At 35.9% G+C, this 72089-nt stretch overlaps 4 protein-coding genes and 1 long non-coding RNA gene across 7 annotated transcripts in view; all 5 read right to left on the bottom strand.

Moving 5' to 3' along the window:
• LOC132624537 (uncharacterized) overlaps positions 1-796 on the bottom strand; it is a 1889-nt gene extending 1093 nt beyond the window's left edge. The window contains exons 1-2 of the mRNA XM_060339303.1: positions 287-796; positions 1-59 (exon numbers count right to left, since the gene is read on the bottom strand). The exon at positions 1-59 is cut by the window's left edge and continues 1093 nt beyond it. Coding sequence (XP_060195286.1) covers positions 1-59; positions 287-796 — 569 coding nt within the window. The remainder of the gene's footprint in view (positions 60-286) is intronic.
• Positions 797-17599: 16803 nt separating this feature from the next.
• Positions 17600-19566, bottom strand: LOC132623914 (zingipain-2-like). The gene is made up of 2 exons (XM_060338724.1): positions 19017-19566; positions 17600-18333 (listed from the first exon to the last, which is right to left on the bottom strand). The coding sequence occupies exons 1-2, from the start codon at positions 19462-19464 to the stop codon at positions 17753-17755; spliced, it is 1029 nt and encodes a 342-aa protein (XP_060194707.1). The 5' UTR covers positions 19465-19566; the 3' UTR covers positions 17600-17752.
• Positions 19567-30759: 11193 nt separating this feature from the next.
• LOC132622165 (senescence-specific cysteine protease SAG39-like) lies at positions 30760-31869 on the bottom strand. Its single transcript, XM_060336709.1, has 2 exons — positions 31437-31869; positions 30760-31349 (listed from the first exon to the last, which is right to left on the bottom strand). The coding sequence occupies exons 1-2, from the start codon at positions 31867-31869 to the stop codon at positions 30760-30762; spliced, it is 1023 nt and encodes a 340-aa protein (XP_060192692.1).
• Positions 31870-32776: 907 nt separating this feature from the next.
• On the bottom strand, positions 32777-48506 carry LOC132622166 (uncharacterized). 3 transcript variants are annotated; one of them, XM_060336711.1, is made up of 8 exons: positions 48391-48506; positions 47350-47433; positions 34785-34886; positions 34219-34266; positions 33937-34062; positions 33715-33807; positions 33205-33405; positions 32777-33123 (listed from the first exon to the last, which is right to left on the bottom strand). In XM_060336711.1, the coding sequence occupies exons 1-7, from the start codon at positions 48406-48408 to the stop codon at positions 33310-33312; spliced, it is 567 nt and encodes a 188-aa protein (XP_060192694.1). In that variant the 5' UTR covers positions 48409-48506; the 3' UTR covers positions 32777-33123; positions 33205-33309. The 3 variants fall into 3 exon arrangements, with proteins under 3 accessions (XP_060192694.1, XP_060192693.1, XP_060192695.1); XM_060336710.1 differs by having other exon boundaries at positions 32777-33114; XM_060336712.1 differs by having other exon boundaries at positions 32777-33114; positions 33247-33405.
• A 17556-nt stretch (positions 48507-66062) lies between these two features.
• LOC132625123 (uncharacterized) lies at positions 66063-69522 on the bottom strand. Its single transcript, XR_009576659.1, has 3 exons — positions 67893-69522; positions 67015-67071; positions 66063-66282 (listed from the first exon to the last, which is right to left on the bottom strand). It is a non-coding gene; the product is annotated as an uncharacterized LOC132625123 (long non-coding RNA).
• Positions 69523-72089: the final 2567 nt, after the last annotated feature.

The following is a 72089-nucleotide window of genomic DNA, read 5'->3' as shown; positions in this document are numbered from 1 at the left end:
TTATGTCCCAACTTCCTGCAATGCTTGCAGTATTTTGGGATATTTTCAAACTCAATTTTCTGCTCAAAGCCTTTTAAAGGAACATTATCATCCTCAATTCCGATCCAAACATTTTAACTAAAGGTTTGAGAAGATCCAATTAAACCCTTACTTTTGCCATACTAGGTCTAGTCATACTTCTAGTAGCCACATCTATTTCTAGTGGAGTACCCACTTCATTGACAATTTGTTTAACATAATGCCAATTATGAAGATGAAAAGGTAGTCCTGGAAGAAGAATTCATACCGGAACTGTGGGTAAGTCTTCCTCCGGCTTAAAATTCGGTGTCCATTTTTGTAGCCAAATTTGATACCCATCAACTTCAATCAATCTTTTATAAAGAATAAAATTGTAATCTTCATCATTTGTGAAGTTTAGAAAGATATTGAAATTGTCAAACACACCTATTTTTGGAGTTCCTTTCATTGGAAATTTCTCAGAAAACTTTGACCTAATAGAATGAATTTGGGGCTGACTTTTGAGAAATCCTCCTACAATTGTCCTTCGACAATGACTTGCCATCACTCCATAGAAATCAGTTGCTTTGAAAATCAAAGTTGGTTTGCCATTGTGTGAAGTTCTTCTTCCTTTGATCGATTCGGGTTCAATGCATTTAGGAGCTGCAGATGAACCCAGAGCTTCAGTGAGGGTTTTCGCATACGATCCTGTATAATCGTGTGTCGATGGGATCGCCTTAGTTGAGGCTTCCTTTTGAACTATTGCACTCGCCGGAAGGGTGCCAGACGGCAGCCCCATGGCTTGATCGGAGAATTAACGGTAATAAAATTAGTAATAACGGTATACTTTAGGAGAGAGAAAATGTATGGCGCGTGTAGCGCGTTCTTTTTGAAATTTTTAATAGCTTTTCTACAACGATATTGTTTCCAAGGCTAGGGTCTCGACTACAAGGAGTTGTTCTTTTCTGCTTTTTAGGAGGATTACCCATGGAAGAAGTATTAGGGCATTACTATGTGCTTGAGTTGCAGCAAATGCTGATGTTACTGAAGTATCTTCTATAGGAACCTCCAAATCTACAACCTCTGTCCTTTTCATATGAAAAATATTAGAAGTTTAGAACTCATTTAGACAAGAAAAAAGAAAGGTATAAATTCGAAAAAAAAACAACCTAAAATCAAATGGCAGACAACGAAAGGCTAAAAATTTAAGTTAAAGACATTAGACTCTAACGTGAGCTTCTATTAGTAAGTTTATACTTAACATTAAAAGAGTTAAAAGATTTAAAGACATGGGCTTGGACATATCCTTAAAAACATGGGCCTTAAACAATCATGTGAAATAAGTAGATCAAAAATCAAATTAATGATTAAAAGGTATACAATATTTATAATTATTTATGAAAAACTAATATTATACATATAAATAATTATAAATTTATGTATATAATTTATCGGTTTGGTTCGGTTATTTTTTAATAGAACCATAACCAAACCAAATGCTATCGGTTTTTAAAATTTAAAATCAAATCAAACCAAATGTCGGTTTTTTTATTCGGTTTGATTAAAATATCGATTTGATTTTGGTTTTAACCAAAACCGTGAACAGCCCTACTAGTTACTGTTTAGCAAATAATCGACAAATACAAAAAATAAAAAGGAGAAACAAAAATAAGAGAAGCAAGATTAGGTTGTAGCTACACAAGCTAGGACAAAGGAAAAAGTGAAAGGAAAGTATAGAAAAGAAAAAAGTTCAGACCAATAATTTTGGATCAACATAACAATTCCTAAATCCAATGTTCTTGAAGAAGTTCCATCATAATTTAACGTGAACCAAACATAAAAAAGAAATTGAGTAGAATTTTTTAGCGAATATTTGTACATATTCCTTATTTAATATTGAAAATTATGAACAGAAAGTGAGAGCTTTTCCAAGAACAAATAATCAATTTTTAAATGTACAAGTAACGAGCTCTTTAATATTCCTTTACATTAGCATATACTAAATATAGAAGGTAATATAGCTAATAACATGAGATTATTATGCATTAGTAAGTGTTCATGACATTGCAAAAAAAAAAAAAAAACGTACCTCGCCGCCGACGGTGGACTGGCGGTGGTCGGAGGCGGTGGGTTGAGGTCTGGGCTGGTGGGGCGGTGGGCTGCAGCTGGTGGTGTGGGTAGAGAGAGGAGAGGGAGAGAGGTGGTGTGTGTGGGTAGAGAGAGGAGAGGGAGAGAGGAAAGAGAGAGAAAGAAAAAATGAAAATGTGGTTGTGTGGTGCTGAAGCAAAGGAGTGTGTATATACAAATGTGGTCCAATTTTCGACCACATGTGGTCGGAATTTTTTTTTTTTTAAATTTAAACGTTTCCCATTTATTATTTATACAAAAATTAATTTCGACCACACGTGGTCGAAATTTTATTTTCATTTTAAAAAATCGACCCCGTGTGGTCGAAATCCTACTGAAAAAAATAAAAATTAAATTCTTGATTTTTCGACCGCGCGTGGTCGATTTTTTTCCGACCAAAAATGTGGTCGAAATTTTTTGGTCGAAAATGTCTTTTTTTTTTAGTAGTGATAGGGTTGAATTTTTCTTATAATCCTTTTTGTCCAATTAATTGATTTTTTCATGACTTAGGTTTGGCCACACAACTTGGAAAGTTGAAACTGATCCAAGATATCTTTATGTCTTGGCAGTATCCAATCTATATATATAATACGGAAAAGGCTCAAATATGTCATCGAATTATCTGAAATGGCTCATTCATGCCACTAATCAATAGTTTGGCCCATTTATGCCATTAAATTATCGGAAATGACTCATTTATGTCACTCATCAATGGTTTGACTCATTTATGTCATCGCCCATTATCAAAATGAATCATCCATGTCATTTTTCATTAACGCCGGTTTTACAATACCAGATATGACACGTGGCTTTCAACTAGATTATGGTTGTGGGTGGGTAGGGTGTGTGGGTCGAATTTTTTATTAATTTGGAATTTAAAATTGGGCTCGATTAATTAAACGACATGGACCTCTAATTCGAGGCCACGTGTCATATCTGGTATTATAAAACCGACATTGATGAAAAATGACATGCATGAGTCATTTTGGTAATGGGCGATGGCATAAATGAGCCAAACTATTGATGAGTGGCATAAATGAGTCATTTTCAATTCGATGGTATAAATGAGACAAACTATTGATGAGTGACATAAATGAATCATTTCCAATAATTCGATGACTTAATCGAGCCTTTTCCGTTTTCTAATTAGTACGTGAGCCACCACACTTTGATCACATCGGCTGACAAATACATAGTACAACAGGTCATATATACTTGTATTTTATTCGTACTTACAACACTCAAAAGCATTTATTACAAGGAATGTGGTGGAAGTAAAATTAAAGATTTCGAGTTTTTGATCCTGAATAAATCTCTAATAAAAAAAAAAAAATTTGTCATCAAAGAACATTTGCATCACAACTTTGAATTAGTCCTGTCAATGAGTATCAAATACCAAAAGAGTTTCGACTTTCTTGTCTTTATGTTTTTGTTAATAAAATTCAACCACCTGTCAGTATTGGTGGTGTTCTAGAGAAAGAAAATTATTTACTCCCTACTTTGTAATGTTCGTAAATTATAGGCAGATGGAGTCTCCGCAAGTTCCATCCGCCGGTGGAAAATGAGATTATCTTTTCAGTATCAAGTTAGATAGATGACAATTTCGATTCTTTAGAACTTAGACCGAGTGTTTCTTTCTAAATTATGGGAAGTACGTAGATTGACAACTGAAATCTATATATAATATAAAGCTAAGAATAAACAATTTTATGTGGCACCTCTCTATGGCCAAGGATTCTATTTATCTTTTTTCTCTTTTTTTGACTTTTTATATCATTTTTAATTATTTTATTTTAATTTAAAAAGCCATCTCCAAATCTCACACCCCTTGATCTTCATAACTTCTACTCTTAATTAGTATTAATAATTAATTTCATAATTCCTAATTTAATATACAAGTTATGACACCTAATTAAAATCACACCAACATGGTATTCTCATTTTTTGACAATTTTTTATTCATTTCTCTACAAAATTTATATCTATATCTATATCTATATCTATATTCTATATGTAATATAAAGCTAGGCAAAAGAAGAGTGATGTGGCACCTCTTTTTGGCCAAGGATCCTATTTATCTTTTTTCTCCTTTTTTTAGCCTTTTTCATTTTTTTTATTTATGAGTTATGTTTAAAAAACAATTACTCCTTTAATTCTCTTAATCATATCTTAATTCTGTTAAATGTGCTACATTTAACTCTCTTAATAACATTTATCATGCAGACGGTTAGATGCTGCTAAATGACTTCGGTATTGTATTTTAATTTTATTTTTCTCACCTTTCTCATTTTCTTGACTTTTTAATTGATTTATTTTCTCTTCCTTTATAATTAATTGCTTATTTACTGTTGTTTGAAACGGTTGAGATGGCAATGAGGAGTTGTAACTCTTGAGGGCAACTAATTGTAGCATTCAACGAGGAAACAAATGGTTATTTTTTGCCAAAATAAAATTTCTCTTAACCCACTCTATAAATTGGGATTCACATACACACACATACAAAAGACCAGTTCATATCATTGAAACGGCAAATTAGAAAAGAATAATCGACACCAATGTTGGGTGATAGCGGAGACTGCAAAATTTTCCTTCTTCCTCAACTTTTATTTTTACGTTTAATTATGGATAGGTTGTGGTACTACTATATCGGATTTTTCATTTACCAATTGCAAGCTATGTTCCTACCCTATAGATTATTTTTCTTGCTCTAAACAATAAGTTAAGTTATCATTTTCTCGACTTACTTTGTTGTATTGTATTATTTGTTATTTTTTAAATTTTGGGTCTATTGATTTATTGCAGACTTGAATGACAACAAAATATAACTTTTGTGGCAAGTTTATAAGGATTGCTGGTTATTTTTTAGTGTGTGTCTTGCCTGACGTTATTTTTTCAGAACATGCACTATTTCAGAGGTTCAAGTCTGGACGTTATTTGTGACGAACATGAAAGGCATGCTCTACCACAGTGTCCATAGAGAACAAATTGGATGATTTCACTAGGCCAGAAGGATGCATATTATGGTAGGATGAATCGTTCGGAGAGACATGTGAATATATATATTGTTTATATATTCGCCAACATATCACTTGGTCCTATCACTAACCGATCAAAGGAACTTATGTATACATGTGATTCGTTCTCTTTAGAGAAGAATTCAGAATATATTGCTTTTGAAATATATGAGAAAATAACTTGCAATGTTTTAGTTCCTGTATCATGAATATCTATACATTAATTAATTTATATAGTATTATTTTTGTGCTAATATTCGTTAAATGTTTCATTTTCCTTTTACTAAATGATATTCCTATTCTTTTTTCTTAGTGATACAAAAAAAAAAAAAAAAAGATGTTAGATATTCACAAAGTGAGGCTGAAAATAATAAGTTAATGAGGTAATTTTTTACTTCGAGATAATTTGAAGAATCTTGACATCCAGAAGGAAGAAAAAAAAAGAGAGAAAAAGAAATAGAGTCCAAAAGTAATAATGATTTTCATCACCGAATAAACTCATTTTTTCTCCACTAAAAGAAAATAATGAAATTGATTAAAAATTTTAGTTTCAATTATCATTAAACTTATGTACCCAAATATGCATTTAGAAATAGGAGTTTGGATTGTTGCTTCACTCTCTCAAAGTATTCTATTTTCTGCTTTATCATTCTTTCTCCAATCTATTAAAAAAAATCTTTATATCTTTTTATACTTTAGTATTGAAACACGATTTGTTTTTATCCAGATAAGGATCAATTATTTCTCTAAACATTCGCTTCTATGTCACATTACAAGGACTAAAATTATTTACAAACATGTGATGTCTATTTTTTCTTTCTTAATAGTATTTTAATTTGTTTATTTCAAATACAAAGTATGTATCCTTAAAGAACAAGACTTCACCGTGCAAGTTTAAAAATTTTGTGTTGCAAGGGCAAGAGATGATGTTCCTAATGATGTTCTTTTGCCAATCCAAAAGTTTGTATTTCATTTATGTAAATTTTCTTCTTCTCAATAGACAAATAAATTATAATTTGAATGTCTTTATTAGAAATATATTTTAAAATGAAATTTATGTAAATAAATTAAATTGTTGTTTAATGTTAAATTTTTAAAATCTTTGATAATCTCTTATACTGAAATAACACTTAAATAAGCCTCATTAGAAATATACAATTCATTATATTCACATGAAAGTATATGTTCTAATTAAATTAAATTTCTGAATTAACCCAAATGCACTTTATTTATACTCCTCAGTCTTTTTCTCTCATAAAAAGATATATATTACATCAATTCGTTTTAAGACTGCTAATGGTTTTTCACAAATTTGTTTTTGCATTTAACGATCGCGCGAAGCGCGGATAAGTATACTAGTAAAGATATACTTCAGGGAAAAAATAATAAAAGGAAGGAAACGAGAAGGCAACTATAATTAAACACCACTATTCAATATCGGTTTCTACACTTTAGAGTTCACATTCATATGCCAACTTGACTTGTCTTGGTTTAAGTATGTGCAGGATCGTTGGAATACTTTATAAACGGAAAAATAGGAAATAACAATGTCAGATGCTCATGCTATAGACCTGGCACGTTATATGTCTCGTATCCATTTTGGACTATGGAATATTTTACTCTTAATCAAGTAACATTGTAGAAATGTCTACTTGCAAGGGATGAATCATTTTCTGTGATATTACGTTACGATTTGCTATAATGAGAGAGTGATGTATTTTTATATTATTGTTGTTGTTGTTATTGTTTTTATAATTTGCCATTATATTTAAGTAAGTTGGCTTTAAACGAATTGATACTCAACCTAACTGTATTCTTTTATTTGGTTCACTTTCTTGCTTGCATTACTTTCTCCATTTCAATTTTGTAGCCGCATTTGATTTTAAGTTTTTAACACACCACTAAAGTAAAAGTGGGAGTTTTAGGTGCCGTTTGACCATAAATATAAAAAACAAATTCACTTTTTTTGGAGTTTTTGAAGTTGGAGTTGGAGTTGGAGTTGTGTTTGGCCATAATTTTTGAAATTGTAGTTTTTGGTAAAATGTAATTGTAAAAAAGTGAAAAAAAATGATTTTTTTTTAAAAACAAGTTTTTTTAGTTTTTGATATTCCGGAATATAACTTCAAGTTGTATTTGGAATATTTATGGCCAAAAGCCCAAAAGTGAAAAAAGCGAAAAATAATTTCGAAAAAAAGTGAATAATTTTTATGGCCAAACGACACCTTAGTGTGTGCGTGTGTGAGCCAAATTTCAATTCCGACACTTGTTTTCTCTTTGCAGCGCTTACGTCTTATAGGACATCTTGGAGCTGCTTACGAAAAACAGGGAGATCGGAGAGAATTAAAAAAAAATGAACCCATTTTAGGCTCAAGCAATTCAGGCTTTTTTTCTTTTCTAATATTTGAATTATAAGTCTTGAGTCCAATTAGCTTTGAGAGAAAACAAAAGACCAAGAAACCATAACATAACAGGGAATATTTATAAGAACATAATTTTGCTTGCCTTCTTTTCACTTGTAAATAATTTCAGAGTCAAAGGAGAAAAAATCACAAAACAGACGAAGAACAGTAAGATTTCATCAAAGAACTGTAGCTCCACTCTATGTTTTTTTTTTTCTTTTCCCGCCCAGATCCTATGGACTTTTGGTTGATAGGGAACACGGGAACGGGAAATGAACTGGACAGGTTTTAATGAAATGACAAAATGGTCCTCATCTTAATGTATAGGAAAAAGAAAAGCAAGGACATTTAAGTGAATAAAAAAATGGATAGGTTGCTACCCATAGACTAGCAAGACCCATATATATATAAGAAGTTATTTTTTATATAATTTTAAAATTGTCTAAAACTAAAGTAGGTCCGAAAATACTTTTTTGATAGTACAATATTTATGAAAAAATATACATGAGTGTAAAGAAAACGTTATCATTTTATCTAGACTAAGGTTGAACTTTCACATATTTCTTTCTGGGTGGGTTTTATCCTAATCTTTTGAGTAAGATTTACTAAAATAATTTAGTTGGAAATGAACGTTTGAGTGCTTCATAATAGGGGGTGGGCGTTCGGTTCTTCGGTTCGGTTTGACTATTTCGATTTCGGTTTTTGAAGTTGGACACCGAATACCGAACCCAACTAATTTGGTTCGGTTTCGGTTTTTTGAAATTTGGTTCGGTTCGATTTCGGTTTTTTCAATTTAGTTTTTTGATATGATATTAGAAGCGATTCCATTTACACTAATTCATATTCTCAAAAGCAATAAAACATAAAACTAACAAATTAAAATTAAAATCAAACAAACAGGATACACAAGAACAGAAAACCATAACCATAATATAGGATTACTAGGAGTTATATACATACAGTAAGAATAATTAAGAAAACACATAAAGAACATACATTAATCCTAAAGACACATCCTAGTCATCTTTCTTTGTTAAGGATATTTGATTTTCTCAATTGAAGTGAAAAATTAGGGATACAAAAGCAAAAGAGAGCTTATTACAATTGGATTTTTTTTGGGCTTAAACTTAATGGGCCTGGACTATTTTAATTTTTTTTTGGTAATGTATAAATTTCAGTTTAAATTTCGGTTCTTCGGTTCGGTTTCATCAAAGTTTAGTTCGGCTATTTCGGTTTTAGTTTTTTGAAGGTGAACACCAAATACCGAACCAAACTAGTTCGGTTCGGTTCTTTCGGTTTCGTTTTCTTGAAGTTCGATTCGATCTTTCGATTTTCGGTATTTATGCCCATGTGGAGCTGGAAAACGGGTTGGTCCAGCCCAACCCAATTATTTCAGTTAATTCACCCCTTTCGAGACGATCTTCAAAACAATACAGGAAGAGATGTATACTATGTTAGTAAGTAATTAACAAATACAAAGACTAAAAAGGAGAGAGAAAAATTAGAGAAGCAACACTAATTTGTAGCTACACAAGCCTGAATAAAGAAAAGTGAAAGAAAAGTATAGAAAATAAAAAAAGTTCAGAACAATAATTTCGGATCAACATAACAATTCCTAATTCCAATGTTTTTGAAGAAGTTCCGTCATGATTTAACGTGAACCAAACATTTTAAAAAAAAAACTGAATAAATTTTCTTAGAGCGAATATTTGTACGTATTCGTTATTTAATATTCAAATTATAAACAGAAAGTGAGTATTTTTCCAAGAATAAATATTCAATTTTTAAATGTACAAGCTAAGTAGCGAAACTCTTTAATATTCCTTTACATTAGCTTAGGGTTGTGTTTTTCTGTTTTCCTTTCTGTCCAATTAATTGAATTTTTCATGACTTAGGTTGTCCCCACAACTTTGAAACAGATCCAAGATATATTTCTACTATATTAGAAGATGTATAGGAAATTACTTAGTATTACATCTTAAGTTTTTGTTCCGTTGCAATCCTTACATGTTGTCTTATCTTCAAAGACATATCCTCCAAGTTTTAATATCACATAACTAAAAAGGCGTAACACTCTTTTAGAACAGATCAAAGAAACTAACTCAGATTCTTTATAAAGAGTATAAATTAAATTATCTAATACAACATGTTTTGACAGTTTCAAGATCGTTTAATTTGGTAATTCAAGGGCATATAAGCAACTCTTCGTTGATGCCAGAGACAGTTCTGCTGCTACTACTGTCGCGGACAGTCCCACTCGTTCGAATAATGGAGCATGAAGCTCTAACTTTCTCAGGTTGTCTGACACTGTCACCAAAGCAAAGATAATACCTGCAAAATGTTACTGCCTGTTTAGTTTTAGAAAGTAATTTCCACAAAAAGGGAATTTCTGAAATGAATCGAAATTAATGGTGGTTACTGCTTAAAGAGCATTATCAACAAAAAACCAACCACCATTCCAAACACAAACTATTAGCCTAAAATATGGTATGTTTGAAAACACATGCAGAAAGAAGTCTCCAAAACGTAGGCATATTCATTGATGAATCTAAAGGAAATTTCTTCCTTACAAACAACGTTTTGACAAATAATATAGTCAGTATAGGAGAAATTTATAAGAGGACAATCATGGTTCACTTTCAACAATTTTTCACTTGCCTCATCTTAATCCCAATACAATGCTCTGTTACAAGTAATAGAAGCACTTGCACATCCATAATCTATTTACAAAAGGAAAATAAAACTGATTGAGGCTCATAATCTGCAGGTGTCAAAAGTAATGTTCTCTTTAGATGCACCAGGAAAAGTGATTTTGTATAAGATAAGGCAAAGTTTGCTCCACTACGCTTAACACACACAGACAAACTCAAATTGTTAACCCAACCTAATCTAGTACTTTAGAAAGATGACGATATCTACAAAAAGACCCGTTATTCTCATATTTGTTGTTGCCTGGTAAATGTACCTGCGTCCTTTTTCAGTGGATTTTAGATTGTGAATTTAGCTTTACAATATTTTAGGTTACAAAGGCTAAACGTCTAGTATATCTTGTTCGAAGCTTGCTGAATATGAGTTTAGCAGCAGCCTATCCCATTACCAAGCTCAACAGTAAAACCAATTACATGACACAAACCGTGATAACATGTACTGTAATGTGGCCTTATTTTGAAATGCTTGTATGGATGAGAAATTTTTAATTATTTTTCATTTTCTTTTTTCACAACTTGGAGGCCAAGTTTGGCCCCTATAAAAGGAAAGCATTTGTCTGCATTTGAAGACACACCAAAACAATTCAAGAGCTTTGCATCTCTTAGTTTTGTCTTCTTCTTCCTCCCTTTTTTTATTTATAGTATTATTGTAAGAGAGTTATGTGTTGGGAAACACTTGTGTAAACCCTTCTTTAGAGTGATCTTGTGAGGTTATTCTCTTGGGATACTTTTGAGGTAATTAGAGTATTTACTCTAATTTTGTACTCTCTATTGTACTCTTGTTGATATAATGAAATTCCTCTTCTCCGCTTGTGGACGTAGATCACACTGATCGATCCACGTTAAATATGTGCCTCAATTATTTTTTTTACTTGTTGTTGTTATCAACTAACTATTGTCTTTGTTATTGTCATTATAATATTGTTTGGCTAAATTTCTCATTACTCGGGTTGCCGATCCTAACAAATTGGTATCAGAGCCGGATCTAACCAGGTAAATTTCAGTAGCAAAAAATGACTGTAACAAAAACTTTTGTTGAGAAATTTGACCGAGGTGCAAACTTCGGGATGTGGCCATCGAAGATGGAAGCTATCCTAATTCAGGACAGCTAATTCACAGAAATATACCAAATACTGCCGATATTTCTTCGATTACACACGCTCTTTTTCTTGGCACGCTGTAAGTTAGCTGTGACAATAGAGGAATGAACGCGGTACAGGAAGATATGCCAAAAAAATAAGATAAAACAGAGAAAACGTTAGAGTTTTACGGGAAACTTTGAGAAATACATGAAATTTCAAATGCGTTAAAACGCCAAAAACCAAGAATGAAGAGAACAAACTTAATGAAAAAATAGAATAAGAAAAGACAGAAATAGGAATGAGGAATCAATGTGTACGGTAACCAGTCTGGATGCATATTCATTGACATCGAAAAATATATAAAACCCATTAACAAATAACCAAAAACCCGATAAAATTTAACCAAATCAATCAATAGCAGATAAAAGAAACTAAAGTAGAGATGAGAGATGATGAACATGACAGAAAAGAGGAAAGAGAAACAAAGTGGAGGGTTTTGATAAAAGTGAACAGGCTATTTTTAAGAAGAGGACACGTAAGCAGCTAAATCAAATCTCAGTTTTTTTCATAGACACGTACATATAAGTATTGTCTAAAGTCAAAATTGCCCCAAGACAAAGTTGAAATGATGCTAAAGCACCCATGTCGACGATCCTGGCTCTTTTAACCCACGTTTCTATACGGTAGAAATTTTTTTTAGGTGGGGCCACTCTTTTAATATAGTAAAAAAAATTAAAAAAAATTTAAGGTGGATCCACTCTTCTATAATAGTAAAAAAACTAAAAAAAAAAAAGTCAATCCACACTTCTAATATAGGAGAAAAAAAATAAAAAAATTAAGATGGGGTTCACGTGAATAAGTAGTAGACAATTGCAAAAAAAAAGACATTTAAATAATGATAATAAGTTCAGAAAATGGTAAAGGTACGCTTAGAAAAAATTTAAAGAAGAGAAATTCAGGAAAAAAGAAATCACGATTTAAATGGAACACAAAAATCGCTAAAGAAGTCATAAAACCAAAAGATGTAAAACCTATACCTTTGATATAAGTTTAGATGCATACGTCTCACACAAATAATGAGGAATAACATTAAGAAGACGAAATATAAACGGTCTTCTATAATAGTAAATTAAAAAAAAATAAGGTGGGGCTCACTCTTCTATAATAGTAGAAAAAAAATAAAAAAAAAATAAGATGGGGCCCACTCTTCTATAATAGTAGAGATTAAAAAAAATAAGGTGGGATCCACGTGAAGAAGTAGGAGACAATTGCAACAACAAAATAAAATAAAATAAAATAAAATAAAATAAAATAAAATAGGACATTTAAATAATGATAATAAGTTCAGAAAATGGTAAGGTACACTTAGAGAAAATTTAAAGAAGAGAAATTCAGAAAAAAAAAATAACGATTTAAATTGAACAAAAAAACCGCTAAAGAAGTCATAAAATCAAAAGATTTAAAACTTATACCTTTGAGTATAAGTTTAGATACATACGTCTCACACAAATAATGAGGAATAACATCAAGAAGATAAAATATAAACGGTCAAGAAACGTATGCACATATTTTCTTAAAATGATGAAGTTGGTCTATACTTAAAAAATTTAAGACTAGAGCATATGCTGACACATGATTGCGCTTTTCAGTGTTGTTGAGTAGAAAGAGATGATGACATGAAACTCGGTAGGAGAAGGTATATTTCAAATCTTTTAATTGGAGAACCAAACCAGAAAAGTCATATATGGGAGAAGCGGACTAAGTAAAATAATTTATTGATATTTTCAATTAATTGAATTATAATACTTTCTATAATAAAAATTCCATAATTATCTATCTATATATAATAAGAGAGGCAAAACGTTGTGAGAATGCCAAGTGTAATCACCTTATGATGTCAAGTGTCAAAAAATATTTTAAAATACAAATATGAAAAAAAAAATTAACTACCTATTCAGGAAAGAAGGATACGATTTCTTTTCTATTTTTTAGGAACATAAGGCTTGATTTAAGGGATGTGTTCATTATCGGTTATAAGTTACATAATCAAAAAATAAATATCAATTATAGAAAATTTTCCATAAATTTTTTAAAGAAAATCAATATATTAATTGTTCAAATGTTTAGAATTAGTAAATCTTAAATTCTCACCAAATTAATTAAAGAGATGAAATAGTATTTATAATTTCAATATAGATATTGAATATCAATTAGAGAACTTACAGAAAATGAAACAATTTTATGCTATTCAAAACGAAGGCGTTGGAGTTGCAAAGTGGTTAGAATTTCACTTTGCATTAAATTTGTATAAACTGTAAATCTTATCAAAGTTCTTGTATCTATCTAAACTAATTTAGAAAATAAAATAAATAAATACTAAAAAATAATCTGAGAACTTTGAAGGGTAAAAGAATGCAAACGCCGGATAATGAAAAAAGGATCACGTTTTTTTACTCCTTTTTTGTAGCAATTACTCCTCCTTTATAGCCACTACAAGATCAGTTTTTATCTCCTACAGTGGTTAAAAATTAAAACTAGCAATCCACAATTAATTTTTTAAACTACTCCCACTTCCCTCATTCCCCCTCCTCATAATCAATTTTTTAAACTTCTCCTATCTTCATTCTTGCAGCATTGAAAATATTCTCTTTATATGAAATAACAAATTCGAATGCATCTCTTAGCACAAAAAAAATTATTATTCATGGTTTATTTCTCCACCACTTTCTACTTCTTCAAGATTTTTCTTCCAAATCATGTACACATATAGACTAAATTGAGTTTGAATTGAAAGATATAATTATTTGCTTCTTTTCTAGTTTGATTACATAAATCTTCTAAGAAATTAATCTTAATTTCTGATATTTTTGCAGATCATTTATGGCAGGAGTAATTTGTATTTGGATGGCTTTTGTTGTTGTAGTTGGAACTTGTGGTATGCCTTGCCCTCAAATAGATTTCTTCAAGATCTTTTATAATCTTTTTTAATTTCAATATTACACGAATTTTTTATGGTACGATAATTATGGATGCGATCTTCGTTGTGCTTTACCATTTCATTTTATTATGTGTTCAATTATGTATAACAATCACCTTTTACTCTGTGTTATTGGAGAAAAAAGGAGCAGTTTGGAGTAGTAAGAGCAGAAGTTCACTAAACTTGAAAAAAAATTTGATCATAATTGTGGTAGTGGACCCAATACAGCAAACTCCAATTAGAAATAAGCAGTATTAAGTGATTTAAGTTGTTAATTTGTTTGGTAGAATATAAAATATGAATTCTCTCATATATAAACATGCAAGGTTAAAATTAGTATGAAGATTAAATTATTGCTTTAATTATTTGTATACACCCAAAGGGAGAAGAATTAGTAATTTAAGATATACAAAATATTATGGAAGATAGTAATTACCTAATGTTTTCCCAACCTATAATTTTTGGTCAATATTAGTACGCAACGTAATAAGACTAACTAATCTGTTTAGTATTCACTTTATTTAGAGAAAAGGAAAAGGAAAAAAAATAGAAAGTTAAAAAAGATTGAATTTAAAATATTGATAGACAATATTCTAAGTAAAGCTAATATTGTAGATGATCATATATAGCTAATAGTTTGTGTACTAACAATAATAATTTAATATGCCAAACAAATAAGATAGTCATACTTTTTGTGATTAATTTTCTTTATATCCACCGCATATCGCGCGGGTATTAATATTAGTATTACTAAAAGGTACTCTCTCTTTCCTAATTAATGTGACATAGTTTGACTATACACGAAGTTTAAAAAAAAATATCTTTGAAATTTGTATGGATTTAAATCATTTCATTAAAGGTAAAAGAGAAAATTTCATGTTAAATGATTTCTAAATATAAAAGTATATCATTGCTTTTTAGACAGACTAAAAAAGAAGTATGATACTATTATTCGTCTGGTCTTAAAGAAAAGCCTTGGCAGGATCCAATTAATTTATAACCCTTACTTTTTTATTTTAAGAAATTATTGATTACGAATTGGAAAAGCATTCCATGATTGTCCAAATTAATAGCGTGTGAAAGTAAGGTTAACTTTCGTTTAGCGCGTAAAAAAGTTCCAAATCTACCCAGGTCCACAAAGTCTTTGGTCTTTCAATTTTGACTGCAATATTGGCTTTTCACTTGGTCTATTCCACCGTCTTCTCATTCCAATGAGAAAATTTTATGTTCCTCTTTTTCAGCAGTTGATTAATGTGAAACCACTGAGGGTATTTGTACTCAAATGCGAAATACCTGACTATGATATTAACAACCACAAATAAAACATAAATCAATATAAGTTTCACAACTTCAGAAAAGAATTAAATAGACGCAGTTGTGAAATACTTTATTATGATATTAGTTACAAAGGCCCAACTAAAAAGTGTGGTGAGATAGATGAGATCCCTCCACATTTAACCAGATGTCTTAGTTCGAGTTTTGAGATTTGAAAAATTCTGATAGGGAACACCGTTAGATAATTTGTAATATAAGAGGTCTTAAAGTGAATAGACACATCCGTTCGTGAGAGAGCATGACTATTCTGAAAAGTCATCTCTTAAATTCTATAAATATAAGGATACTCTTGAAGTAGCATATAGAAAAATATGCAGGTATATAAACATAGGCTTTGTTGTATCCTGAAGGGAATTGTTTGTATTTTCCCAAATTTATATACGGGCAATATCTTTTTAAGGAAAGTCGATTCTTCCACGCCTCAAAGCCATTTCTTCTTTGATTATATTTATCTATTTTTCTAACAAACACTTTATTCTTAAACAAATCACATGTGACACCAATCTAAATTAATCGAATTCATAAATTCTGAATACTTGATGATTAAAAAAACCGAAAGACGACTATACTCCTTCAAGCTCCTGAAATAAGAAGAATGAACTTGTTTGTTTGAGGAAAAAGTTTCTTGGGTCCTACACTTTGATTTTAACCACGTCCTTTTGAGGGCGATAGGGAAAAAAAGTTAAGAGTTGGATCTGACATGCGATATAGCCTTGAAGAGAGATTATTGCGAACTTGTTAGATTAGTGCAGAACTTGTAAAATATGTATTCATATGATGACTGTTGGGGTGGAATCGTGGACATTGTTTTTTCCTAATAAGAGCTTTTTTCTTTTGGTGTTTTATCTTCTTCCTTTTTCTGGTCACTCGAACAATATAGATGTTTCCTTCTTTGGCGTTAAGAAATCCGAAATGGTTCATATGTGCTTAATTGGTTCAAATGTTTCCGGTTGGGACGCCTCAATGTTCAAAAGATTATAATTGAGCTAATAATTCGCCAATAATAGTCGTACTTTAGGATAACAATGGCGTTGTTCAAAGAAAATTTAGTAGTAACAATACAATTTTGATATTAGTAGTAACAGTGGCGTCCCTAAACACGCCTAACGCCCAACGCATGGGGCTCGCCTAAGAGTTTTTACAAAAATTATGTGTAAAATTGCTCATTTAATATTATTGACCCTCATAATTCTTTATCAAATGAATGATGCTTAATAGTTTTTTTCATCTATAGAAATAAGATGATTGAGAGTAACTCAAATAACAAACTATAGTATTGCACATTTACTATTTGTGAACACTGTGAGGGTGAATATCACTTAACGTTTCTTTTAAAAATACATAGCCGAATTTCACGTCTTTACTTATCATTGGTCTTCACATATTTGTCCTATGTCTCAAAATTATCATAATTAATTATTTTTCTAATTGAAAGTAATTTTATTTTTATTTTTATTTATGAAGAAGTGATGTCTTAATTATAATATGATAAAGTTTATTAATTATTTTCTTTTAGGGATGTAAATCATAGTATGATAGTAGCATGTTTTTAGAAATTGTGATTTCTTTTATTATTTGAAAGTTAAGACGTTAGAGTTGATTGCATCTCATAATAATTTTTAAATCACTGCATTAATTATACTTGTAAAATCATGTTAGAAGTTTTATTTTCTATGAGCTTCTTTAATCATGTTTTAAGTTTTTTAAAAACTATTAATATATTTTTTATAATTTGTGTGTTATTATACTATTTTACTACATTATAAATTAAAAATTGTAAGATTCATGGGGCTTACGCCTCGCCCCGTATTAAGTAAAACGCCCCGCCTCACGCCCACGCCTTTTAAAACACTGGTTAACAGTAGACCCGTTCGTAAAATTCTAAGCTTCTAGCTTCAGCAAAGAAAAATAAATTATATACTAGGTAATTAGTCGATCATAAAACACAAGATTAGACTTTATAATACTAATCAATACGCTTTTTTATAATTCCATAAAATTCCAATACAAAAGATTCATACACTGCATGCATAAAGCTTTTGCATGCACCACAATATTCTTTCAATTCTTAATACAACATAAAGTAGAATATAGAATACTTCCTTAGGGACTATCATATGATTGGATAAGAAGACAACTTATAGATGTCACAATGACCTCCAGGATTCCCAGTATCTCTTATAATTTTCATATATCCATTTTCCCCCCAAGTAGTTCCCCATGAATTCTTCAACAACCAATATTTTTTACCCTCCTCATCAGTTCCATACCCTATTGCCGTAACTGCATGGTTAATTTCGTTCGCACAGCTTCCATGATAAGTTCCTCCTTTGTAAAATTGGAACTCTTGGCTAGCAGCAATCCCAATTGACACTGGTTGTTGCGTGACGGCTTGTAACAATGCTGTTTCACTTGCAGGCACAACTTGATAGCTGCTTATTTTTACTGCTGGTGTTCGCTCTTGGCTCCTGCATGTGTATTGTTGCCCTTCTTCGTATGGATAATCTGATTTAGTTGAAATTCCACCATTTTCTATAATGAAATCAAATGCATTGGTCATATAGCCGCCGTTACAACCATTGTTTCGGGTGGTGCAGTCGACAAGTTCTTGCTCAGATAATTCACTCTTTTGGCCTGTTGCAATTTTGTAGGCTCCTTCTAGTGCTCCAACGGCTGAAAACGCCCAACAACATCCTAACATAGAAAAGTAGCATGCTAATATCAAAATTTATAGAAGAATTGAATAAATGCGAGCTAGGTATGCAGTTGCGAATCTAATATGTAGAGTCAGTGAGTTATGTTTATGCGTTACTTTTATCTCTTTTGCAGACACACACACACATATATATATATATATATATATATAGATCGAGCTAGACGAAGTGATGTCTACAAATCTTGTCTAGTTTAGGAGTGTCAAATTGGCTGGATGAACGAAATTTGAGCCGGTAACCGCTCAAACGATACTTGGGCTGAAATGCACTCGGTCAAGATGGTTAAACAATGAGTCATAATCCAAACCGCAACTCTTACCAAATTTTAAATTCTTAAATTGTTTAGTGATAATCTGCTTAGTTAGCAAATAAAACTAATACAAATAAATTCCTTGTTATGACTATACATAACATATTGAATTAAAAAAAATAAAAGAAAATATTTTGACAAGGTCACCTGAATCAGTCAACTTAAAAGAAATGTCAACTCTTGGATGGTTTGAAATGGGCAGGTCAAAATGAAATAATGGGGATCACTAAGCCGACCTAACCTTGAACAGACCATATTTTCATGAGCTAATTTTGCCACCTCTAACAATATTATAGTCTAAATTCGCCACAGAGGACATAGTGAGTTAATGAAAGTGTTATGTTGTGTCTTACCACATTGACCTTGATTCTTCACTTCAGTAACGGCCCCATGCTTTCTCCAATCCAAGTTAGACGGCATTTCATCATCAGTTAGACCATTAATCTTGAATTCCGTCGACGACATTGGAGAAGGTGAAGGACGTGAAGGCATGTTTAATCCAGTATACTTGGCAAAAAACTCGTCTGAAGTAATATCTGCAAATTCATTAATGCCTAATTTATAAGACAGATTCCCTGCCTTATTCATCGACTCGATGAATTTCATGTTTTCTTTGAATATCATGAGTCGTTTTCCTTTTTCTACTTCGTCCTTGTAAACTCGACCATGACGCGCCATCCATAGCTCGTGTCTCTCAGACACGGATAATGTTGGCTGGCTGCGAGCAATTGCTTTAGAGTTAAACATGCCAACTACAAAGAACAATATTAGAATACTGATCAAATCAACTTTCATACCCATGGTTAAGTAATTAATGTAATGTAGGGAGGAAAATACAAGGTTTGATCAAAAGAATATTGTTGTAAGATTTTTATGTAATAGGCTTGCATTTTTTGCCTTCATTGGCAAGACTTTATATAGAGGCGTAAAGGAGAAATTATTTTCTCATTAATGACTTGTCTGGAGACTCGGACTGAAATTAATCTCCTTTTTGTCAACAACTGGACTCCAAATTCGGTTGTGGAAAAGTAATCTTGATTTATGATTATTTAAATTTATAGATGGAAATTTGAAGTTCAAGTATGTATTGACTTCTGGAATTCACACTGATCTTATGCTTTTCTAGGAAATTTCAATTGAAGTATCAAGAAACTAAGCTAATTACCCAATGTGTACTAAGCAAAAATTGGGTTCCGATAATCTTGGCATAATATAATGGTACAACAGCTCCTAAAATTGGAAAACTTAATGAACTTCTTTACATACATTTCTAAACTTAACTAGTACTCCCTCCGGATAAAAAAAAAAAGTCACTTAGCTATTTGCGCACCCTTTAGAAACTACTCACTCCAAGAAAAAAATATGTAAATTGACTAAACTACCCCTAATTAAATAGGCATTGGGATTTGATCACATAACACTTAATAGGGGCAAATCTAGAAAGACAAGGTTAATTGTTCTTGATTACACTTTTGTTTGACCCAAAAAAAAAAAAGACTACGTGGACACTTTTTTTGATCCAGAGGGAGTATTATCTATCTACAGTTTTGTTTGGTGAAAAAAAATCTATCTATAGTTCCGAATTATTCATATTCTCTAAGGTAAGCCTCACTCGAGCATTATTTGTTGCGTCTCGCACCAAATGAAATTTCTCACAGTAGTTGTATCTTTGTCATTAGGAGTGTTAAATGAGCAGGTTGGGCTGAAATTGAGTCCATCAAAATAGGTTGAGGTGATAAATGGGTTGGGCTAACAATGACCCAAAAGTTACTTGGACTGATATGGGCTAGGTCATGACTCGCCCAACTTTAAAATTGGTTATGTTAGACTGGGCTAAAATTAGCCTAATATGAATTTATCTTGATCCCAACCCATAAAATTTTGGACTGATTAGGCGGGCCATCAACTTTTGGGCCATCCTTGACGCCCCTATTTGTCATTATAGGCAAAATATTATTTATGTCATTGCATTGCATTCTTCCAGCGCCAGTCATTTCGTCCAAGTCAAGTCAATCGAGAAGTCTTCGCCGCTTGCCCTATTAGTCTTCCTCATATTACGCAAGTATAATTACACTCATAATGTTTTAAGATTCTATCAACTCCTTCAAGTGTTATTTGTAATGTTCGTTCGTAAACTATACGCAGATTCCATCCGCCTGTTAAGCCTGCGAAAAATGAGATTATCTTTTAATTTCACCGTTTCTTTTTTTCCAGTATCAAATTAGATAGACGATAATTTTGATTGGTTAGAACTTTAGAACGAGTATTTCATTTTGTGAAGTACGTAGATTGACACCTAATATAAGGATGTCCGTTAGGGAAAAAATAATAAAATGAAAGAGAAGAGAAGGTGACCTGACTATAATTAAACACCAGTATTCAATATTGGTTTCTACACTTCAGTGTCCAAGGTGCCAACAAATTCAACGAAGGCTGGAAACCAGTAACACATATTACATGCTAAAGATTTATACTTTGTTAATTACTCTGACTCCAAGTACTGGCTGCATCAAGATTTGAAGTTAGATTTAAAAATTAAATTTGAGGTGAGTTTTGAGATTTTATCATTTTGGTGTGTTCTTGCTTTTTTTTTTTCTCCGTGGAAGAAGATGAAGTTAGAACTTGATGATGATGATAGGCGGGTCGGGCGGGGCGGGTCAACAAAAAAATGGGTAATTTTTTTTTAAATTGGGTAATTTGAGAGGATTTGGGAATTTCTATCCAAACAGGGGTACATCAACATTGTCCTTGAATATTTTGAACCTCTTTGCCTTCTCTAAACCATCTTTGTACACACGTCCAAAGTGAGCCATCCAGTGCTCGTGTTTCTGGACCATCGAGGCTTCGTTCAGGTCACGGGATGTGGCTTGAGAAGCCCACATTCCTAACACTAGTAGAGCCAAAAAAGCAAGCTTCCAATTGATTGTCGAAGTCATTTTTCACTACTTGAATTTTTCTGTTGATTCTAAAATATGTCCCTGTGTTGTGGATGAAATGTTTAGGATAAGTATGGAATTTATCGTACTAACATTGTGGTTTCTGTTAAATTAAATTAAATTTAACATTTTCACTTAATGATTTAGCTCCCTGGAAAGCCCGGCAAGTTATGTATAATTGCCATCATGCACGCTGCTTTGATGTCCTCAGACCTCAAATAGTAATATATTGCGATAAACCTTTCTTTTGTACTTTCTGATAAGTTATCTGTCCATAATTTTGGAATTATTGGCACTAAACAAGCTTCTTCATTAGCCCCTGGCAAAGTTTTCAATTATAGCGAAATAAAAGTACTTGATCAGTTGATCACTCTGCTGTCCTGTGTTACAAATCACAATTACTTCTCTGTTGTCCTCAAATGTGAGAGAAAAAGTAACCCACCAAAAAAGACGGAGAAATAGAGAAACTATCACAGCATGTTGCCGCTTAAGCAGCGATAAAGAAAACATTTTCCTGTATGGCATATGACATCTTTGTTGTATTATAAGATTATGTTATTTTATTGAATAAACAATGAAGAAGTATGGAGCTAGTTTTATTATGGAACTTTTTTTATCACAACTTTCTGGGAAGTGCAACGAGATATGGTAAGTGCCAAAATGTCAAATTGGTGAGCTGATCATAGACAGTGCATGTATTATTCTCCAACTCAACCTAATAGTGACACTTAGTGTTTTTTTTTTTTTTTAAATCAAAGAAATAGTAACACTTAGTTACTCCATAGTCTTCTCCACAATGTCTTAGGAAGGTTAGCTATATAAACTTGGTTTAGCCATCAAAACTGTTACACCCCGGAAAAATTTTGAGTTACCGAAAACTGTAGACGGCTTAGTATGGACCAAAGGGCCATTACAGCGCGAACGCGCTGAACGAAAATTTGATAATCAAGTATGGAATGAAGGTTGTGTTATAAGAAGTTAATAATAACATATATATGACATTTGGAGACCATATGGTGTAAATTAGTTTATATATTATTTGACGAAAAGCCCTCGTTGCTGCAAGCTAAGTGGGGCCCACATGTCGGAGTTTTGTGAAAGACGTGAGAAGGGACACGTGAATAGTATATGGAAAGTTGAGTAGGTCCTAAGAAGGACCCATAAGCTAAAAATGAGTGTAGACCCTCCAAAAGGACGATTTAAGAAAACATGTTTGGGTGATCCGACTTGGAGGGGCAAAAACGGCATTATAAGTTTGGAATTTGGGAAAACCCCAGAAATAAAAGTTGTAGATAATTGAATTAGATTTCCAACCATAGGTCGTGGGCCCTCATACGATATCGAGATCAAGAGTTATGACCGTTTTACTGAACGAACATCCAGTCAGAAAATTTAACCCTGCGCGAACGCGCACAAAGGGGACGCGAACGCGCAGAAGGAGTTTATATTACCCTACGCGATCGCGCCAGAAGGCAGCGCGAACGCGATGAGCATTTTTCCAGAAATTTCTGGCAGCTTCTAAACGTCATAAAAAGGGGGAAACCCCCCTCATTTTCAGATCAACACACACAAAAAACACCCCAAAAACTCTCCAAAAATCTGGAGAGTTCTCCCCAACTCTCCACCAAATTTTGCCCAAATCAGGTATAAAATTCCAAATTTCAGTCCGGGTAGCGTATAATTATTGGTGCAGAATCGTATAACAGTGTGTGGTGGCCTAAATTTAGCATGGAAAAGTGGAGATTAAGCAATATTAAAGGGAGAAAGGTATGAATCTCTTTCTAATTGTGCTAATACCGGTTTATTTACGAAGAATACGCGATTAAATAATTGTATACTGAGTTAATTAGTTATGAAAGTTGGAAAACAGCGTGTGGGCTGTTTTATGAGATATTTTGGAGTTGAAAACATTATAATTGATGTTGGTATTGTTGTTGTTGTTGTTGGCTGCTGAATTAAAAATTTGGCTAGGCATATAAACAGGGGAGATGCTGCCCGATTTTCGGCAGAATATAAAATAGTATAATTTGAATTATGGTACAAGTGTAAGATGAAAAGGCTAACATTAGTGTGAATTATCTTAAATGTAGACTTACAAGCTCGGACACATAAGCGTAGCTAATAGGACGTCGAACAGGTATGTTAAGGCTCGTCCCTTTTCTTTCAAAGGCATGATCCCGATATTGCGAATTTAAAATTGTCTCCATATCTTACTTGTTTTTAAAAGTTAGATGTCTATGATTCTAAGGTATGATTACTTTCCCGATAACCCGTCAACGTTTTTTTCAAAATGTTCGTATTTTTCCAAAACAAAGATTTATGGTATTGTAAGCTTTTATGACAAAAATGATGGATATGTATTACAATGACAACGCTGACGTCAAATATGAGTAAATGTCTATGACAGATATGTTGACGATATGTTCCTACCATGAATATGACAATATGAAAATGTTAAGTTATTTCTTGATTTCTCAACTCTATTATGGATATTCACTATTTTAAAGGCTCCAAGTATATGAAACGATGTCTTATGATCCCGTTCTATGCTTTTATTATGATGACACTCTCCATTGATAGTCTCGCCTTATATTAATTGTCCCTTCAAGGTGAGATACGACGCCCACGGCTATTCCATAATATAATCGGAGGTTACCGACCTTACGTCACTCCGATAGATACATGACCTTCTTCGGGCTCTCATGTATGTTGCTTATATGATATATGTATATGACACATGAACATGATATATGTATATGTATATGGGAAAAAGGGCCAGAGCGTTATAGACGCTGATATATGTACATGATACACGTATATGTATATGGGAAAAAGGGGCCAGAGCGCTATAGACGCTATCCACCTGATCAGTTGGCACTGTATGACATGATATCGTCCCGGACGCGGGATGCCCGGACGCGGGATATATGGGCGAGCCGACGTATTTCGGCGCTATGACGTGATATGATATGAAATTATATGATATGATATGATATGATATGACCAGATAAGTATGCATGGCATCCGTCCTAAGAGGGCACTCATATGTACAGATTACTCTTTTATCTACTATATGCTCTATAAACTCATTATATTATTATTCATATTGTATGTTCTCGTGATGTTACTATTCATGCCTTACATACTCAGTACATTGCTCGTACTGACCCCCTCTTCTTCGGGGGCTGCGTTTCATGCCGCGCAGGTACACCCAGGTGAGTTGAAGCTAATATAGAAGATATTCCAGCAGAGTTGGCAAGCTCCACTTGTTCCTGGAGTGTTACCGAGTCAGAGTACATGTACCATGATGTCCGATAAATGTTAGAGACTTTGCAGACAGAGTCGTGGGTATAGAGTGTCATCTTTGTAGACGGCTTCGCCAGTCGATATATTATTATGTCTCATGTCACAGGTCCCACATGATTATAGACTTTACTTATGAAAAGAAAAAAAAATTGGAGAGCTTACTATGTATTTATTTCTTAATTGGTTCAAAAGATTATATATGTAATAAGAGTCAGCGGGTTCGCTCGGCTCCGAATGTGGGGTCGAGTGCCCATCACACCCTAGTAAAGTCGGGGTGTGACAAAAACTGAAGACTCTGTTGCTCGTACTATAGCCCTCAGGTAAGGCGGTACAAAAGAACCAATAAATCGCAGCAAACCGACAAATCGAACCAAACCGGAATAAAAATCCGAGTAGTGGTTTGGTTTGGTGGTGGAAAAAAACACCCGACCATTATAGGTTTAGTTTGGTTTTAACTAAAAAAAAAGTCAAACTGAGACCAAACAAATCCGATTATATGTATATAATTTTTAAATTATTTTTTACATAAAAATATGTATTAGAATGTAATTTATAAATATTTTCTTAAGATTTTTCACAATTTCTATTTTTACATTCAGGTCTGACTTAATGTTTGTAATGGTCCATAAGTTTTGAAGCCCATATGTAATTCATTAAAGGCCCAACAGAAACTAAATTAAAACATATCTAACCAAAAAAAAAAAAATCTTCTTCTTCTACTTGGATAAACAACGAATCCCTCCCACGCTCCAACTCTCCAACCGGAGATACGACAACAAGTGATATTGTCACGACCCAACCCCGTAGGCCGTGACTAGTGCCCTACTTGGACACCCTGACATACCTATCCATATCGAATCACATACAAATAGCATATGCGGCCATAAATACTATATGCCGCCTCAAACCATATCAAACTGTATCAGACCCATTACAACGCAACCATGTGCGAACATATATATATATATATATATCAAAAAGCCGGCAAGGCTGTCAAATGTATCAAAAGCCGACAAGGCTATCAAATGACACAACGGCCCAAAACGCATGTACAAAATGCACGCCGACGAGGCTTCCATAACGAGTAGAATCATATAAACACAACTGTACAGAAGTAGGCACACACACCCACAAATACGTCTACAGACCTCTAAACAGACCAACAAAAACATATGGCGGGACAGGGCCCCGCCGTACCCCCGAACGAATATATACATACATAGCGAATAAAAGTGTATACCAAAAGATATGCTCTGAAAGGAGAAGAGCACTCCAACAGCAAAAAAGGGTAGCCTAAACCGGTGGATCACCAAACTGTGCGTCCGTACCTGCGGGCATGAAACGCAGCCCCCGAAGAAAGGGGGTCAGTACGAAATATGTACTGAGTATGCAAAGTAGAATGTACAGAAAGTAAATCTGAGACATAAACGAAATGGAAGTATCGAACATAAGTGCAAATCCAACATATCAAAACTTATTTACTTTCAAAAATATGTAAGTCATGCATAGGGTACAGAAGAATATGGTCGCCCGCCTGTCAACGGCGCCAATACACAACATAACACCAGATGTAAGCTTCAATTCTCCGAATCCCCATCTCATATCATAACCCAGCATAACGCTATATACAACATAATACCAAACATAAGTGGAACCCGACCCTCATTAGCGAGTAGCTCGGAGAACCATAAACACAGCATAACTCCGGAGTATATCAAAGCGCGCACAATAACAGAACCGGCCTGGGACTCGGCGAAAGGGGTAACAGAATGCACGAATAGAGTAGTGAGTAGTCATATGCATAAAAATCATTATCATAAATTTAAACATAAGTAAAATGATCATATTTGAAATCGGAATAATAGTCACACCAAATTCTTTCAAAGATTTCCGAATTACATAAAGGAAAGTCGCGGGACCCGCGGACGGGTATTGACTCGAGTCGGGCCCGCTTATGGAAAACATACTCATTATACATCATGCAAACTCTTATGAAAATGTTGGAACAATCCGAGCATTCATGTGAAAGGTATGGCATTCAGAAATTTCGAAGTTCTTTAAAGTGAAACCTTTTTTGCGCAAAGTTCGGAAAGCGAATATTTCAAATACATAAAGGTTCATATTTCATCAAATCATACATAAGAGTGCCAAGGAACATATACGGATCATAACATGCTCGGATTTCGAATTTAGAATTCCCTTAAGGCTCTAATCTAGCCTATGTAAAACTAAGACATGCCAAAAAGAAAGGAGGTTGCTTTACATACCTCGTACGCACTCCAAGCGAGCCAATCTAAAGCTAATCCAAATCTACGCCTCGGGCTCCCCAAGGTCTACAAGTATGCCAACGAATATCAAACATTAGCTAAGGGCGCCTAAGCCATTCATTCCAAACTAATCATTAAATTCTACAGAAAATTCGGCAGCACTTCCCCTGTAAATAGGCCATCCCGAGAATTTAACTCGCTCAAAATCAACAACAACAACGACAATAACCAACCTAGCAACATCGGTAATCAATTCGAAAGGCAAAATAATAATAGTAGCTCTCTTTTACACCATTCGACAACTTTCCAATTATTCTATTCAATGGCTTACTTTCAAGCCACAATATCGTTCGTACATTCGATTATTAACCCAAATCCATACTAACAACTTTCAAGAACATTCTAAACAATTCACATAATTTTTCCAACAAGCCAAGAATTTTTCTCTATGTTGGCCGAAAACAGTCCCTTTAGCCGAGCAGCCCTCTTTTCATTTTTCCTCATTTTCAAGTCATGTTTTGTATCACAATCCACAATATAACGATATGATTTTCATAGATATACGAATTACATCAAACGTACATTAAGCCTTAAATCAGCCCCAACCCTTTCAACATCATTCTTGAGTCATTAAACACTTATTTCCAACTAGAATTCATATCGACGATAACTAAAATACTAAGCGGTAGTAATGCGATCTTCGACTCACATTCGTCCACACTACACATATACATATGTTAATGATTCTTATATGTAAGGATTGCATTAAATGCACAAAGTTCTCCAAATCAGTCCGCAACGCTTACTATGTCAATTTGGGACATTAACTTCTCATTTCCAATCTACAAGTCATCACAACAACCATTACGACGCTAAACGACATTAATTCATCCTTCGTCACACATTAAAAACTATACACACGTCTACACTACACATACATATATACATATATTGACGATTGTATTCTCTTCTCCACTCTACAACAATTTAACATGTTACAAGAATAAATTCATCAATCCAATACTACACAAGACACCCACTTCACACGACCAACATACCAAACACACAACCCAACTTCAACATTCCATATTTCATGATTTCTATCCATTTTAGCATACTACAATATGCATACAAGATTCACAATACATAAACAAGATCAAACCTTACCTTTGTTCTTCACTTCCACCAAATAGCTAGGGTTTGCAAATCTCTTAAATGAAAGACTTGATCACTCCAACGATGCTTCCACGTTATTTAGGGACCTCTAATTAGTTGATTAACACCATGGAATTATTTTTTGGGAAGGCTAAAATGGGGGTTGGTTTTCTTGGTTCCTAGCCGAGAATGGAGAGAGAGAGAGAGAGGTTGAAGAGTGTCTTCAACTCTAGATATTTTCTAAGTGTAAAGTGAGGAAGATGAATTAGAAGTCATCTTTTAATTGTATATGTGGTGTCCAAGTCTCCATGGCCCACACAATGTGTTGGACCATTTAAAATTGGCCACACAATGTGTGGGACCATTTAGTGGACCACACGGCTACAAGGCCATTTTTTGCACAACATTTTTAATTTCAATTTTATGAATTGTGGTCCCAATTTTTCCTAATGTTCAATACCAACAATTTCATATATAAATTATGTCTCAAAATAAAATCAAATGGTCAAAAGTCCCGACTTCAAATCCCGGAATAGTCTTGGCCTTAAGTTATCATAGTTAATCCGGGTTGTCCCAATGTATAAAAATACGGGACGTAACAGATATTTACCTCGTATTTATTTATCAAGCAAATTTGTAGTAAAGTACTTTCCAAAAAACCCGAGAAAAATGTTGAAAACCCCAACTTTTGTTGTTTTAGTTTGATTTATAGATTTAAAAACTTGACACAAATGGTTTGGTTTGATTTTTGAAAAACCCGAACCAATTCGATGCATGTACACCCCTAGCCTGAGGCATGCAGTTATTACATGAGTATGGGTTGATCACTGGAGCAAAGACGGTGACACTGTTGTTTCTGGAATCAAAGAAACAGCATCCACCACTTTGGTACTATATCCTAGAATCCGTAATTAGCACTGTAAAATAGAGCAGAATTTTTTGTGCATCTGGCAGTACCTTTACTCAATCAACCAAAAATTTACTTCATAAACATCTGATCACGATGTTTTTCTTTATCTTTGTTGTACCAAATAAAGAAATATTTTTTATAGATTCTCAGAGCTGTCAGCCAGAAAAATTACTCTCACCAGTAAACTGATTCAACTTTGCTCCATAATCTACCTAGAGATTGTCATTTACATAGTTGCTAGATTGCAAAAGTATTTTATGAACATATGACACACCCCAATGAAGTAAACATCTCAAATAGCAATGTACTTAATGTCAAAACAAGAAAACTGATCTACACTTCTGAAATCACCTAAGGAAAAGCAATGACACTGTCATGGAACATGTTTCCGCTGATTATATTAGTCCAATAATTCACTAGCCACAAGTCTTCCTACTGCAGAAGCTTTTAATTGAAAGATGAACCCCACAGAATTTTCAAGTCAAATAGTACATAGATTCTGTAAATGCTGCAAATAAAATGAACATCAACATATTTGCAGCTTTGACCAATGAGGAGTTCGAAGCAACTCATATAAATTCCAGAAACCCCCCATAGACCAAGTCATCATCATCTACCAACACATATTTCATATATGAAAATGTACGCACCACTTCATCATGCATAGATTGGAGGGAAAAAAGGAGTAGTTTCTTTATTGCAGGAAGGAGTATGCGGTCACCTCTCACTCTAAAAACAATTTTTAAGTATTAACTATTATATCACATAATATAAATTAATGAGCATAATGATATCGCACAGACTCTTGGATGTTTTCCACGGTTTTGATGCTGAGAAGGAATCATAAACATTCAAACTGGAAAGTCATACATAATATCATCTCAAGGAATAGCGACTGCAGGAGGGAAGCAGCAATGTTTATACTGGATTCACTTCGAATGCCTTTGAATTTATCAAATAGCAGGCTCTTACCATTGAGAATGGGCTCTTGAAAACAAAGAGAATGGATTCTTGAAGACAGTAGCTAACCAGTCAGCAGCTGTAGGTGCTAATGCACATTTACTAAAGTTCCAATTTTATTTGAGTAGAGTTTTTACGGGGAAATGCCACACTACACTTGATCATCCTGTAAGTGTGTTTGGCCTCTGCATGAGGAATAGTAAGTTCAAGCACTTGCTGATAAAGAATGGACTATGCTTGGGAAGGGGACGATACATGAGGTTGAAAGGGAGATGTATCTATTCCAACATTACTTACTGCTAGTTGATTTTTCTGTCTACACAAGAATTGCTTATTTTGGTCCAAGTGGTGACAAACAATTTGAAAGTAGATAAATCTGCGCTTCATTCTTGAATGCTGAAACTTTTCAAATACAAACTTTTGTTTAACACTTAGAATTTACATGCAACGATTTTGTAACATACACAGTGAACACATCACATAAAATATATATGAACAAGGTGAACAACAATAGTGTTCATAGAAGAATCAACAGCAAGTTCCCACAAAGCTTCTAAGCTATTCAAGCAGTTGGATAAGAAGCTTGCATAGCAATTCCACAAAGCCCTTCCTCAGCATCAACGTCTCTTTGCATTCTGATATAACCATTCTCGCCCCAGCTAGTCCCCCACGAGTTCTTGACTAACCAATACTTTGTCTCGTCACTAGCTTTTCCATATCCAACTGCGGTAACACCATGATCTAACTCAGTTCCACATTCTCCAGTAAAAACACCAGTAGAATAGAACTGAAAATCTGATCCACTAGCATCAATGGCGACGGATACAGGTTGGTTAGCAACAGCGCTCAACAGAGCAGATTCACTATTGGCTGGGACATCTTCATAACCAGTAATCTTAGCAGCATCATTGGATTCCTTTCCAGTTTTGCAAGTGCCATCAGTTCCCTTGTATGGATAATTCGATTCAGTAGTAAGCCCGTGGTTCTTAATGATGAACGTAAAAGCATCATCCATGAGACCTCCCTCACATCCCATATCTGAACTTGTGTCGCAGTCCACGAGTTCTTGCTCAGATAAAGAGATTAATTTACCAGTTTTGATCTTGTTGATCCCTTCAGTAGCAGCAACAGCGGAAAATGCCCAGCAACATCCTGTACATTATCAGCTTAATAAGATTCTTTTTTTTTTGGCAGCGTATTCATTGAAAGGATGTTATTATTAACTTAATTGTAACTTACCACATTGCCCTTGATCCTTAATTCCAGTAACGGCGCCCTTTGTCCTCCAATCCATGGTAGCTGGAGCAGTCACATTTTGATACCTGAATGATATGGTTTTTGATGACTCTTGATAAGAAGACATTTTGTATCCGTTGTGAGTGGCTTTGAATTCCTCATTTGTCAGATCTGCAAATTCATTGATGCCCAATTTATATGGCCTAATTCCAGCCTTGTTGGCCGACTCAATGTAATCAACATTGTCCTTGAATATTTTGAACCTTTTTGCCTTCTCTAAATCATCCTTGTACACACGTCCAAAGCGAGCCATCCAGTGCTTGTGTTTCTGGATCATCGAGGCTTCATTCAGGTCACGAGATGTGGCTTGGGAAGCCCACATTCCTAACACTAGTAGAGCGAAAAAGGCAAGCTTGCAATTGATTGCTAAACCCATTTTTCACCACTTGAATTTTTCTGTTAATTCCAATATGTCTCTGTTTGAATGTTGTGGATGAAATGCCTAGAGTAACTATGGTATTTATAGTACTTACGTTGTGGTGATATATTAAGGTCACTCAAGTGTTATCATTTTCAATTGATGGTTGAATTCCCTGGAAAGCACGGCAAGTTATATATTATAGACTGATTTTTATGATAATAAATATGGATTGTGCACGCAGTTTGATGCCCTCAACTGGTTGTGTTGCAATGAACCTTTCATTTGTAACTTTCTAATAAAGTTCTCATTACCATAATTTTGGAACTATTGGCACTGATATGACAGTTTTCTCATATAGCAATGGAGAACTTGATCACTATGTTGTCCTATTTGCAAATCACCAACGCTTCTCTTTTGGCTTAAATGTGATAGGGAAAGGAACAAACAAACAAAAAGGAGGAGATTAAAGGAGACATTTTCGCGTATGGCATCAGGCTGGTTCTAGTTTCCGTCCTTTTCTTTTCTCCTATAAGAGAAGCTTGTTCTATTCCTTGCAGTGCAAAAATGAATTACTAAAGAGTTCAGTTTGCAGGTTTACCCCATTCGCTGCAAAACGCTACAAAAGGCGTGGCGAATCAGCAATATTTGAAAGACTGACAATTAATTCTTTCTTATTTTTGAGGACGCAAAAAGAAGAAAAAAAGACAGTTTATTAGAAGGGGAATAATTAGGAAAGCACAGATTGTTACGCACCTATATAAGCTCTTCAGAAGAGAATCAAGTAATTAACTACTCATGCATTTTAGTTTTCAAGTGGTTTTTGCTTGTTTACATATGGAAAGGCGAAAAATCATACCAAAGGAAAGAAGAAGAAACGAGGAGCACTAGAACATAAAGACATACATCATACGCAGCTCTAACGAGTGAATATTTTCCTTAAAAAATAAGGTTCTTGATATACAGAAAATTTAATTATGTACAACCACTATTATGCTTCAACCCCAAACAAGTTGTGGTTGGCAAAAAAAAATTCATTCTGTACATGTCCAAATTCGTTTATAATTTGAAACAACAGATGGGTTTCAGATAAATTCACGGTATTCTTTCCCAGTGAGAGCTGCTGAATAAGATCAAAGCCAATGCCTACGTGGAACTATGGAAGTCATACCATCATCCTTCAGACTTCATGGAGAAATCAATGCAGAGCTGCTTGAATTGTTATCTACAAGTGTTCAGGAAGAGCCTGTTTCTCTTCAGATTCTGCCATAGCTGCATTAAAATTATTACGAAAATGAATAGATGTATGAACAAAACAGGGTTACCCGATTGCCTATTAGAGAAACTTCATACCATTGCAAGTTGTGCAAAAAGGGAGAAACTTCAGAAGACTACTGTGCCACAAGCTCCGAAATTTCCGATAAATTAAGGCTTGACGAGTCACAGTAGCATTCAGGCTCATGCGTTAGTCAACAGATTGTAAAGTGCTTGAATCAGTGATTTGGGATCAAAAAGCACACCCACTTTTGGATCATGGATGGAATCCACAGTGACCTACAAGAACTCAATTTGTCACTTAAACTGAAGAGGATCACCAGCAAAGCAATCAAATGTTGTGGATCTAACGACATTTATGAGACAAATTTCAAAGGAGCACTTCAACAACAACAACAATCCCACCATTGGGCTCTAGGAAGGTAGTGCGTACGCAGACCTTTGCCCTACTTTGAGAAGGTAGAGAGGCTCAAAGGGACACTTGGTTTTTGAAATTAAAACGAGAAATCCCATGAACAATAGAAACTGATCAAGTACATTATTGATTTACCAAGAGGCATTTCTAATAACCATGAAACAGGAACATACCACATTGAAAATTCCTTGAGAAGCCAGGCTTTCTACATCCACAGGTATTTGGCCATCTTTCGGCACCAGAAGGGTGTTGATATATTTGTTTGGCTGAAAAGAAAAAGTAAACCATAATATTGATTTTCATGACAGAGATTCAAGGCATTGTTTGTGCAAGTACATGATATCTACTGTTGTACATTCAGTTTAGAAGAAACACTTGAGTGCTTAGCTACTTACAGAATTTTTAAGACAATTATGAGGACCTCCATAAGTTCGATTTAAGGCATCAGTAATGGCAGTCACAAAGCAAGAAGCACTAAAGCCACTAGTTTCTCGATCATGAGTACCATTCAACAGAAGTACCTGGGAAGAAGAAGAAGAATTGTTGGGGAAGGAAAAGGAGAGATTAATATCATTGATATGAGAAAAACATCAATGATATGAGGAAATCATTGACACAGTCAACAAAGTTTGTCCGAGCAAGCAGCAATCAGTTATTATTTGCATGGCCTAAATTACCTTGGGACAAGACCGCAAAGAGATGGTTTCCCCCACTCCAAGTAAAACCTTCAAATGGAGAAAATCACCAAGTAAATTATTTTTGTTCCTTTCTTTTTCAAATATAAGAAGAATGCTAACATAATAGTGATGACAATGTCATGCTTGAGAAGATGAACTCCACTTGAAGAAAACAAATTAGTTTGCCACTACACTTTTTAGCTTGTCGTACAAGCAGGATCGACTCGACAAACCAGATGCTTGCACATGCTTTAATAATGGGGGATAAACAGTATAATATCAAAAATCATAAGAGAAACAACAAATCCTGAGTCGTAATAATGCACCATCCAATGCATTTCATGTCTGTGAACTACTGTGGAAGAACTAATGTTGCACGCTACTCTACAAGCAGGATCGACTCGACAAAACCAGATGCTTGCACATGCTTTAATAATGGGGGATGAACAGTATAATATCAAAAATCATAAGAGAAACAACAAATCCTGAGTCGTAATAATGCACCATCCAATGCATTTCATGTCTGTGAACTACTGTGGAAGAACTAATGTTGCACGCTACTCTACCAGAGAGGGACAGATGGAAGTAAAGAGGGAGCCCATGCCAAATACGATACAGTCAACGCTTCTCAACTGTTCCAACACAGTGGGATTTACACTGGGGAAGACCTGTACATAGGGCAAAGAACCAGTAAATATCAGCAGTCGGAAGATCATAGACAGAGCTAAAATAAGCTTTCCATTAATCTATATATGACTAAAGCACAAAAATGTTGACCAATTCACCTTCGTTATTGTATTCCATGGTGGATAAAACTGTAACTATAATTAATCTTTAGAAACTTCATTATTTCTTTGTATTCATTATTTGACCTTTTTAATTAATACAAAATATTTCCTTGTATGGTGATATTAGGAATGCCAGTAAATCTCCTTTCCCATTTTCCAAGTTTTTGTTTAAGTTTCTCCAGTTACATTTAATTTTTAGTGTTAACACCCAATTTTGTCCCTCTTTTATTTAATTTACTCGGGTTTCTAAATTTACTGACGAGCTAAATACTTTATTTTTCACAATATTTTATTGCTACTACTATTAATATCACTACTTTTATTTTCAACATTATGAGCATTATTTTATCACAAATTTTAAACGGTTAGTCATCGTTTCGTTTTCGGGTTTGGACTCGTTAAATTAATTACAAGACAACGCTTTGTTAAATCATTATTTTTCTATATATTAATTGTCTTCGCATAATATATGTTGTACTAGTTATTAAATCAGAAGTCCAAGAATAATTAAATAGAGGGGAAAGACCAACAATTTCAGCCAAATAAATGGCCCAAATAATCAGCCCACACGTTTTAATCCAACCAGCCCACATCATTCCCCTACCCAAAATAATTCAGCCCACTACCCTTTTACCCGGTCCAGCCCAAAAAATTACTATGACCCGACCCGACCCGGTCCAAGCCCATCCCTTTATTTCCTAAACCTAATCCCTTTCTCTTTCTCTTTCCTTTTCCCTTTTCTCCGCCTCCCTCTCCCTCAAAACCCTAGCCGCTCCCCTTTCTCTTTCATCGTCATCTCCACTCCCACGCTCTCACGCTCTCTCCCACTCTCCCCTGTCCCCTACGTTCTCTGTCATCTCCACTTCCCTTTGTTCTCGCACCCCGCTCCATTTCCACTCACCCCTGTCCCCCACGCCTCTGTCACCCACTCATCTCTGTCCCCCCACGCTCCCTCTCTCCTTTCTTAAACCCTAATCACAACCCTATAAAGGAGGGGAATTGAGAGGAGATCGGGGGATTTTTTCTTTTTCGGAGTGAAACCTAATCAACTTTAGGCAAAGGAGACCGAAAATCCCGTGAAAAATCACAAGGATCTGGAACCACGAAAATTCCCTACAAAACACAAGTTTTAATCAACAAAAACAGCCAACAATTACTCTATTTTCCTTTGTTTTTCTGTTTAAAACCTTAGTTACTTTAATCGAGTTCAGGTTCGGATTCTTCGAGTTCGAGTATAGATTCGAGACCCCGACGATCTCAGTTCACTGCACACAAAAAAGGTAAAATCTGATACATTTTGACTCAGTGTTCCGTTAAAATCCCGTTAGTATAAAAAAATCATGCTATGATGCCTTGTTGTTATCATTTCACTCAAATAGGTGTTTATTGTTGCAGTTAGATTGGTTTGGGTATCAGCATGTTTTATGTTTGCTATTGCTGTGTGATCGTGTTCAGCATGTTGTTTGCATATTTTTGATGTTTTAGATTAAATTCCAAGTATGGAATCTTATGTTTGTCATTCTTGTTTCGTCTAATCAGTTCAGCATATGTCTATGAATTTGTTTGACTTCAGTTGGCCAGTAGGTATCGAGCCCATTGCTTATGCTTAAGATTGGTTAGTTGGATCTATCTCAGTCTAATTGCTAGGATACCAATGAGCATGAATATTTGCGTTTCTTGAATTAGTTTTGAGTTGTATGTATGGACCTGTAAATCAGTTAATTAGTAATCTTATGTTGATATAACCTTATAGGGGTGGACTTTGTATGTAACTAATCATTTTCCTCAAGTTGGGTCCTCTATTAGTTGAAGCTGTCCCTTAAGAACATAATATGTTGTAAACGAATGTTACTATGTTTAAGTGGATGATTTTTAGCTGTAAAAGGGTATTTTCTGCCTTATTTATGATTGGCATAGGTAGCTGATTATGTTAGTGTGTCCTGTGCTATTGCTACGTCCACGAAAGGGTGTGACATCCAAATGGTGATTTTAAATATCTCCTTATGCCAATCTGGTTAAAGGAGCTGTTTGGTATGTTGATAATGTTATTTCCCTAATCAAGTATGCATATTTTGAATTTAGTCCTGTCCAGGTTTTGGTTTATTGGTTGAAATGTCCAAATTTGTTTGCAAAAGATTCTGTAGAGTCAATATATGATCATTATAGCCTAAAAATGTGATTTGTGTAACCAAACTAATCTTATATGTTTGAGAATTAAGATTGAAGGAGAGTTGTGAGTCATCATATAAAAAATGAGATTGCGAATGATGTATGCATAGTGTGATATCCTGTAATTCCCCTCTTCATCTCTGTTTATCTATGCTCAACAAATTAGTCCTAAAATCCTTTGAATTGTCTCATACTTGGATGTTGGTTTGTTAGAAGTTAGCTGTGATTCAACCCTTGCATTGTTTAAAACATCTTACTCTACATACATTCTATGTGTATCACATTGTATGTCATTATCCATATCATGTGTTCATCCACTAAACTTCTATTCCCTGTTAACAATATATCTATATCTTATGCTCATAGTGTGATTATTTGGGCTATTTGAGTGCATGCTACCTCTCTGGTAACCTCATCAGCAACCCTGTCCATCTGAAACACTCCTTTTTTGACATGTCTTTTGGTTTGCTTCTGCTCCCCTGCTCATTCCCTTGGCTGCATCACAACCAAAATTTAGGCCCCCTGTTAGTTTTGATTATCACATTTAGTTCGTTTAGCTTAGTTGTCATGTAGTCTGGTAGCAACTGCCCACCTCTGTATTTAATTTGGTTTTTGTCATTGCTCAGCACGATGCTGGCTTCCAGCTGCTTGTTCAGATTTCTTGGGATTAAATTTGGGTTCTAGTTATTCAAGTAGTTGAGTTCTGCGTGTCTAATACCATGTCCAAACTGTTTGACTTCAGTTTAGCTCAAATATTTGATTGATATATTGTTGTTCAGCAACTGGATTCATTTGTATTGTCATGCTAAAACTAATGCATACGCAAGAAGTTCTAGTCTTATGTTCTGCCTGTTGGCCTCTGTAAACAAATGAACTAAAGCATTAATTTAGGAGACATCATGTATATATTAGGATATATACATGAGAGTATACCTGGTATATACATGAATCATTTACATTATACATGTTTAGTCTTATTTATTGGTTGTGTACTAATCCTTTTCTTTCCATTTTTATGCATGAGCATCGCATACGAGTCCAAGGGGACTCGTCTTCTCCTGTATTCGGCGTTGGGCTAAAGGCCCAACGAAACTCTCTTCCCGTGTCAGCCCAACCTGCAGCACAAATAGAAAACAATAAGTGGGCCAAAGCCCAATAACAAAACCGACCGCAGCAGCAGTCCGAGAAAATAGGCCTAACCCATTCACTCTTTACTCTCTTCCTCATTTTTTATGGTTGTGTATTTTATTTGCCTTGTATGACTAACATTTTATTTTGTCTTACTAGATTAAATGAACCATAGTAAAGTTAGTGGGTTTTAGTTTTTTTAGTAATGGGTAGTTAATTCCACAAATTACATTCTCTTCTATTTATGTTCTAAACTATTTATAGTATCTATAACATTTATTTAGAATAATTTATTTTCGAAATAGCATGACTACATATTTAGGCTAAAGGAATCATAATTTATGCCTACTATCTTAAAGATTTAAACATCACAAATTTTACACTAACATTAGCTTTTCTTCAAATATATATAAACATTACATGTCGTGCTTCTTTTAGTTTATTTCAACTAAACTCTTTATGCAACTATTATTTTCTACAAGTTTTACTTTAAATAACTTCAGCAATACTTACAAAGTATTTTTATTCAAATATTTACATCCACATTTTAGCCTTAATTAAATAACATAAGTCCGGTCGGTTAACCATTGTTAATGGGTCTTAAAGGGTGCCTAATACCTCCCCTTTACACTAATTGAACCCTTACCTAGAATCTTAAGTTTCGCAGACCTTAAACAGAGTTAACTTTAAACATAACTTTAATAAACTTTAGGTGTCCTAATTCACCATAAATAATTAGGTGGCGACTCCTTAAAATAAACAAACCAAATAGGAATCACCAATATGTCGTACTTCTACTTTAACCCGGTTAAAAAGGGGTATGACATTTAGTTCTCCTGCGGAGAATCAACTTAGGTTCTAACCATAACGAACTTAGATTTAATTAAGCTTTGTGTGCTAACTTAGTTACTCTATTTGCCTAAATTGTTTTACATGCTATAAATTGTTTGTGTGATTAATTGTTGTTTGATATAAACTGTCTAAGTGTTACTGCTTTGATAAATTATCATTCCATTCATATTTCTTCCACTCCTGGAAAACTCACACATATTCACACACTTAAAACGGCTTCGCGGCTCGCGCCCGTGCACTACTAAATTACCCTTTTAGTTGGATTGATCTTGTGGATTTAGTCGATCGGCGGTGCAGTCGACAGCCACGGACTTTCCACTCCCAAGTTGTCCACTTGGGGGAACCTTGTGTCATAGGAAGCCAACTCTTAGTCAGCCTAAGATAGAGCTAAACCAACACCCTTTATTAAGAGCATACATTTCATGACCTAGGAGGTTTAATACCTTTGGTGTATTAAACCCATTAGACGACTTTACCCAAACGTCCAAGTGGGTTCACGACTCCGAGTGACACTAATCATACTTTATGTGCATGTTTGAAGGATAACTGTGCCTAAATATTGACTATTTGCTTTAATTAATTAAACTTTAGAAGGGAGGGATGACTAACGTTTCTATGACAGGTATGGATTTGCATTAGAGTACAATGAATGACGAAGATCAATGACATCACAAAACGGAGCTGGGATTTAGACATAGGAAATTGTATTATTCTTTACTTAGATTAGGAAACACTTTATGTTGTATTCATTTGACATGTAATAAATATTACACTACTTTTGTACTTTATTTTGGGGAAATAGAATTTGTTTAATCAAAAGCAACGGGATGACGTATTATGGCACACTTTACCCTTCAAACAAACGTTAGGCCTACCTCTGGCACAAAGAGGTCACATGCATATTAAGACGCGTTATTGTGTGATATACTCATTTACATTTGTTTGACAACTTTATGAATTATTTGCTACATGACTTACTTGACTTTACGTGATCATGACTTTACCTAGATATGTTCATGAGACTAACATCATTTATACTTTATGTTTCTTTTATCTTATTCCCAAAAGTTGATTCGTGTTGACACTCGATGGCCGACCATCCTTACCTCACAAAGTCAAAGACGTCATCGTTGCCTGAACGTCGTTGGGTTGTTCAAGGAAATGAAATTGCTATGTCTGATCCAGTTACATCTATTTCAACTGGTGTGGAAAACATCGTGATCCCTGGTGATCCCCCCGAGACTTCTGAACACGGAACTACTATTCAACGGGATGAACATATCGCCCGCCTGACTCAAGAGATTGAGGATCTATGTGGAGAGCTAAATCGGGTTAGAAACATGACCAACTTATCCGTTACACTCCAAAGTCCACCTCCTGAACCTAGGAACGTCGCACCAAACCCGCCTCATTTTCCATCACTTGAATCTCCAGTTCTTGAACATTTTCCTCCCCAAAATGATGCACCTACCAACAACAACTTACTTCCAATCACCCCCGCAAACCCACCAAATCCATCATCCGTCTATACTCCTCCACAAAGTGAGCCACCCACTTACACTAACTATACTCCTCCACAAAATCAATCACCCACTTACACTACCTATGCTACTCCTAACCCACCACCCGTCAACCCACCAAATCAATTACTAGGTCATACTCCTTACATTCCTTTACCCACCAACACTAACCCACCACCTACAACTACTCCCCTAAACCCACTAAACCAAGCCATTACATACTTTAACCATCCACAACAGTCTTTCTACCCTTACCACTATGCTGAACTCTACCAAGCTCCATTAACTACTTACCCTGTCTACAATGCCCAAGCAAATTACCACCAACCTCGAGCACCTCACGATCAAAACCCACGTCCATACCAATCTGTTCAAGCTCCCACTTACCAAAATCGACCACATACCACACATAAAGCCCGTCCAAACCCTGTCATAAAAAACACCCGTAATTGCACTCGGTTCGCTGAACCTTTGGCTCAATTATTCGAAAGACTGAAAGTTGCAGGCATGGTACAACCTATTGAAGGGAAAATTCCTGACCCTATTCCAAAATGGTTTGATGGCTCCAAGCGTTGTGCATATCATTCTGGAGTTGCTGGGCACGTCACTGAGGATTGATATGGCCTCAAAAACAAAATCGAAACCTTGATTAAGAAAGGAGCAATCCAGCTCACTGGAGCTCGGCCCAACATGGATCACAATCCCTTTGCCTACTCACGAAAACGCCAACGTGAACATGATAACTATCGAAGAAGTTAAGAATCTGAAGGAGGCCATTGCGCCAATTGGAAAGATAGAGAGGGGCATGTCATCAACTTTTTGTTGCGCCCGTAGGGACAATCCAAAACAAGTACCAGTGAAGATTGCTGCTACAACTACTCACAACACCAAGACACCAACCATCCAGGGTGCCGAACCAGGAGAAACTCTGAAGAATTGGACTTGTACTCCGTCCCTGATTCGCCGGGAGTCTTGGTAGTATGAACATGTAGTGAACCTATTTTTTAAATTGAGGCTTAAATCGTGCCTCAAAGCTTTTGTTGCTTTGCCTCATCGTTTGGAAACTTAAATTGCAAAACTATGAATGCATTTCTGATTTTCCTTAATCATCTATTATTGTTATTTTCTACTTTACTTATCAAATCTGTCAACTCTACGATTGTGACATAAAATGAACGAATGAATAACATACGTCTCGAGAGAATAACAAAGAATTTAGAGGATAAAACAAGATTCCATTCGAAAGAAAACGAAGTAGCCGATAGGTGATGGCATAAACCTCAAAGCTAGAAATTCAAGAAGAAATCAAAGTACGACATTAGGTTAGACAACATAGTTTGCAACCATTCCTTTAATCCCGTACGAACTACGTTCTGACCTGATTCCTTTGGTGGGACACGTAGGCAACCTATACAAGGTTCGGTCACACCATAACATAGGTTTAGTACACCCTTCTGAATCAAAACTGGGGCATATTTTGAAAGATTAGAGTTAGATATCAACAATATTAAGGCTACTAGACAGGAAGTATTATAGACGAATAACATTTTCAATTGTTTCAGAAGTGTCACAATCTGAAGTTGGCAGAAATATTTTACAACTTACATACATATGTTTACATACATATCTTTCCTTATATATACACTGTCAAATGAAACACTTCCTTTCAATCATTTTCACTACTGTTCATCTATCGAGGCTTGAACGGAGATCACAAGATCCAAACAAACAAGATGAATGGAGCGCCAACAACGTCAAGCTTCGATTCAAACACGAATCAACTTCCCCCTCCCAAACTAAGAATTTTTCTTTGAGTGCAAGAATCAAAAGACCACGAGATCAACAGTCAAGTCTATCGATCACGGCTAAAAGCATCGCTTGGCCATTGTGGCCTCGCCTCAAAAGCCATACGGCTTTACTTCCAACTTTATCTTTTAATTTATTTTATTTTTATCACAATAATTTTATGACTTTATATACCTGTTTTTGTAGGTTGACGAGATTGAAGGCGAATTAAATCAGGATTGCGTGTCCTTAATTTGGCCTGTCACGATACCATCAATATCATTAGCCGAGCGAACTGACTCTTACTTTACTCTCCATTTTATTATTTATTTTAAATACTTTAATGACTTTACTTTAAATTTTGTAGAAATCAATATTACACTCCGAGGATAACTATACACTTTAGGCTCGTCCGCCTTTAATAGGACACTTTAGGCTCGTCCGCCTTTAATAGGACATTTAGGCTCGTCTGCCTTTAATAGGACATTTTAGGCTAGTCCGCCTTTAATAGGACACTTTAGGCTCGTCCGCCTTTAATAGGACACTTTAGGCTCGTCCGCCTTTAATAGGACACTTTAGGCTCGTCCGCCTTGAATAGGACATTTTAGGCTCGTCCGCCTTTAATAGGATATCATTTCTTTAAATGCCTCACACGGCATATGCATCATGTCCTCGAAAACAATCGGAGACATACATGGGTTTGTCCACCCTAAAATAGGATACATCGGGTTCGTCCACCCTAAAATAGGACATATTGGGTCATTCCACCCTGAAATAAGAATACACATTTTTATCTTGAATTTTACAGGATTGGCGTCGAGTCTCCGAAGACGACCGGGGGTATCATTCGGCTATACAGTCTCAGATGCATAAGCCAGACGGCTACACTATGACTCTACTCTCTACTTTATCATTCACTTTACCAACTCTAACGATTTTACCTTGAACTTTACAGGAATTAACATTAAGCCTCCGAAGACAATCAGAGATATATCATCAAGTCCACGAAGACAACCGGAGATATATCATCGAGTCCCCGAAGACAACCGGAGACATCAAATGGCTACACAGCCTCACCTGCATAAGCCAAATGGCTACACACTTACTTTACTCATACTTTATCGCTTTATTTCATCATCTACTTTACCTACTTTAACGACTTTACCTTAAATTCCGCAGATATCATTTATCATCGAGTCCCGGAAGACAGCCAGAGGCCTTACTACTATCATCTCCAACCGCAACTAGAGATATTATTACATCCTCAGCATACGACTCACACATTCATTCAAGTCCCTGAAAACAACCAGAGACAACATCTGGCCACACTGCCTCATTATAAGCCACACGACTTGATCCTCACTCTCACACTCATATTTACTATCATTTTGCACTCTTTATAATTTTACACAATCAACTTTATTACTAATTGTGACATGAATTTCAGTTTCGGCAAAAAGTACAGTCCGCAGAGACGCAACACAACGTGGAACTTTATCTTATGCAGTGAACTGGGGCAAACACGCTGAAGAGGAATATCAAACTCACTAGCAAGGGTCACGGATCTACTCTCGAACTCAACTCCTCCCACGTCCACAAACACGTGACACGTAGGTCAATTTCTCTTTCATATTCCCCACTAAAACTCTATTTCAATCAACTTTTTTCACAATCTCATATTCCTTTCTACATCCCCAGCGTCTCCATAACTCAACACTGGGGCATTTTTGGAGAATTTACATCGTGTCTAGTAGAGTCCTACTTAAAGGTGTGTTGCGCGCCACATTTATAATTAGGAGGCTATAAGCATATGTTCCATTCTTGAACGTTCTCGTCACCTGTCTACAACCCCCGCAAGATTATAAATCCACAAAAACTTTCGAACTACACATGGCCTGATTCTCGTGCAGCCCTAGATATGTAGGCAACTCGAAACTGAGATTCGGCCATAATTTTCCATAATTCCTTCGGTCCTCATAATATTTTCCATCAATTTTCCTAAACCGTACTTTCTTATAAATTCATATTCGTTGGTCCAAACAAAATTGGCTACTACGTCAACTTCTTCGCCCGAAGATTCTTACATCATCTCCGGTCGAAGAGGGGCATCTGTTGACACCCAATTTTGTCCCTCTTTTATTTAATTTACTCGGGTTTCTAAATTTACTGACGAGCTAAATACTTTATTTTTCACAATATTTTATTGCTACTACTATTAATATCACTACTTTTATTTTCAACATTATGAGCATTATTTTATCACAAATTTTAAACGGTTAGTCATCGTTTCGTTTTCGGGTTTGGACTCGTTAAATTAATTACAAGACAACGCTTTGTTAAATCATTATTTTTCTATATATTAATTGTCTTCGCATAATATATGTTGTACTAGTTATTAAATTAGAAGTCCAAGAATAATTAAATAGGGGGGAAAGACCAACAATTTCAGCCAAATAAATGGCCCAAATAATCAGCCCACGCGTTTTAATCCAACCAGTCCATGTCTTCAACAGACCAGCCCACATCATTCCCCTACCCAAAATAATTCAGCCCACTACCCTTTTACCCGGTCCAAGCCCATCCCTTTATTTCCTAAACCTAATCCCTTTCTCTTTCTCTTTCCTTTTCCCTTTTCTCCGCCTCCCTCTCCCTCAAAACCCTAGCCGCTCCCCTTTCTCTTTCATCGTCATCTCCACTCCCACACTCTCACGCTCTCTCCCACTCTCCCCTGTCCCCCACGTTCTCTGTCATCTCCACTTCCCTTTGTTCTCGCACCCCGCTCCATTTCCACTCACCCCTGTCCCCCACGCCTCTGTCACCCACTCATCTCTGTCCCCCCACGCTCCCTCTCTCCTTTCTTAAACCCTAATCACAACCCTATAAAGGAGGGGAATTGAGAGGAGATCGGGGGATTTTTTCTTTTTCGGAGTGAAACCTAGTCAACTTTAGGCAAAGGAGACCGAAAATCCCGTGAAAAATCACAAGGATCTGGAACCACGAAAATTCCCTACAAAACACAAGTTTTAATCAACAAAAACAGCCAACAATTACTCTATTTTCCTTTGTTTTTTGTTTAAAACCTTAGTTACTTTAATCGAGTTCAGGTTCGGATTCTTCGAGTTCGAGTATAGATTCGAGACCCCGACGATCTCAGTTCACTGCACACAAAAAAGGTAAAATCTGATACATTTTGACTCAGTGTTCCGTTAAAATCCCGTTAGTATAAAAAAATCATGCTATGATGCCTTGTTGTTATCATTTCACTCAAATAGGTGTTTATTGTTGCAGTTAGATTGGTTTGGGTATCATCATGTTTTATGTTTTCTATTGCTGTGTGATCGTGTTCAGCATGTTGTTTGCATATTTTTGATGTTTTAGATTAAATTCCAAGTATGGAATCTTATGTTTGTCATTCTTGTTTCGTCTAATCAGTTCAGCATATGTCTATGAATTTGTTTGGCTTCAGTTGGCCAGTAGGTATCGAGCCCATTGCTTATGCTTAAGATTGGTTAGTTGGATCTGTCTCAGTCTAATTGCTAGGATACCAATGAGCATGAATATTTGCGTTTCTTGAATTAGTTTTGAGTTGTATGTATGGACCTGTAAATCAGTTAATTAGTAATCTTATGTTGATATAACCTTATAGGGGTGGACTTTGTATGTAACTAATCATTTTCCTCAAGTTGGGTCCTCTATTAGTTGAAGCTGTCCCTTAAGAACATAATATGTTGTAAACGAATGTTACTATGTTTAAGTGGATGATTTTTAGCTGTAAAAGGGTATTTTCTGCCTTATTTATGATTGGCATAGGTAGCTGATTATGTTAGTGTGTCCTGTGCTATTGCTACGTCCACGAAAGGGTGTGACATCCAAATGGTGATTTTAAATATCTCCTTATGCCAATCTGGTTAAAAGAGCTGTTTGGTATGTTGATAATGTTATTTCCCTAATTAAGTATGCATATTTTGAATTTAGTCGTGTCCAGGTTTTGGTTTATTGGTTGAAAGGTCCAAATTTGTTTGCAAAAGATTCTGAAGAGTCAATATATGATCATTATGGCCTAAAAATGTGATTTGTGTAACCAAACTAATCTTATATGTTTGAGAATTAAGATTGAAGGAGAGTTGTGAGTCATCATATAAAAAATGAGATTGCGAATGATGTATGCATAGTGTGATATCCTGTAATTCCCCTCTTCATCTCTGTTTATCTATGCTCAACAAATTAGTCCTAAAATCCTTTGAATTGTCTCATACTTGGATGTTGGTTTGTTAGAAGTTAGCTGTGATTCAACCCTTGCATTGTTTAAAACATCTTACTCTACATACATTCTATGTGTATCACATTGTATGTCATTATCCATATCATGTGTTCATCCACTAAACTTCTATTCCCTGTTAACAATGTGTTCATCCACTAAACTTCTATTCCCTGTTAACAATATATCTATATCTATACCTAGAATCTTAAGTTTCGCAGACCTTAAACAGAGTTAACTTTAAACATAACTTTAATAAACTTTAGGTGTCCTAATTCACCATAAATAATTAGGTGGCGACTCCTTAAAATAAACAAACCAAATAGGAATCACCAATATGTCGTACTTCTACTTTAACCCGATTAAAAAGGGGTATGACATTTAGTTCTCCTGCGGAGGCCTCTCTTTTACCATCATAAAATTACCATCTTTATCAAAAAGTTCAACAGTTAATTTTAAAATGATCTCATAACTTCCTTGTACCGTGACAAAAGAAATGCAGTAAATCTCATTTTTAAGTTTCCAAGTTTTTCAAGTTTTTAGCACGTTAGAAAAGCAACAACTTTTCAACTCAAAAAAAAAAAAAAAAACCAACAACTTTTCAATTAATAAGAACAAGAAGCAAATTTACCTCATGCAGTAAGTTGCTCCCTTCACTGGACATGTAGAATACCCGTTTTATTCTAGAAGGAAGTGCTGGGGCTGAAGAGGCATCCTGTTCAACAAGGTTCAAAAGGTGAACAGGTTAACTTGGGCAAGACCGACCTACTGCACACTAGCAAAAAATGACATAGCAAGTACCCTAGATTTATTGTATACTCATGACTATCCATATTGTCTTGCTGTTGTACAGATCATACTATTAAACAGAGGTATAAAACTAAAATATCTAGCACAGTTAAGGACCATGACCATGACCATGTTAGTTCTTGGACTGCTGCCTTACATTAACCACCACTCCACCAGTCCCCAGTACTCACTAATCGCTCCAGTCCAAAGTGCCAATCCACCAACTTAATCCTTTGAAATCACTCAGTCAGATCAATTTAACATGCGGAGCCATTATGCCGGGGCCCTTTTATACAGACCCCCAAGTGCCCATACGTACAAAGCAATACTCTATAACATAAGCATCTCATGCTCCCTCCGTCCCAATTTACTCTATAACATAAGCATCTCATGCTCCCTCCGTCCCAATTACTCTATAACATAAGCATCAATTTCTTTATTTTATAGAGTAAGAAGGTTATTTTGCAGTCTCACAGACATGACACTTCATCATTCAAGAGTATGTTAACCCAACTACCCAAGTAAACAAGTCTCCTTAAAAAGGCTATGTCATACTTAAGCTCTAAAATAATCTACAACATACAAACATATATTAAATAGTTCTTATCCATGTTAGCTATTGAACCTATCCAATGAATCAAAAGTATGTCCCAAATAGATTATCCAAATATATCAGGGGCTTCTGATCTGAGAACAAAATATGAGAACAAGATTTCGTAAAAACCCATTTCAGCAGGGACCATAGCAGCTCTTTTTAGGAAGATTTTATCATGATTATAGTTTATAAACGTTGCAAGAAGTCTCTGTTTCAAGAAAATTTTAAGGGAAAAAATAATAAAAGAAACAAAAAACAGTACACATCAAAATTAGGAACTGTCTATACCTTGTCTATTGGTTGCATGGACCCATGGGTTGGATGAGATATTTCATTTTGTCCGCGTATAACAGTTCCATCCTACACATCAGTTACGTGCAACAAGGAAAAGTGTTAACTGTAGTTGCAAGCCGACATCCATTAACTACATTATTTTAACTTTCGCATCTAGAGCCCGTTTGGCTTAGCTTATAAGTTGCTGAAAACAGCTTATAAGCTGTTTTCAGCTTTTTTGAGTGTTTAGCTGGCCAGCTTATAAGTCATTTTGTGCTTAAAATAAGTCTAAAAAAATAAGTTGGGACTTATAAGTTGTTTTCAGCTTATAAGCTGCTTATTTTAAGCTAAGCCAAACAGGTCCCTAATCAACATAAAAAGGAGATTCATACTAATGGTTTAATGAACAGTGTCTACCACTTTGAGCACAGGAAACAGATTTTATATTTGGCACTTTCTGTTCTAAGCCTTATTTGTTAGAAGGACCATCATCATGAATTCCTATAGAAATTCAACTTCATCACTTCTGAGATAACTACAAGGTTCTATTCTTGGAAATTCAAATATTGATTCAATTTATATTGCAAGTTACTCATTGATAATAACCTTCAGGTCATGGTTCTTGGTATTTAGCAGTGTTTTCAGAGGCGTTTTCGGGGCGAGTCCCGGGAAGGGCCGTACCAAAAACGCTTCGGGGCGCAAATGAAAGGTGAAGATCCGTAGGGCTTACGCCCTAGAATTTGGGGCGCAAGCCCTGGACACAAAAGCGTAAGCCCCAGGCGTAAAAGGCGTTCGCCCCGGGCGTTAATTTAATTGTTATTGCTTTTAAAGTATTTTTGCTATAATAGATTATGATTTTTATTATTGTTGTAATGATATTTATACTTTATGTTATCATGTTGTAGTGATTTTACTTAAAATATATAATAAAGAAAGCAACTCTCATAGAAAATAACACTGCCATAAATAGTTATTTTAGATGATTATGTCTGAAATTGATATGATAGAGATTTCATAGCACTATGTTCCTAAAGCAACTTCATCCATTTTTTTGGCATTGCTCTTACGCTTTTTGCCCTTCTCCTTCTTTGAATATATAAATAAAAGTCATTGCAAATATTAGTTGAGGATGGGAAGGACTTAATAGATTTGGAGATTGATGATGAAGTGAAAGAAGATTTCATTTTAAGGATTATCTAGGCTATTATCACTTTTTGTGTTGTGACCTTTGTCAAATAATAATTATAAACCTTGTCGGAAAACCCATTTTGGGACAAAACCGTACTAAGGAAAAGAGTGCAACACGTGTTTTCAGGCCTAAGTTCTAATTTTATCCCGCTCTTGACTTCCTGCAAAAGAGAAAAGTTAATAAGAGAATACGGGGAGACCATACCTTAGCAGTAGTATCTCTTCAGATGGGCCACGTTCCAGTTATTACGCAGACGATGCCCGTCCATGGACTCCAATTGGTACGATCCTTTGCCCGTTATACCGGTTACCTTATACGGGCCTTCCCAGTTCGGACCCAGCTTTCCCTCATTGGGGTTCTTGGTGTGCAAGGTAACTTTTCGAAGTACTAAATCTCCAACTTGGAAATGCCGAAAGTTGGTTCTTCGGTTGTAGTATCTCTCCATCCTCTGTTTTTGGGCCGCTATGCGGACCGACGCGCTTTCGCGTAGTTCATCTGTGAGGTCGAGCTTTACGGCCATGGCCTCCTCGTTTGACTCCTCGGTGGTATACCGAAACGGAGGGTAGGTTCGCCAACCTCCACGGGGATAAGGGCTTCGGCTCCGTAAACCAATGAGAACGGGGTTTCCCCCGTGCTCGATTTGAATGTGGTTCTGTAAGCCCACAACACCTTCGGCAATATCTCCCTCCAATGGTGCTTCAATGCTTCAAGTCTTTTCCTCAGATTTTGGATTATCGTTTTGTTCGTGGATTCTGCCTGTCCGTTTGCACATGGGTGATACGGGGTTGACACGATTTTCTTGATCTTCAATCCCTCGAGGAAATTGTTGACCTTGCCACCCACGAACTGAGGACCATTATCACAAGTTATCTCGGAGGGGATGCCAAAACGGCAGATGATGTGATCCCATATGAAGTCGATGACTTCCTTCTCTCTTATCTTTTCGAAGGCCTGCGCTTCAACCCACTTAGAAAAATAGTCAGTCATAAACAAAATGAAACGAGCCTTACCTGGTGCCTGAGGTAGCGGACCCACAATGTCCATTCCCCACTTCATGAAAGGCCAAGGTGAGATCACCGAATGCAGCAACTCCCCGGGCTAGTGAATCATCGGAGCATGCTTCTGACACCCGCCACATTTTCGGACAAAACTTTTCGCGTCTTCGTCCATCCGATTCCAGTAATAACCGGCTCTGCTAATTTTTCGAACCAGAGCTTCTGCACCGGAGTGGTTGCCGCAGGTTCCCTCGTGTACCTCTCTCATCACGTACTCCGTTTCACCGGGGCCCAAACACTTAGCCAGGGGACCGAGGAAAGAGCGTCGATACAATTGGCCGTCCACTAAGCAAAAACGGGCGACCTTGGTCCGTAGTGACCGCGATTCCTTCGGGTCACTCGGGTGCTTACCATCACGCAAGTAGTCAATGTACTTGTTACGCCAATCCCAAGTTAAGCCCATTGTGTATATTTCGGCATGTCCGCTTTCTATGGCCGTGTTCGACAAGTGCATCGTTGTCCCGGGGTTGATTTCCTCTCCCTCGACCGAGGATCCCAAATTTGATAACGCATCGGCTTCGCTGTTCTGCTCCCTCGGTATGTGTTGTATGGTCCATTCTTTAAATTGATGAAGCACCACTTGGGTTTTTTTGAGGTACCTCTGCATCCGTTCGTCCTTGACTTCGAATACGCCGTTCACCTGGTTTGCGACCAAGAGCGAGTCGCACTTTGCCTCGATTTTTTTGGCTCCCATACTTCGAGCCAATTCCAAACCTGCAATCATAGCCTCATAATCGGATTCATTGTTAGTCAATTTAGCAGTTCTAATGGATTGTCGAATGACATCCCCGGCCGGGGTCCTAAGGACAATCTCTAGTCCGGAACCTCTAAGGTTCGAGGCCCATATGTGTGTAGAGACCAAGTGCCCGTGGTCTTTCCCGAGGTTAGCAAAAGTTCTTTTTCAACCTCGGGGACCATAGCTGGGGTAAAGTCTGCCATAAAATCGGCCAAGATTTGGGATTTGATGGTCGTTCGAGGTTTATACTCGATATCGTAACCGCTAATTTCTACAGCCCATTTCGTTAACCTACCTGACAACTCCGGTTTATGCATGATGTTTTTCAAAGGGTAAGTGGTTACTACACATATGGGGTGGCATTGAAAATAAGGTTTGAGCTTTCTGGAAGCGCTTACCAGTGCTAATGCCAACTTTTCCAAATGGGGGTAACGGGTCTCTGCATCCCCCAAAGTTCTACTTACATAATAGATAGGGAATTGCGTACCTGATTCTTCTCGGACCAAAACGCAACTTACCGCCACTTTGGAGACAGCTAGGTAGAGGAAAAGTGGCTCGTCGGCCTTTGGTGTGTGCAGCAACGGGGGGCTAGACAAGTACCTCTTCAACTCTCGTAGAGCTTCTTGGCACTCCGGTGTCCAAACGAAGTCGTTCTTCTTCCTGAGCAAAGAGAAGAAAAGGTGACTCTTGTCCGAGGACCTCAATATGAAGCGACTCAGCGCCGCTATCCTCCCGGTGAGCTTCTGTACCCCCTTTATGTTGTTCACGACCTCGATGTCCTCGATGGCCTTGATCTTGTCCGGATTGATTTCAATTCCCCGGTTTGACACCATGAAACCCATAAATTTACCAGACCTTACCCCGAAGGCACATTTCTCCGGGTTGAGCTTCATGTTGTATCTGCGGAGCACATCAAAGGTTTCCTGCAAATGCTTTAAATGGTCCTCCGTTTCCAGGGACTTAACAACCATATCGTCAACATAAACTTCTATCGTTTTCCCTATTTGTTCTTCGACCATTCCATTAACTAGGCGTTGGTAAGTTGCACCGGCATTTTTTAATCCGAAAGGCATGACGTTATAACAATAAGTCCCATAACGGGTGATGAAGGACGTTTTCTCTTGATCTTCCGGGTGCATCCGGATTTGGTTATACCTGGAGTAAGCATCGAGAAAACTTAATATTTCATGTCCGGCCGTCGCATCGATCATTCTATCGATGTGAGGCAATGGAAATGAATCCTTCGGGCATGCCTTGTTTAAATCCTTATAATCGACACACATTCACAATTTATTACCTTTTTTGGGCACCATCACCACGTTAGCAAGCCAATCCGGGTATTTGACTTCCCGGATGGAACCTATTTTTAAAAGCTTTGTTACCTCGTCTTTTACGAAGGCGTGTTTTGGCTCCGCCATGGGCCTCCTTTTTTGCTTCACCGGGGGAAAATTCCCGTCCAAGCTGAGCTTGTGAGATGCTATTTCTAGAGATATACCTGTCATATCTATATGCGACCATGCAAAGCAATCAGCGTTAGCTCGAAGAAACTCAATTAATTTGCGTCTGAGATCCGAGGTAAGCCCCGTGCCCAGGTATACCTTTCTGTCCGGTAAGTACTCGAACAGGATGATCTGCTCCAACTCCTCTACGGTTGACTTGGTCGCGTCCGAGTCATCCAGCATGACAAAAGATCTGGGTATCCCGAAATCATCCTCTTCATGCTCCAGATCTGGCCCGGTATACTTTGGTTACTATTGGGGGACCTCCCCTCCGGTTACACCTCTTTTTTCTTGAGCCGGCTCCTTGGGTCGGGGCGCCGCCTCCTCTACTGCGAACATTTCCTTTGCTGCGGGCTGCTCACCTCGGATGGTTTTCACCCCCTCCGGGGTGGGGAATTTCAACAACTGATGCAATGTTGAGGGTACTGCCCTCATGCTATGTATCCAGGGTCTGCCCAATAATGCATACTTCATGTCCCCTTCGATCACATAGAACATCGTTTGCTGAATGGTGCCATCCACGTTCATGGGCAACGAGATCTCTCCCTTCGTGGTTTCGCTAGCCATATTGAACCCGCTGAGCACCCGAGCCACCGATACGATTCTATCGAGCAGCCCTAGCTGTTCGACCACTCTCCATCGGATGATGTTGGCCGAGTTACCTGGGTCAACCAAAATACATTTAACCTTAGTTTTAAAGACAAGTATAGAAATTACCAATGCATCATTGTGCGGTTGAGTGATGCCTTCCGCGTCTGCGTCATTGAAGAAAATAGAGCCCCTGGTTGAGTGGTCTCGGATGCGCTTTTCACGAACAATAGAGACCTTTGTCCGTTTCATTACCGGCCCCCGAGGGGCGTCAATGCCCCCAACTATCATGTTGATTGTATGCTGGTGTTCGACCGGTTCGACCCTTCGATGAGCTTCCCTTTCCTTGTAATGATTTTTGGCTCGCTCGCTCAGTAGATCTCGGATATGGCCGTTTTTCAATAACCGGGCTACCTCTTCTCTCAACTGGCGGCAATCCTCGGTTTTGTGACCATAAGTTCCGTGATATTCACACACCATGTTCGGATCCCGTTGGCCCGGATCTGACCTTAGTGGTTTCGGCCATCTCACATCCGGGACGCGGCCGATGGCCGAGACGAGGCCCGAAGTACTAACGTTGAAGTTGTACTCCGAAATCTTCAGTGGACCCATATTGCCGGTAGAACTTCCGGCATCGCTCCTGAACGAGAGCCCCCGGCTGTTTGACGGGCGCTCGACCCGCTTGCTACCTCGACCTGAGAAGTGGCTTGGGCTCTCCCTTTACTTTTCCGACCTGAAATTTTGTCTCTCCGAGCGGGAGTATGGCCGAAACCTTTCCCTTGGTGATTCGGCCTTCGTTTCATAACCCTTCCTCGGTTTCTCAAAACTTCTATCCATTTTTAACTGGACTGGAGAGAGCTCGAACTGATCATCCTCCACCCGAATCTTCGACTCATACCGATTATGGACATCGGCCCATGTCACGGCCTCGTATTCCACCAAATTTTCTTTCAATTTGGCCGAAGCAGCTGAACTTAGCATGTTGAGCCCCTTTGTTAAAGCTTGCGCGGCCCATTCTTCCGGAACCGGGGGGAGCTCCATCCGTTCCCTCTGGAACCGGTTGACGAACTCCCGCAGTAACTCATCGTCCCTTTGGGTTATTCGGAAGATGTCGGCCTTGCGGGCCTGCATTTTTTTGGCACCGGCATAGGCCTTTACGAAGACATCGGCGAGCATTTCGAAAGAAGTGATTGAATGCTCGGGTAGATGGTAATACCACGTCAACGCTCCCTTCGACAGAGTTTCCCCAAATTTTTTCAACACTGACTCGATCTCATCTTCCTCCATATCATTGCCCTTTATGGCACAGGTGTATGAGGTCACGTGCTCGTGCGGATCCGTTGTGCCGTCATACTTCTGTATATCGGGCATTTTGAACCTCTTCGGGATCAGTTTCGGGGCTGCACTCGGAGGAAAAGGCCTTTGGATGTACCTTTTTGAATTCGGCCCCTTCAGCAAAGGTGGAGCCCCCGGTATCTGGTCCACCCGAGAATTGTATGTCTCGACCCTCTTTTCGGTTGAGTCTACCCATTTCGCCAAAGTTTCGAGTATCTTTAGAACCTCGGTAGAGGAGCCGGCTCCGGAGTCGTCGCTCTCAACCATTCGCGCCTCGTTTCTTCCAGTTTTGGCAGTACCCTTTGCCTTTTCCGGCCCTGCTTCACCTTTCCCGCTCTGCAACTGGGCAGTTGTTATTCCTTGCTCGGCGATTGCCGCTCTTTGTTCCTGCAACATTTCAAAAATTAAACGTAAGTTAACACCGTCGTTTGGTGCGACCGGTTCTCTCCGGCCCTGGGTCCGAGACAATGTAACGGAATTGTGGGTATTTAGAGGATCAGTGGCCGGTGGGGCGGCATTCGCTTGATCCACGGTATTTTGCCGGTTGAGTCCCTCCCTTGAATCGACGGGGTTCGGGTCAGCGGGGTTTGGCAATGCCCGTAGTCCGCTTCCTTCGTTTTTCGCCACAATCTCGGTGTTATTGACATGACCGGATTGTTCGATGTCGGCCATTTAGTCCGTTTTCGCAAAGACGGGCAGGGATGTTTTTTATTTTGATGAATACGATAGAAATCAAGACCAACGACCACTATTATCCTAGCCCCACGGTGGGCGCCAAACTGTTTACCCCGAATTTGGGAAACCAATTGAATTTGTACGCGGGTATGGGATATGTGCTTGGATCTTGATGTATATTTGATAGTGTAAAATAAGCGCGTGAATATGTAGTAAGAAAACGGCTAACAATGATAATCTCTTAAATATTTGATGGAATAAACACAATATAAATGGAAACAAATGGTCTTGGCCCAATCAGATATTGAGAGAGATTGTATATATGAACTCTTTTATTATGAATGTTCTTGGTAAGTAAAGGAGCCAACCCTTACAAAGGAGGGGGATGTGCTCTATTTATAGTGTGACCTTCATAGGTCTCATATAATGTGAACTAATAAAATAATAGTAACAAGGACAGCTCTGCACGGATTTGGTGGGATTAGACTGACGGCGCCGTCTGACACACGTATGGTGGGTAGTTGACCATGACAGGACGCTACTGGCGCGTGGCCCGCGTGCAACGGCCACACGGACCAACGGCTACTCGGACCGATAGCTATACGGACCAACGGCCATGAATGCTCGGGTCACCGGGCTTGGCCGTTTCAACGACGCAGAAGGCAGATCAGTTGGTGCCCTCGCTCAGCTCCGGCCCAAGCATTACCCCGGTCAAGGGCGAATAGTATCTGGCACATTCTCATTTCTTCCTCCGGTTCCTCGTTCCATCGGTTTGCCTTATATTCGGTTTTTACCGTATACAGATAGCATTTTCCTTTGTCCGTGTACGGAAAATGGATAAGGTTAGAGGCACTATCCTACAAAGCTTCCTCGATATTTCCAAGAGAGAGATCAAATACTGAAGGGGGAAGTAAAGCAAAAATCAGTATTGAGTATGAATGAAACTAAATATACCTAATACTGCAGATATTTCTTCGATTACACACACTCTTTTTCTTGGCACGCTGTAAGTTAGCTGTGACAATAGAGGAATGAACGCGGTACAGGAAGATATGCCAAAAAATAAGATAAAACAGAGAAAACGTTAGAATTTTACGGGAAACTTTGAGAAATACATGAAATTTCAAATGCGTTAAAACGCCAAAAACCAAGAATGAAGAGAACAAACTTAATGAAAAAATAGAATAAGAAAAGACAGAAATAGGAATGAGGAATCAATGTGTACGGTAACCAGTCTGGATGCATATTCATTGACATCGAAAAATATATATAACCCATTAACAAATAACCAAAAACCCGATAAAATTTAACCAAATCAATCAATAGCAGATAAAAGAAACTGAATGTAAATTGATCAAGTCCGCAAAGATGAATAACCTAAAGCAGAGATGAGAGATGATGAACATGACAGAAAAGAGGAAAGAGAAACAAAGTGGAGGGTTTAGATAAAAGTGAACAGGCTATTTTTAAGAAGAGGACACGTAAGCAGCTAAATCAAATCTCAGTTTTGTTCATAGACACGTACATATAAGTATTGTCTAAAGTCAAAATTGCCCCAAGACAAAGTTGAAATGATGCTAAAGCACCCATGTCGACGATCCTGGCTCTTTTAACCCACATTTCTATACGGTAGAAAAAAAATTTAGGTGGGGCTCACTCTTTTAATATAGTAAAAAAAATTAAAAAAGTTTAAGGTGGGATCCACTCTTCTATAATAGTAAAAAAACTAAAAAAAAAAAAAGTCAACCCACACTTCTAATATAGGAGAAAAAAATTAAAAAAATTAAGATGGGGTCCACGTGAATAAGTAGTAGACAATTGCAAAAAAAAAAAGGATATTTAAATAATGACAATAAGTTCTAAAAATGGTAAAGGTACGCTTAGAAAAAATTTAAAGAAGAGAAATTCAGGAAAAAAGAAATCACGATTTAAATGGAACACAAAAATCGCTAAAGAAATCATAAAACCAAAAGATTTAAAACTTATACCTTTGGTATAAGTTTAGACACATACGTCTCACACAAATAATGAGGAATAACATCAAGAAGACGAAATATAAACGGTCTTCTATAATAGTAAATTAAAAAAAAAAATAAGGTGGGGCTTACTCACTACTAAAAAAAAGGGAAAAAACCGACGACGAAAACCGACGGCCCGCATCGGTTTTTTTAATGAAACCGACGGGAAACCGACTCTTTACGGTCTGTCGGTTTACATAGCCTCGCTTTTTGAAAACCGACGGACAGCGTCGGTTACGTAGTCCGTCGGGTTTTATCCAATAATTTTAAAAAATAATAAAAAATAAAAAAACCGATGGACTGAGTCGATTTTTGATCTTATATAAAAACAATATATATATTTTAATTATTTTAAATAAAAAACCGACACAGTGCGTCGGTTTTTTCATAAAATTTAAGAATTTATTTCCAAAAAACCAACGGACTGAATCGGTTTTCCGTCGATTTTTTCCAAAATTGATTTCCAGAAAACCAACGGATTGAGTCGGTTTTCTGGAAAATTTCCTGCATGCAATTCATGCATTTTCTGCAGCCACACCTGCACAGAAACCAGTACCAAAAGCTGCTCAAACTAGCATTAAAACGCTCCAAATCAATTCTAAAAGAGCTACAACACATAAAATCACCCTAAGTAATAATAAAACACATCAAACACTATCTAAACACATCAAATACGATCTAAATAGACCTTCAAAGTTCAGAAATATTTAAATGTCCAACCAAAAGTACCATTAACTAGTTTTAACATAAGTCCATTATTAAATCCAAACTACTACAACTGATCATCCGGTGTCCGGGCTACGTAATCACAGTCATCATCATCTTCTGGGTCGGAGGGGGCGGGAGAAGGGGGCACACCAAATTGTCCACATGCAATATGGCTTTTAACTTGTGCCATGAGCGATTCAAAGCTCGCTTTCATGGTGTTACTTTCCTCAACTCTTTTTGCCTCAGTCTCAGCTAATTTCCTATAAAGTTCAGCAATTTGCTGCGCCATAGCTACGACCTGAACACTATCAACTCCCTCTGTTTGTCGAGAAGACCCTTCACCTCGCAATCCTGACCGAAGGCGACTTAAGTTGTTCCTTGGGCCTAGACCGTACGCTCTACCCTTTTGTACTCCCCTAACTACTCTACACCAAAAATCTATCTCTAATTCCGATGGAGTACGGCTCGGATGCTCAATCTGAGTTTGGCTGTACTGGTTCACATTATCCATATTGCGTCTATATATTAAAAAATGAAACTTAGTATATAACGAATATATCATAATTAAACTTATATATAATTACTTAAATAATAAAATTATCACTTACATAGGAATTACGAGCCCTGTCCTAAACCCATACGGTCGGATCCGACTCCTACTTTTTTTTTTTTTTTTTTTTTGTGTGGGTCTTTAGGAATAGATGATCCTGAGTTGGCATCTGCCCCGTAGCTTTTTTCTGCAAAAAAAAAAAAAAAAATTAAACATAAAATTAATAACTCAATAATGATATATTGATCGTAGGTAACTTTAAAAGTATAAAATTACTTACCATTGTTCTAGCCACGTGCCCCTGACTTCTTGCACCCGCAGTGTGCAAAGAGCCACCTTTCTGGGATGCACGGGCAGCCTTTGCCTGCTCAGACTTGGCGATAAACTCAGGAGTTCGCCAATATGCCTTAAGTTTCTCCCATTGTTCAGCATTTAGCCATTGGGGCATCTTCATATACCTTCTAGCCCTCGAAAACCAATTAGAAAACCTTGCACTCCTCTTCCTCTCAAAGTTTGCAGCAACCCTATCATTGTCCATTGGATCCCATGTACAATACATCTGCAAATCAAATAGCTAATGTTAGATGATTTATATAAAAGTAAATTCAAGTTATGAAATGTTTAGTAAGATGCATACATTAAACTCTCTAAACATAGCCTGTCGAGTATCATATGGGATTTCACCCCATGAAGTATAAAAATGATCACCATAAAGCCTCCGAATAACATCCAGCAAGACTTTTGTAGTGTCGTGATCTGGATAGAACCTGCAGTTAAAGAATTTAATGCATATTAGATTAAGATGAAAAAAAACTTTAGGAAAACTTAATAAAAGACAATATTACCCGGCTCCCTCAGGCACGATGAAAATTTGACCCATCGTATCTCTATCTCCCGGATGTAAACCATGATATATCGGTGCATGTATAGGAGCCGGTGCAGGTGCAGGTGCAGGAGCAGGTGCAGGAGGACGAAGATGGGTTTGAGACTGGTTGGATGGCAGTGACTCAGGCTCAGAGCTGCTATGTCTAAGGTGCAAATTAGATAAACTTGGAGATGTACCATTTAGAGAAGGAGAATGAGACAAAGTGGCCGATATGATAGGAGATCTGCCATATGGTGGGCAATACATAGGTATAGGTATAGAAGTAGGATAGGTAAATGATGCCGGCTGAGGTGATGCCGACTGAAAGACCCACTGACCAGACTGGGCCTGTATAGAAGAGCCAGGCATAAAAAAAGGAAACGGAGTAGACTGCATATGTGGAGCGGACGGAATGGACTGACTACTAGTAGCTGTAGGATCTATAGGTCTCTTATCTTTTCTCTTACTAGTACCTCCAGCTCTACTTCTACCTCTACCTCTACCTCTACCTCTACTTTCATCACTACCACCTGATGACATCTGCATACATAAAATTAATAACTAAATCATGATATATTGATCGTAGCTAAAAATTTAACAAGTATAGAATTGTATTATTATCAAGTAAACGATTACTATTATTCATATTATACATCCACATACGATCCATCTACAAAAATATACCTATAAATTATTGAGGCTATAGAAATATATTATGACTTAAGAATTCTAACTTAAAATATAACTTAAGACAACACAATCCCAACTACTTCTAACTTTGAATTCTCAATAACAATTCTAACTTTAATAATTTACAAATTCTAACTTTAATATAATTTTGAAAAGCACAATCCCAACCAATTCTAACTTTGAATTCTCAATAACAATTCTAACTTTAATAACTTATGGATTCTAACTTTAATTCTAAAAATTGAAAAGTAAATCTAGTCAAATAAAGTCTACATTTTAGTTCTGAGGTTATAGAAATATTATAACTTAATAATCCTAACATAACCTAATAATTCTAACTTTGAAAAACACAATTTCAACCAATTCAAAAAATTGAAAAGTAAATCTAGAGAAATAAAATCTACATTTTAGTATTGAGGTTATAGAAATACTATAACTTAACAATTCTAACTTAACAAAAAGCACAATCCAACAAAAAGCATAACAAATTTAAAATATTTTTAAAAATAAAACCGACGTCGTCCGTCGGTTTTATATTAATTATTATTATTATTTTTAATAAAACCGACGTGCGACGTCGGTTTTTTTTTGCGGATATATATTTTTAAAATTCTGCCAAAAAAACTGACGTCGTCCGTCGGTTTTCTAATTAAAAAAATTAGAAATGTAAAAAACCGATGCAGGGAGTCGGTTGTCCGTCGGTTTTTTAAACCGACACAGTGCGGCGATTTTTTGTCCGTCGATTTTTGACAGTTTTTTAGTAGTGACTCTTCTATAATATTAGAATTTTTTTTTTTAAAAAGCTGGGGCCCACTCTTCTATAATAGTGGAGATTAAAAAAAAATTAAGGTGGGATCCACGTGAAGAAGTAAAAGACAATTGCAACAACAAAATAAAATAAAATAGGACATTTAAATAATGATAATAAGTTCAGAAAATGGTAAGGTACGCTTAGAGAAAATTTAAAGAAGAGAAATTCAGAAAAAAAGAAATAATGATTTAAATTGAACAAAAAAACCGCTAAAGAACTCATAAAATCAAAAGATTTAAAACTTATACCTTTGGGTATAAGTTTAGACACATACGTCTCACACAAATAATGAGGAATAACATCAAGAAGATGAAATATAAACTGTGAAGAAACGTATACACATATTTTCTTAAAATGATGAAGTTAGTCTATACTTAAAAAATTTAAGACTAGAGCAGATGCTGACACATGAAAGCGCTTTTCAGTGTTGTTGAGTAGAAAGAGATGATGGCATGAAACTCGGTAGGAGAAAGTATATTTCAAATCTTTCAATTGGAGAACCAAACTAGGAAAGTCATATATGGGAGAAGCGGACTAAATAAAATAATTTATTGATATTTTCAATTAATTGAATTATAATACTTTCTATAATAAAAATTCCATAATTATCTATCTATATATAATAAGAGAGGCAAAACGTTGTGAGAATGCCAAGTGTAATCACCTTATGATGTCAAGTGTCAAAAAATATTTTAAAATACAAATATGAAAAAAAAATTAACTACCAATTCAGAAAAGAAGGATACGATTTCTTTTCTATTTTTTAGGAACATAAAGCTTGATTTAAGGGATGTGTTCATTATCGGTTATAAGTTACATAATCAAAAAAATAAATTGTTATTATCAATTATAGAAAATTTTACATAATTTTTTTTAAAGAAAATCAATATATTAATTGTTCAAATGTTTAGAATTATTTAATCTTAAATTCTCACCAAATTAATTAAAGAGATGAAATAGTATTTATAATTTTAATATAGATATTGAATATCAATTAGAGAACTTACAGAAAATGAAACAATTGTATGCTATTCAAAACGAAGGCATTGGAGTTGCAAAGTGGTTAGAATTTCACTTTGCATTAAATTTGTATAAACTGTAAATCTTATCAGAGTTCTTGTATCCATCTAAATTAATTTAGAAAATAAAATAAATAATACTAAAAAATAATCTGAGAACTTTGAAGGGTAAAAGAATGCAAACTCCGGATAATGAAAAAAGAATCACGTTTTTTTACTCCTTTTTTGTAGCAACTACTCCTCCTTTATAACTACATGATCAGTTTTTATCTCCTACAGTAGTTAAAAATTAAAACTGGCAATCCACAATTAATTTTTTAAACTACTCCCACTTCCCTCATTCCCCCTCATAATCAGTTTTTTAAACTACTCCTATCTTCATTCTTGCAGCATTGAAAATATTCTCTTTATATAAAATAACAAATTAGAATGCATCTCTTAGCACAAAAAAAATTATTATTCCTGGTTTATTTCTCCACCACTTTCTACTTCTTCAAGATTTTTCTTCCAAATCATGTACACATATAGACTAAATTGAGTTTGAATCGAAAGATATAATTATTTGCTTCTTTTTTTGTTTGATTACATAAATCTTCTATGAAATTAATCTTAATTTCTGATATTTTTGTAGATCATTTATGGCAGGAGTAATTTGTATTTGGATGGCTTTTGTTGTTGTAGTTAGAACTTGTGGTATGCCTTGCCCTCAAATAGATTTCTTCAAGATCTTTTATAATCTTTTTTAATTTCAATATTACACGAATTTTTTATGGTACGATAATTATGGATGCGATCTTCGTTCTGCTTTACCATTTCATTTTATTATGTGTTCAATTATGTATAACAATCACCTTTTACTCTGTGTTATTGGAGAAAAAAGGAGCAGTTTGGAGTAGTACGAGCAGAAGTTCACTAAACTTGAAAAAAAAAAATTGATCATAATTGTGGTAGTGGACCCAATACAGCAAACTCCAATTAGAAATAAGCAGTATTAAGTGATTTAAGTTGTTAATTTGATTGGTAGAATATAAAATATGAATTCTCTCATATATAAACATGCAAGGTTAAAATTAGTATGAAGATTAAATTATTGCTTTAATTATTTGTATACACCCAAAGGGAGAAGAATTAGTAATTTAAGATATACAAAATATTATGGAAGATAGTAATTACGTAATGTTTTCCCAACCTATAATTTTTGGTCAATATTAGTACGCAACGTAATAAGACTAAATAATCTGTTTAGTATTCACTTTATTTAGAGAAAAGGAAAAGGAAAAAAAATAGAAAGTTAAAAAAATTGAATTTAAAATATTGATAGACAATATTCTAAGTAAAGCTAATATTGTAGATGATCATATATAGCTAATAGTTTGTGTACTAACAATAATAATTTAATATGCCAAACAAATAAGTAGTCATACTTTTTGTGATTAATTTTCTTTATATCGACTGCGCATCGCGTGGGTATTAATATTAGTATTACTAAAAGGTACTCTCTCTTTCCTAATTAATGTGACATAGTTTGACTAGGCACGAAGTTTAAAAAAAAAATCTTTGAAATTTGTGTGGATTTAAATCATTTCATTAAAGGTAAAAGGGGAACTTTCATGTTAAATGATTTCTAAACATAAAAATATATCATTCCTTTTTAGATAGACTAAAAAAAATGTGGTGCCATTTTTTATGTTGAGCATCGTCTGGTCTTAAAGAAAAGCCTTGGTCTTAAAGAAAAGCCTTGGCAGGATCCAATTAATTTATAACCCTTACTTTTTTTATTTTAAGAAATTATTGATTACGAATTGGGAAAAGCATTCCATGATTGTCCAAATTAATAGCGTGTGAAAGTAAGGTTAACTTTCGTTTAGCGCGTAAGAAAGTTCCAAATCTACCCAGGTCCACAAAGTCTTTGGTCTTTCAATTTTGACTGCAATTTTGGCTTTTCACTTGGTCTATTCCATCGTCTTCTCATTCCAATGAGAAAATTTTATGTTCCTCTTTTTCAGCAGTTGATTAATGTGAAACCACTGAGGGTATTTACACTCAAATGCGAAATACCTTACTATGATATTAACAACCACAAATAAAACATAAATCAATATAAGTTTCACAACTTCAGAAAAGAATTAAATAGACGCATATGTGAAATACTTTATTATGATATTAGTTACAGATGAGATCCCTCCACATTTAACCAGATGTCTTAGTTCGAGCTTTGAGATTTGAAAAATTCTGATAGGGAACACTGTTAGATAGTTTGTAATATAAGAGGTCTTAAAGTGAATAGACACATCCGTTCGTGAAAGGGCATGACTATTCTGAAAAGTCATCTCTTAAATTCTATAAATATAAGGACACTCTTGAAGTAGCATATAGAAAAATATGCAGGTATAAACATAGGTTTTGTTGTATCCTGAAGGAAATTGTTTGTATTTTCTCAAATTTGTATACGGGCAATATCTTTTTAAGGAAAGTCGATTCTTCCACGCCTCAAAGTCATTTCTTCTTCCATTATGTTTACCTATTTTTCTAACAAACACTTTATTCTTAAACAAACCACATGTGACACGAATCTAAATCAATCGAATTCATAAACTCTGAATACTTGATGATTAAAAAAACCGACACTACTAAAAAAATCGAGATTTTCGACCAAAAATTTCGACCACACGAGGTCGAAAAGGCCTTTATTTCGACCAATTTTTCGACCACACGCGTAGGTCGCTAACAGGTAGGTCGAATTTTTTTTTCGACCACACGTGGTCGCAACCACATTCTACCGAAATTAAGGGAAAATTATTTTCGACCACATGTGGTCGAAAAAATATTTTTATATTAAATTATATATTTAACTTTTTCGACTACGTGTGGTCGAAAACACTATTTATATTTAAATATAAAAAAAAATTCACAATTTCGACCACATGTGGTCGAAATTGTAAATTGGGCCCAGATTTTCGACCACATGTGGTCGAAATCTGGCAACCATATTGCTAAATTTCGACCACACGTGGTCGAAATTGTATTTTTCTGGGTACAATTTCGACCACATGTGGTCGAAATTGTGAAATATCTGGGCTAATTGCTTGTTTTTGACATCCCACCTGCCAATTGTCAAATAACCAAATTCATCAACAAAAACAGTCATCCAATTCATCAACAATGCAACACAACAACCATAAACAATGTTCAAACACTTGAACACTTAAATATTGTCCATTCAAACACTTAAACATCTTAAAATTAAAAGTACTTTTAATTCGAATTAAAACTACATTCAAACTCTTAAACATAATATACATATCCATTTAAACATAGCCGAATTAGAATCCAAAAGCACACTAATCCAAAAGGTCAATGTTTGGTGTTAATTTGGGCTTGCATACCCAACATCCTGGCCTCCGAGGAATTAAGTGTTCTTCTTAGTAGGTCAACTTGATGCTTCATAGCTTCATACTCCTTAGGATCAACTGCCCCATCATCATCAGCACCTACGACTTTAAGGGCCGACGGGTATCGACGAAAGGCTTCATTAGGCATCCCATAAACTGTCCCATGCCTTGTTGGGGGAGCAACCTTCTCAATCCACTATTGCTGTATTACCTCGTCGGTCATCGGTGTGCTACTTGGCTGAGTAGCTCGAAACTCCTCAGAGTGTTGTTGAAATTCGTTCTGAAATTGAAGGATACAATGTTAATAGTCTAATATAGTACAAAAAATACATTATTATTGTTTTGGTAAGTATAAAGAATGACTAGAAGCAACATGTCACGACCCAGCTAGGGGCCGTGACGGGTACCCGGGGCTAGCCACCGAGCACCACTCGTTCTAATACTCATCTTACTCATTTAATGCCTTTTTACCAATTTTATACACGAATTGTAGGAAAATCATATTTTATATAAAAACATAAATACTTATATACATTTGCCTCTCGGTCATCAAAATAACATATACATAATAATAACATCTTGCGAGACCATCTGACCCACACTGCGTATCTACGAGCCTCTACTGACATACTAAACATATAGACGGAACAAGACTCCGTCATGCCCAAAATATGCATATATACCAAAAGAAGAACCATAAGCACCTCCGGACAATGGAGTGCTCTCGATCAGTTGACAGCTACTAAGGGTCTGGACCAAGCTCACCTTCCTGTCTACCTGTGGGCATGAACACAGCGTCCAAAGAAAACGGACGTCAGTACGAACATTGTACTGAGTATGAGAGGCATAAACAATGAAGAAAGACAGTGATAATATAATGTGAACATCAATATGAAACATCTGAATCTGAATGACAATCATAAAAGAAGTAATGCATGCTGTCTTACTCATACTCATCATAATCTCATATATGCATAATATGCAAGCTGCCCGTCCATATCGGAACGGTGTAATAATCAATAACATTAGCCCGCGTCCGGGGTACCATCTCATGCCGCCCACTAGTGGTGTCTGCCCATGCCAAAAGGTCATGGTGTATCCGTATAGCTGCCCGCCTTGGCGGTGACTGCCCGGCCAACTAGGCGCGGTGTAATATGATCATGACATGCTCATAAAAAATACTTGTAATAATATGCTTATCATAGTACATGCATAAGACTCAAGATCAACTATACTCTATCGGGGTGACGTAAGGTCGTGATCCCCCGATTTCATTATGGAGCAATTATTGACATTCTGCCTCACCTTGAAGGAATTAGTACATAAGGTGAGTGTAAGCAATAAATAGCATCATTATCAATATGGCATCATCATATCATATCTCTTATCTTATATAGACATTTATGGACTTAGGCTTCTAGCTTTCCGGAAAATAGGAACTCATGAAGAGGAAAAGAACTTATGCTATAGGATTCATGCCATTTGAAAGAAAGGACTAGCCTCACATACCTTTGTCGTTTAGCTATGTTATCGTTCACTTGCTCTCCTCCAATGTCACGTCGTTACCTTCACGGGAGAATTCATATTAACATTAGTTAATAGATTATAAGGACGCGTCGTAAATTCTAGAGAAAATTGGGCAGCATTTCCCCTGTAAACTTAATAATCCTCGAAATTCCAACTTAGCCAAACATCAATCAAAATACCAACAACAACAATACCAACAATTTCATATCAAACTAGACTTAAATCCATTCTTAAATTACTCCCAAAACAGCCCAATATACATTCGGATGCCAATGCTTGTATACACTTTTTTATTTCCGTATATCCATAATATAACAACAACAACTACAGTCAATCCCCCGATATTCCAGCCTACAAAACAGTCCATAACGACCATAAAACAGTCCCCAAAATATCATCGCAAAACAGCCACAAATATTATACCAAACAGCTCCAAAATATAGTCACAAAACAGCCACAAAAATTACATAAAATAGCCCCAAAATTTTGTCATAAAACAGCCACGAAAATTATATAAAACAGCCCCAAAATATTGTCAATAAACAGTCACGAAAATTACATAAAACAGCCCCAAATATCGGCACAAAACAGCCCGGTATACGCTTTGTATACAATATCTTTATACGCTTTATTCTCCCAAATTCAAGAACAACAACTTATCAACAACTTCAACAACAATGTCAACAATTATTATACATCATAACTCAGCTAATTTCATCCATTTAATCCACCTAAAACAGCCCCTTAATCCATAAATCCCAACAAAACAACAAACGAGTTTATAATGCTATTTTCTCCGTTCTAATCCGTTAAAACTCTAAATAAACTTGTTAACAATGAAAAATGGACCTTAATCTTACCTTAATTATGCAGCAACCACTTCCACCCTCTCTTTCTTGGCTGATTTTTAGCTCAAATTGAAGGCAACGCGACGTACAACACTTTTCTCTTCAGGAGCTTCGCGATTCGGGGCTTAGATTGTGGTCAAAATTTGGTTTCTTTCTCTATCTCTCCTCTCTCTCTCTACCTCTGAAATTTCTGGGTTTTTTTGAGGTATGAAAATGAAGAGAAGGCCGAATTTTTTCATTAAATGGCAAAGAAAATGGGCTGACCCGACTTGGAATCGGGTTGGGCCGAATTCATTGCCCAGCTTGACCTTTCTGCCTTAAAATGTCCATATCTCCTTATCCCGATGTCACATGAAGACTCACGACCTATGGTTGGAAAGCTATTTCAATTATCTACAACTTTCATTCTGGGAGTTTTCCCAAATTCCCAAAGGACGATAAGGTTATGACCTCCCGAAATCAAATCACCCGAAAACGTATCTTAAAAATATTATTTTGGAGGGCTTTCACTTTGATTTGGCTCAAGGGTCCTTCTTGGGTTGTGTTTAACTTCGCATATATTATTCATATAACTTTTCATATGTTCTAAAAAAAAAATCTCGACATGTGAACCCCGCCTCAGCTTATGAATAATTCATCGTACGAAAATACGGGATATAACACAACAAATATTCATACTTAACTTTGCAAATTTGTAGAGACAGAAGGTATCATAAAATAAATAAAAGATGAATCATATTGACTTCAAAATAGCAGTTGAACTTCCAAAAACCCGCAGTTGTTTCAAATATCTACTTGGATTCTATCCTAGGAGTCTTAATGAAAAATCTAGATTGAAGTGCTTTATCCCTCCATAGAATAGCAAGTATCTTCCACTTGAATGTCAAGAAACTTAATGAATCGTGTATATAAATATACAGTACCTGGGATACTCTTGATTCAACTGATGTTTTTTATCAATAAAACTTGCAAGCTACATATTTGGAGATAAAAACAATTAGACAAGATATATAAATTATGCTTGACGTTTCTTTTTAAAAATACTATAAAGGAGAAAAGGTCATTCACAACTACCCATGGAACTCCATATTTATCAATTTAGAAGATACCACTTTATCTCACTTTATTTAAAAAAGCTCTCACTTGGCAACAAATTCATGTTTGTCTATTTAAGACAGGACTTGGCAATACATTCATAACGAAGCTGATTACAATCAGGAAATTTACATACTAACAACTTTAAGAAAACTCAAGACTCTGATTCTATTGTAAGATAAAAAAAATGATAAAGTTTGGATTACATATCAATTAATTACTAATCAGGAAGCTAAGCATAAAATGAATGCACTATTTAATGATTCATAGTTTGCTATTCATATAAAAGAAAGGTACCATGAGCATGTTATTTTGCATGTTATAAATAAAAGAACTCTGAATGACTCCTAAGTAACATGCTTTCTATTAAACATAATTCTGTAACATAACAGCCAAGATTTCTATTTGCTAATAAAAGTCTAGCTGGGATTATAAGAAAAAATAATCAGTGTCTTAAGCTAATGAGTTTTATAAGTATGAAGACTAAACAATTACCTTTAATTCCAATCAGGCAACATCCAATGCAAATTTATCCTATAGAGATACAGAAAAGTTCTATCACATAACTTCTTAGAATAATGGTTTTACATATACAAAGATTCAATCGAAGTAATTCATAGACTGTATTCAGCCATCTTTATCGGCATTCAAGTTCAAAGGAAACGAACACGATCAACACCTATAGACATGTATTCTAAGGCATAATGCATACCTTTATTAATAACTTTAACAGAGATTCTAAACTCCGAAGAATCTATATTTCTGTCATGCCATATTCAATAAGTCAGTAATTAAGTCCTAAAACATAGTTACTCAAGCATTGCGCCACAACACAAACCAATATTATGTGTTCTCTATAAAGACCAAAGGAGAAGTTAAAAATCTGACCTTTTAGACTCAAAGAAAGCGGTGATATCTTATCACTTTTCAGTTATGAAATCCACCTTAGCATTGCGAACTTAAGAAAAATACCGACAAACAGAAAAATAACTCAAACCATAATAAGTAGCCAAGAGGAAAAGAAGAAGAGAGAAGTGTACTGCAACCTTAAGAAAAATGTCCTCATATGCCACCATTGGAACGAGGCCAAACCTTCGAGAAGAGGGGGTACTGCAACCTTAAAATTCCAACACAACAAGCAGCAATGGATAGATAACGGGGAAGTAAAGGTAACAGGCTGACAGTGAAGTGGTGGTCTCCGTGAAGCAATGAGTCTTGCTTTGAAACTCCATTTTTTACTCCATTGTGTGTGTCAGCTTGTGTATGCAAATAAAAGAGAGGAGAAGGATATTAGTCACTAACAATAGAACTTGCAATTGACGTTCAAATTATTTCAGCATTAACTAATCAACAAACCAAAGTGAAAACATTTATACAGAAAGGAGGCAACCTCACGTCTTAGCCAAATGGAAGCCCCATAAACCATAATTTTCATGATATATATATATATATATATATAAGTTCCTTCTTCAATACCCATATTCATAAAGTACAAAATGATTATTTTAAGGACACAATTTCTCCTTCTTTATGAGATCTAAATTGACATTGTTAGATACAGAAGCGAAAGGCCTAGATTATGGTCCATGTTTTGGTTACAAGAGGACTAAACAGATTTGCATTTATTGAGCAAAGTAATTGAACTAATGCATGTCATCCAGAAAGTATATAAATCCCTATCAAGCATACTTTCTAAATCATGAATCCTAAAATTCAAAAGATAACCAAATCATGGTTCATATTCTACATAGGATATTCACATCCATCTAGCAAGTGAAATAGAGCAACTACTAACTTCTATAGTCATGATTTTCAGAGAACACATAATTTAATCCAGATTCTATAACACATCAGGACACGAAATACATACAACCAATAAGACATGAAAAGCAAACATGAATAAGTATCTAATTACGATGTTAAAAAAAATCAGTTAATTGAAACCCTTAAGTCATCAACCACAATCGCAACCTCCAACTTCGGGAAGCGATAAAATGAAAATCAAATTCGAGAATCACATAAAAGTCCACAATACATAAATTCCCAGGGATACAATTAACAAAAGAAAAACCCAAAATTTTAACAAATCAACCTCAAATACTCTACCTGATGAATTAATTAGAAGTCGATCTTGAGAAACAACAACAACAGGTGGTTAAATCAACAAAGGAGTGAACCCCAAACCTTAAATCAAGATCGAAAAGGGAAAATAACTGAGAAGGAATCCAAATCGCGTGGGAAGGTTACCTCAGATGGTAGAGACACTAAAAGGGAGTGCTGGGGTGGGGATGATTGGTAGAGGGTCGTGAAAAAATAGGGGGAAAAACTGGCGCCTAAAATTTCAGCTTTTAACAACCGGATATTGTAACTTTTAAGGTCCAAATACTTTCCCTTTGTTACTGATGAACTAAAAATCGACTTTAACGACTGCAAAAAAATTGGGTCGCTACAAGTACCCTAATAACCACCGGATTTATATCCTTTTGTTAACTAGTGGTCGTTGAAAGACAATTTTCTTGTAGTGATACCTGAGCTGGCGGCGTCTGGTGGCGACGATTGCTGGTCGAAAATAACGGCGGCGTCTAGTGGCAGTTGGGTGATGGGATGGTAGAGAGAGGAGAGGGAGAGAGACGAGAGTGAAAGAGAAGGGGGGAAAATGAAAAGGAAATTAAAGAGACCTAGATCTGGTCTAAATCTTTTGAAATTTTCGACCACATGTGGTCGAAAATAATTAAGTCAGATATGACCGACTTTGACTTAATTATTTCGACCACATGTAGTCGAAATTAGATTTTTATTTTTATTTTTTAATTAATTGTTTTATATATATAATTTAATTATGTATAAAATGTTTTTTTCCCATTTATTATTTGTATAAAAATTAATTTCGACCAAATGCATTTTTCCTATTAAAAAATCGACCCGGTGTGGTCGAAATTCTATAAAAAATTAAATAAAAATTAAATTCTTCAAATTTCGACCGCCCGTGATCGATTTTTTTCGACCAAAAGTGTGGTCAAAATTTTTAGGTCGAAAATGCCCATTTTTTTTAGTAGTGCAAAAGACGACTATACTCCTTCAAGCTCCTGAAATAAGAAGAATGAACTTTTTTGT

The sequence above is a fragment of the Lycium barbarum genome, chromosome 12 (assembly GCF_019175385.1).
Source record: "Lycium barbarum isolate Lr01 chromosome 12, ASM1917538v2, whole genome shotgun sequence".
NCBI lineage: Eukaryota > Viridiplantae > Streptophyta > Magnoliopsida > Solanales > Solanaceae > Lycium > Lycium barbarum.
Note: the sequence above shows the minus strand (reverse complement) of the source record. Positions and strands in the feature narration are given on the sequence as shown.

Bases quoted from the DNA above. Each gene is read 5' to 3' on its own strand.
- LOC132623914 (XM_060338724.1), bottom strand. From the start codon at position 19,464: ATGGGTATGAAAGTTGATTTGATCAGTATTCTAATATTGTTCTTTGTA. The intron at 18,334-19,016 runs GTAAGACACAAC...TTTCTATGTTAG, and splicing joins GAAGAATCAAGGTCAATGTG to GATGTTGTTGGGCGTTTTCA.
- LOC132622165 (XM_060336709.1), bottom strand. From the start codon at position 31,869: ATGGGTTTAGCAATCAATTGCAAGCTTGCCTTTTTCGCTCTACTAGTG. The intron at 31,350-31,436 runs GTAAGTTACAAT...GATAATGTACAG, and splicing joins TAAGGATCAAGGGCAATGTG to GATGTTGCTGGGCATTTTCC.
- LOC132622166 (XM_060336711.1), bottom strand. The intron at 34,887-47,349 runs GTAAATTTGCTT...CCCTATGTACAG, and splicing joins GGAGCAACTTACTGCATGAG to GTCTTCCCCAGTGTAAATCC. The intron at 33,808-33,936 runs GTAAGTAGCTAA...TTTTCTTTTCAG, and splicing joins ATAATTGTCTTAAAAATTCT to CCAAACAAATATATCAACAC.